Genomic DNA, 72,089 nt, shown 5'->3' on the forward strand with positions numbered 1-72,089 from the left:
CCTTATTTAGTTTTCGTCATTTAGTTCTACTTCTGTCTATAGTAGCTACAGGTTGCTGGTTACCATTTTAAACCTGGGCTTGAAAGAAACTTTCCATATCTGCACTTGTAGCTTTAACCACCTGTCTTGGACTCTCAAACTTTTTTTTTTTCAAAAATAAAATAATTTCTTTTGATCCATATTCTTCTCATGATAAAAACAATAAGCTCCGTCTCTTCAGCTTTTAACCTTGAGTTTAGTTCCAACCATAGATCTTTAAAATCTACCATTGAGTTAGACCATTTTCTTACTGGACTTGTAGGCTTAATCCACACATCACTAACAGTAGGACGACTCCATATAGTATGTACAATAGCTTCAACTTCCCTTTCACAAATTGGACAGAGATCACTTTCAACTAACTTGTTCTTAATAAGATTCTGCAGAGTTGGTAAAAGATCATGTCCTCATTTCCAAATAAAGTGTTTAATCTTCCCCGGTAGTTGGAGCCTCTATTTCTGTTGCCAATTGAGATCACTAAATTATGACCTAGAAGTTTCCCCAAGCTTCTATCTTTTCATTGTGTATTGTAGGTGGTATGCACTTCTAACAAAAAACTTTCCATTTACAGTGTGTCCCCAAATCAATTTATCTTCAGCTCCCATTCGACTCACATGTATACTGCATATGGTTTTAGCTTCTTCTAGCTTAAATATTTGAGAAATCAAGTCTTCCTTCCAGCAAACTTTATTGTCATCTATGATTTCTGACACTATTGCATCATTATTTAGCATATGTATTGGGGACTATACCTTAAAAGAGGTAGGCTTAGGGACCCATTTATCTTGCCAATTCCTGATACTCCTTCCATTTCTCACTCTTCATAGCATTCCTGCTTTGACAAAGTTCAAAGATGACCATATACTTCTCCATATCAGTGATGGTGTAGAGCCCAACATTGCCTCCAACAGATTTCCATTTTAAAAATATTTCTCTCTCATTATTTTTGCCACTAATGAGTCAGGATTGTTCTGCATTCTCCCTATTTGTTTTGCAAGCACGATTTTATTAAAGGATTCAAGGTCGCTAAACCCTTAACCACCTCTCTTATTTGATTCACCCATTTGTGTCCAACTTTTTCACATTTTGTTTTGCAATTCTACTTGTGACTCCACTAAAATTTTGCTATCATTGTAATAATTTTCTTGAGAAGCTTCTTTGGCAACATAAACATACTCATTGCATATGTTGGAATTGCTTGAATAAGTGTCTTTAGCCAAATCTTCTTCTCTACCTAAGAAAGAAAGGTGTTCTTCTTGCTGCTAAGCTTAATCGAGACTCTCTCTTTTAATGATCAAAAAGAGTAATACTTCGATCTATCCACCATTGAAGGTAATCCCAAATATCTTTCATAATTAGTACTAATAGATACCCCAGTAGCTCGCTGCATCAGGTGTTTGTCTGCTTCTCTTGTGTTTGAACTAAATAACACTGAAGTTTTTTGTTTATTTAGACATTGGCTTGATGCCTTCTCATATTTCCCAAGTAGTTCTTACATCTTTTCCCATTCAGTAATCTTTGCTCTACAAATAAGACAATATCATCAGCAAATAAAGGATGATTTATTTTTGTACCCCTCTCTTGTGATAGCGTCCCCTTTCATTTCACCAACTCTCTCTGCATGATTCATGAATGAACTTAAAACTTATGCACATAATATCAAAAGGTAAAGAGATATTGGATCTCAATGCCTTATTCCTCTTTCTGGCTTAAAAGTAATTCCCGGTTGTCCATTTACTATCACAGAATATGTGACAGTATTTACACATTCCATGATCAGTGAGATCCATCTTTCACCAAAGTGAAGCTTCTTCATAATTACTTCCAAATAATTCCACTCATTACGGTTATAAGTCTTGGACATGTCCACTTTAATTCAATGCTACCTATGAGCCCCTTTATTTTGTCTTCATTGAGTGTAAAACTTCATAGGCCACTATTACATTATCTATAATTAACCTCCCAGGTATAGAGCACTTTGGTTGTTGGAAATTATGAGATGTAGTACTTGCTTTAACCTATTATCTAACACTTTGGAGGCCAACTTATACTATAGATTACATAAACTTATTGGTCTGTACTCATTAACAATATAAGGATCTTTTATTTTTGGAATTAAAGCAATATAAATAGAATCGATACTATGTTCCATGCTACCCCCATTTAGGAAATTTAAAGTTGCATTACATACCTCTTCTCCCATAATATTTCAATAAGATTGAAAAACATATGCATTGTACCCACCTGGTCCAGAGGCTTTAATGGTGCCATTTGCTTCAAAGCAACTTCTACTTCTTCTCTTGTAAAAGTCTTTTGTAGATCTTCATTCATCTTAGCTGTAACTCGAGCCTCTACGAATTGCTAACAATCTTCAATTGCATCATTGGAGGGATTTGAGGATCTGCATAGATCTTGGAAATACTGCTTGAAAGACTCTTGTAACTCAACATGATTTTCCCAAAGCCCTCCTTACTGATCTTTTATTTGTCTTCTCCAATTCTTCTTCTTCTTTCGGTAGCACATGCATTAAAATATATTGTGTTTTTATCACTAGCCTGATACCAATTCTTTTTTGCCATTTGTTTCCATTTAAATCCTCTTGTCCCAGCAATAATCCTAATTCTTCCTATAAACTCTTAATTGCTATTGCATTTTGAGTGCCTTTTGCTTTTGCATCTTCTTTAAAATTTATGTTTTCAACTTGATTTCATTTTAACTATCAGTTTGCTTTCTCAAATTCCATATAGTTAGCTTACTTTGTATTCTTTTTTAGGGATTTTGCACCTCATAACATTTTGACCATGCATCCATATTTATATGCTCTCCTCTGCATACCTCACCCACTTTGCTTCAAACTTAAAGATCCTCCTCCTTTTACTATATTCTAGCTTCTTCTTATTCATTCTTAGTAGAATAGGATTGTGATATGATCTTCTTGCAGTCAAAGTTTTCACTAGGTACTCACTGAAAAAATCAGTTCACTGAGCATTGGTCACTGCTCGATCTAACCTCTTTTTGGTAAAGCTGGAGTCTACATGCTTATTACTTCAAGTGAATTTGTTACATTTCCATTCCAAATCATGCAGGATATTACACTCCATCATTCATTTGTTTTTTAGGCATTGGTCTTCCTCCTTGCTTTTCCAATTCCAATAATATTTCATTAAAGTCGCCAATTACACACCATGCCTTAACAAAATTAGGTTTTATCAGAGATAACAACTCCAATATTTCTCGTCTTCTACTTGTTTCAGGATGCTTATAAAAACTAGTGAGAGACCCTTGGACACTAGATCCTACATCAGTAATTTGAGCATGATTATGATCTTGAAAATAATTCACTATCTCCACAGCATATTCATTGTTCCATAGCATGGCCAGACCCCCTCTTCGCCCCATAGGATCAACTACAAAGCAAGAATCAAATCCCAATCTCCTTTTAATAGTCTCAAAACCTATGTTTTTTAGTTTTTTCTCTATGAGAAAAACTAAGTTGGGTTTCTTTTCTCTGACTAAAAGATAGAGATCTTGAACAGTTCAACGGTTTCCAAACTCCCTAGGAGTTCTAACTTAAGTATTTCATAGTAATTGGTGGGGCTAACTAGCAGCCACTGCCACTAACTTGTCCAATTTACTTCCAATGTCTTCTTCATACTTTCTATATGTTTTCAGAGGTCCTTGTTTTTCACCTTCACCATTGTCCTCTTCTAAATGACATTTTTTTTCTAACACTGAAACAGTTTGAATGTGTACCTTGAATCCTTGCTCTCCTTTTTCAACTTTTCTGAATCTTCTTCTCAATGCCACTTTCAGGCTTTTTCTCACTTTCAGTTTGATCGCCAATATTACTTTCTTCTTTGTGTATAGCAGCTATCACAACCCTTTTTGTATTCACTCACTTGGGCTCATTGTTCTCAAGCCCATCATTCTAATCTACTAATTGTGGCAATCTTGGATCACAAGTAATACCATTATTTTCGTATTCCATGCATATTTGATCTCCTATCCCAAATAGCTATCACCTCCTGGATATTCTCATGTAAACCAACAAAACTATCTTCCTCCATATTTGAAACTTCCTTTTTCTAATCCTCCCTTGTTTTTATCTGTAACAAAATTTTTGAGAATTTCTCCACCAATTTACGACTGTTCTGAGCTAGAATTGGGCTTTGCTTCACTGATCAGTTTTCCAATTTCCAAGTTCATACATGCAAGAGGCAAATTGTGGAGTTGGATCCAAAAAACTTCCCTATCGAAATTTAGTTGCTGAGGAGGAGTTAAACTATCAAATGGTTTAAGAATGAATAAATTATTATCAAAGAGCCATGGACTTCCCTCCATAACTCTTTACTTATCCACTTCATTCTCAAATATGATCACATAAAGATTGGGGCTAATATCCTGAAAGTAGAAAGACTTTCTCACCTTCCAGATTTTAGCCATAGTTGACCTGATCACCTCCTTACTTATCAGATGATTAGAGTAGATCTTGCCAACAATATTCCTTTCTCCTTTTGTTGTGACTTTAGTCAAATTCCCAATGTCTAACTCAATTTGCTTGTTTTCTTTCTCCATAAGTGAAAAGTTTTTCCACTTATCTTCTAAACTATCCTTGACTATCACACTAAATCCAAAATACTGGATCAGGGAACACCACCCTTATTGCCGTAAGTTATGACTATGTAAGCTCCACCTCTTCCTCTCTCAGTAAAGATAGACAAGAGAAGACTAGTCTATTAATTCATTCTAAATGCACTTTTGGAATGCTTTTAAAATAATTCTTATAATATATTTTAAAGCACCGTTAAATGATGGATAAATAAGGAGAAAATAACAAATACTTTGTTTAACTAGTTGATATGATATTAAGAAGGAAAAATCTATTTATCACCATTTTTGTCATCATCCTTTCAACATCGATCTCTTGATATAGCATTAAATGATAAGCTTACAAGTGAAATATAATAAGAAAAAAGCTAAAGATAGGTGATTTCGTGCACCCCTCAATGTGGCTGCTAGCAGATTAAGTTAAACGGTGCGCACAGAGTGTGGTAATAAACAATTAAATGACACGCTGCGCACCCATCCGATGAATTAAATAGGGTCCTCAAAGACATGCGAAATGGTAAGTCACAATGCTTTCCTCTTCTCTTTGCTGTACGAAATTGAGTTGAAGCCATCTCTTCACAACTCCTTTCTAGAAGACTTCATTTAAAAAAAGGCCACATCCTCATCTTTCTATATAGAAGAGAAGATGGGTTGGGATATAATTATTTAGAATGGCCAAAGAGAGGGAAAATAGGAAAAGAAAATGATTAGTGGGAGGAAGAAAATCAAACAAATACCATTTCCATTTCACCACTCAAATGTTACTTGAGTTTTTCTTGGGTTAGTTTGTCAAGGATGAAATAAATTGTTTTATTATGAGCAATAACATCAAATCCCCATACAAATATACTTGAGTTCTATCCAAGAAATACAATAGCCAAGAAAGTATGACAAACATTAAGCTACACTGTATAATTTAGCTAAAATCAATCCTAACATAAAGTATTTCATGGGATTTGACACATAAATATCAGTTGATTTTGGCCAATTTTTTTCCAACCAATTCTGAATTTGAAATGGAAAATAGAGAACTGAATTAATAACTAGGACAAAAGAATCTCATGGTGTAGCTAAAGAGGATCCCATGATAGAGGAGGATCCAATCTCAACTATAGTTGGCGATGGGGTTGATATTTCTGGCTTTAGCTAAGATGATGGCCGCTTTTTTCCTCTACTATTGTGTGGAAATAAAAAATCCATTCATTCAACTACGCACATTATATTTTGCATACATATAGATATTTTTGGAAAAATATTTTAGCATCTAAATTAAAGGAATCATAATAGACCAGTGTAATGAGATTTTGTTCGAGGAATAAGCTATATACATAAGTAAAAACAAGGGAAAACCATGAAAAACAGGGAAAAAACCTCATTTGACAATAGACGGCAAAACTTAATGGGGGAAACGTGACTACGAAAACAAGATTTGAGGTTAGTGCTGGTGGCAAGAGAGATGTGTGACAGTGTCATTCTCTTCGTGAGGGGTATGGGAAAGCTTAAGCAACCCTAATGTGTGACCTTGTCTTTCTCTTCATGAGGGGTGCACAACCTAAACATTCTCTTCCTTTTAGGATTTTTTGGTTTTCTCTCTTTTTTTTTTTTTTTCTAATTACCTCGCCATGTCAGCAGGGGTGCACAAGGTATCTGCGAAATCATCTACCTATAGTATAATTGATATAATAAATAGTCTCTAACCATTTAATATTATATCATAGGATGATGGTAAAAAGGATAATGAGTAGCATTACTCTTTTGGGACTAACTATACATTAAAGTGAACAATAATAAATGAGAACAAAAGGTTTTACTAAATTTAGGACATGTTTGAGTAATGAGGTGAGATGAAAATTCTGTCAATAATAATGAAGTTTTTTTTTAATAGTTATGAAAAAGTTTGTGAATAGTAGTAAAACGGTTAGAGTTAACATGTTTTATTGGGTTTTGGAAAGAGAGAAAAAAGGAATAAAAAAATTAAAATATTATTAGAATATTATTTTTGTTTTAAAATTTGAAAAAGTCGTATTGTTTTTTATGTTTTGTTAAAAAATTTAAAAAATTTATAATAATTAGGTAATGATTAGATGCAAAATTTGAAATTAAAAAGTGTTCAGATTTGAGTGATGCTTAGAAAGCAATTTATGAGGAGTTTTGAAATGAGATCATCGCACTTCCCAAACAAATCTTTAGAGGCTTATTTTACCACCATTTGTTTTTTTTTTTTAATATAATCAAACAACCATTTTTTTTTTCTTTTTATTAGGCAAAGGCTAAGCAATACATGTCTTAACATTCCATATATTGTTTTCTTTACATATTGCTATGGTTGTGTTTGATACAAATTTTAATTTTTTCTCTCTCCCTTTAAATTCATTCTTTCGCTAAGGAAGTTTAGAAATTCTCTCACAAGTAAAATATAAGCAGCTTGATAGAGGTTTTTTTTTTTTTTTTTTTTTTTTTTCCTTTTTATCCATCGTATATCTCAAAAAAACTGTTAGGTTCACAAAAGGAATCATAATAAATCACTTCACTTAAATTGATGTTTTGTTATGTGGGTAGGTCATATTTATTTTATAATAAGAAAATTTTACAATCTAATAAATTACACTAAGCTACATCATGACTTTGTAAAAGCGTTCTTTCTGATTTGTTTATCAAGTATTTTCCATATAATAACAATACTTTTATCAACAAAAATGGATTAATACTTATCATACAATTGTTGTCCCTAAAGGCTTGCTCACCCTCCAGATTTTAGCCTCAGTTGACCTGATCACCTCATTACTTATCAGACGGTTAGAACAGATTTTGTCCACAATACTCATTTATACTTTTGTTGTGACTTCAATCAGATTCTGAATAGCTAACTCAATTTGCTTGTTTTCTTCCGCCGTAAATGAAAAATGTTTCCACTTGTATTCTAAACTATCATTGACTATCACCCTAAATCCAAAACATTGGATGAGGGAGCACCACCCTTACTGTCGTAAATTGTGATTATGTAAGCTCCAACTCTTCTTCTCTTAGAATTAACAGATGAGAGAAGACTAATATATTCGTTCATTCTAAATGCATTTTTGGACTACTTTTAAAATAATTCTTATAATATATTTTAATGCACCATTAAATGATGGATAAATAAGGAAAAAATAACAAATAATTTGTTTAATAAATTGATATGATATTAAGAAGGAAAAATCTATTTATTATCATTTTTGTCATCATCCTCTCAACATCGATATCTTGATATGGCATTAAATGATAGACCTACAAATGAAATATAATAAATAGTTATCAATAATTTAATACCACATCATAGGATGATGATAAAATAGATAATGAGCATCATTACTTTTTTGGGCCCACTATACATTAAAGTGACCAATAATAAATTAGAACGAAAGTTTTACTAAATTTGGGACATGTTTGAGTAATGAGGTGAGATGAAAATTCTGCAAATAGTAATGAAATTTTTTTGAGTACTAGTGAAATAGTTTATGAATAATAATAAAATGATTGGAGTTAACATGTTTTATTAGATTTTTGGAAAAGAGAGAAAAAAACTGAATAAAAAATTAAAATATTGTTAGAATATTATTTTTTTTTTAAATTTGAAAAAGTTGATTTATTTTTTATGTTTGTTTAGAAGTGTGGAAAATTTGTAATGATTAAATAAAAAATTTAAAATTAAACGTACGTGCTTATGTTTAAGTAATGTTTGAAAAGAAAGTTGTAGAAGTTTTAAGATGAGATTAGATCATCACACTTCCCAAACAAGTCTGGGCTTGTTTTACCACTATTTATTTTTTGTACTCTAATTATAAGGCAAAGGCTAAGCAATACATGTCTTAACATTACATATATGTTTTCTTTACAACTTGCTATGGCTGTGTTAGACACAAGTTTTAATTTTTTTTCCCTCCCTTTAAATTCAGTCTTTCGTTAAGAAATTTATGAACTTCTCTCACAAGTTAAATATAAGCAGCTCGATAGAGTTATTTATTTATTTATTTTTTTATCCGTCATATATCTTAAAAAACTATTAGGTTCACGAAAGGAATAATAAGAAATTACTTTACGCTTACATTGATGTTGAGTTATGTGGGTAGGTCATATTTATTTTATAATTTTTTTTTTTAAATTACAATCTAAAAGATCACATTAAGCTACAACATGACTTTGCAAAAACGTTCTTTCTGATTTGTTTATCAAGAATTTTCCATAGGATAATAATAATTTTACCAACGAAAATGGATTAATACTGTTTATTAATTTTTTTAGATAACGACGCCGTTTATTAATTGAATTCAACAATAATTGAAGTTTCAATATACTATTATTTTTTTAAAATAGTATTAAAATTATTATATTTATTTTATCATATTCTTCATTAAACTTTGAGTTGGCTATTTGTTTAGAAAGTATGGTCAATTATAGCAATAGCTAAGAATTAAGAGGCTTGAAATCGTCGGGTCAATTTTCAAATATACATATCATCCTTTCAAATGTTCAATCTCTGTCAAATGGTCCTCAAATTCGCAGTCATATTTATTAATTCAGGTATGTTTTAGAATTCAGGTGGAAACGACAAAAGGCTATAGAATAGTTTGGTTTTTCGGACGGACGGCCACCTTTCAGCTCTTCTGTTCAATGCACAAACGTCAAAAGATCTAGGGCGCCACGCAACTCTTTAAAACTATCTTCTTTCCTGTTTTCTTGAGAATGCCAAACACGTCACTAACTTGCTATATATCACTGGTCAGAATTTTATATAAAAACTTATATATTATTAGTGACATTAATAAAAACGTATACGTCATTGATTATTCAGAAGCTACGTACTCTCAGAAATACTACCGTAGACATGCTTAATTTGTCTATAGCCAGAATGCCTAACATATGCTTAGTTTGAGGGATGTGATCAAAGAGATGCCAAACATTTCGAATTGCCCAAGCTGGCTCCATGTGTTGCAAAGCTTTTCAGTTTGTGAAAACTCGCCCCGTACTCTAGCTAGCTAGCTCGCTCTCATTTGTTTCTTCATGACGCACCATCTATGTTAAGTTTCAACTTCTTTAATATTGGAGCTGGAGAAGACCATTTAATCCAGAGAAATGCTACTTATTATCATTCAACACACACCAACATGTGATAAGAAGGATTTCTCCTTTAATCAAATAAGATTTCTTAATATTAACTACAAGAGTAGGGATGATGATGTGGAGTATATTGAGGATTTGGACATTAGAACTTGCTGTGAGACGATAGGTTTTGGATGATAGCTAGCCCTCATCGATATATATAACCCTTCAATCTTTGCATTATTTCTAGGCAATCAATTAGTTTTCCAAAGAATGATGGCCAGACCGGAACCAATTGGACGATCATGTGTATGCAATTAGTCAAATCTTTAAAGAAATACCACAAGGATATGTCTTTTGTCTTGCCATACATGCGCGCGAGACAATGCCAGCTAAAACAGGAAAATAATAATAATAAAGAACTGTCACACTCGCGATGCTAAATTTCAATTCATGAACACATGAGAGATAGATTCTGAGTGATTTTACCACAGCCACATAAGGTAGCCTGATGGATTATGCATTGTTATATTCTATCATGAACTGACAATCCATGCGCCATAGTTTCCATAGAAATACAGCAATCTTGGATGTTAAAGTCAGATTCCATATTAGATGATAAAACGACATAGCTATCCGTGGATAGCTATCTCTTAAATGGCATTTTTTTTTTTTTTTTGTTATTTAGGAACGTTACAAACACAAAACCACCTTGTTTCATCTATAAGGCAAACTTTTTAAAATGTAAAACATGATAACCGCAGTATATAACTGTATCCACATCAAGACAGGAACGGGTACAAAATCAATGGAGATATCGAATCTGATTTTCCATGCTCTGAATTGGACCAAAATAAAAAATAAAAAAACCCGCGGTCTGGATGCATGCACAATCCTCCTTAGGTTCCATCTCATCCCTTTTTTCACTTGTATCACATCCACCCAAAGTCCTTCATAACTTCTTTTCCTCGTGGCCAAAATTTAATTAATTTGATATTTTTATTAAATTAATGTTACTTATCATTTTTTCATTATCTGTAGCATCAAATAATTAGAATTATTTATAGTCAAGCATTTAAACAATAATGAGATCAGAAAGCCCATGTTTAAGTAAATATTCTGATTCTTGAACAATTTTAAATATTCATATTTTATATCTTTATAATATCTCCTATTTTTAAATCCTAAAATGTAAAACCCCAAATAAAAATAAATTGGTAGGTTTTTAATTCAGTCACAAGACTCCAAGGTCAGAATATGACGTGAAAATATCATAACCCCTTTGGTTTGTCTCATAAGGTGGCAGTATCTTCATCTTCCTGTCCTACCTTTGAATTATATCCTTTGTCGTTGTCGAATTAATAATGTTTTATGTGGCTGGCAATTATTTATTTTATCTGTTCATATTTTTTTAAAAATGTTTTTTCTATTGGCCTGTTTTTTATAATTATTTCAGCCTTTTTATTCTTTGGAATATATAATATTATTCGCTCACGGTTAATGGGTCTGCCTTTGATGTAAAAGGAGAATAAAAAAAAGTAATAGAATCTTTTTAGTGACAGTGTTGGATCTTTTCGAGAAGGGTTTTGCTATATACAGTCGGTAAATGCAGTCGGCGTGCAGTCGGCTGTACGAAATGAATAAAAAAAATTATAAAATTTTTTTTTTATATTTAGGGAGACCTACATGAATAAAAAAAAGTTATAAAAATAATTTTTTTTTTCATGTAGGTCCCGTATTAATTCACTTTTTTACAGCTGACTGCACGCCGATTGCATCTGCCGACTGCAAAAAGTATTTCTCTTTCGGGAATTATGGACGGCAGCAAGTCGTGAGCGTACACGGTGCAAACAAAAGTGGGCTATATTTTATTCATAAATAAATTTTATCAATTTACAAATTAAAGACGTAATACGGTTTGATATAATTTATTAGATTATAAATCTATTTTTATTATAAAAAATAGATCTAAAATATCATATAAAATCATATTATTTTGTAAATTTATTTTTGTATAATTTCTTTATAAACGTGTCACTTCTTTGATTGAAATGGATAATATTCCACCACATGTTAGGACAAGAAATGTTATAGACCATTTCAAATTCTCTGTAGCTGTGAACTATACCATATTGGGAGAGGTTGCATTTCTGTGGGGTTGTTTCAAAAGGTTGATTTGAGAAATGTACATTCTTTGCCACAAATAAAAGAGCATGAGGTTTATTTTTAAAAGAAAAACTATCACCGTTCATTTATTAAAAAACTTATATCTATGATTAGATACATTGTGAGATGTTTCCATATCAAACATAATATCATAAACCAAAATAATGTATTTGAAACTCCATCATTACACTATTTCTTTTTGTGACTGGTCTGGTCTTTACTACTTCTGATACTCTCTATAGACAAACATCTAAGAAATAATATTCTCTACCTAAACAGAAACTGAACCTTATCTTTCATAGAAGAAAATGACTCAACCTTTACAGAAAAAAGTCCAAGCGGCAATTTCTTTTTTATTTTAATTAACAATAAGGAAATAAAAAATAAAAGCAGTAAGATATATGCGAAAAATGATGAATTGCAGTTTGGACCAACTCCAGTAGATTTCAAAATCTGTGACGACGAGTGAAGGCAACAAACTTGTCTCTTTTTAGCCATAAAAGTTCAATCTAAAAGATTTGGTGGTGGCAAGTCTATTGATCTGGCGTGTGTGGAGAGAAGAGTTGCCGGAATGGGTGGTGAGTGAGGACCATGAGCAAGTGTGGGCGGAGCGTGGGAACCACACGTGGTGATTTTTGCAAAACCGCTACTTTCCTCTGAACAATTTGCTGCCTAAGAGTCTACTTGCGCGTGCATGTCTCTCAGGAGTTGCCAGAATGTTGTAGATCTGTCTTTTTTTACATTAAAGAAAACAAAATAAAATTAAGCAAAAGTAAACTACTTTGATAGACAAGGTGGGTTGAAGGAAGGAGGGAAAGGAGAGGGAGCGAAAATCAAATTTGGAGCCTTTGGTCTTTTACAAGAGAGAGAGAGTTTATGATATTTAGTTGAGTTTGAGGAATGAATATTGGGGAAAATAAACTTAATCAGTTATTAAATTGCTTACTATTTAATGCATTAGAGCATGCGGTTTTTTAAAACAAAGTAATCTAAACAAATATGGATTGTTAGATGAACATGAATTTTGTTAATATTTAAGAAGCATATAAATATGACTGACACGTTGGGCGCACGTGCCCTAGTAGAGGGGCATGCTAAGTGGTCAGAAGTTGAGATTTGAGGGGATGGAAATTGATGAGGGGATGTGAGTGGCAGTGGAGACTAGAGGCACGTGAAGCCCACACTCTACTTTGGGGAGCATTTGATGCCTACATGAGATGTTTGAAGGCAATTGGTCGATTGTTTTCCATTTTTGAAGAACAAAAATAAAAGAATACCCTAAGACTTAGAGGAGGGAGTGAGGATTTGGTTGTACAAAATATGGGTTGTTTGTATTATTGTGGTTATAGAGAAACATAGAAAGCCAAGAGGGACTAATTTGAATGTAATGACTCACACTCTATTTCATTTACAAAGTAGATATATATACATATTTGGAAGGCTTGAGTTAAGCCAGAAATAAAGCTATTCTATAACTGCCTAATAAGTATACATTTACAACTATAAGTTGTACAATTTACACATTAAGAATTCGATATTGCAGAATCAGATTTTCAAGAATTGGTTGCTTGAGTTGCTGTACTTGATTGCTTAATATTGGGAAGAATTACAGCTTTCCTTATATGCTCCTGCAAGATGGAGGTGCCATCAGTAACTCTGATCTTTGAACGTAAATTCTAAAATCATTGTCGAGGTAGGAGCTTTGTGAGTAGATCTACAAGCTGGTCTAGGGTGTGAACATGATTAACAATTACAAGACCCTTCTTGACAAGATTACAGACAAATAAGAGATCAATTTCAATGTGCTTCATGTGTGTATGTTGAACATGATTTAAGCTAAATTGAGTAGCTCCAATGTTGTCATAGAAGACTTGTGGTGACTGCATGAGTTTTATACCAAGTTCATTGAGTAGGGAATGAAGTCAAACTGTTTCAAATGTTGCTATAGCTAATGCACTAAATTTAGCTTTTGTTGATGATCTTGAGATAGCCTTTTGTTTGTGAGTAGACCATGAAATTGTGTTTGATCCAAGAAAGGTGATGAATGTCGTTGTTGAGACTCTTGTATTAGTGTTTGCAGCCCAGTCTGCATCAACATATGTGACTAGTTTTAAGGGACTATTTTGCTGGGTGAGGATGCCATGGAATAATGTGTTCTTGAGATATCTTTGGAGTCTTTTAGCTGCAATCCAATGAGAAGCTGTCCGTTTGTGCATGAATTGTGATAGCTTGTTGACTGTAAAAGCAATGTCAGGTCTGGTTAGGCATAGATATTGCATTGCTCCAATTATTCTTCAATATTCAATGTTATCTGCAGGTTCGGATCCGTCATTTAGAGCAAGCTGCTTGCTTGTTGACATGGGTGTTTGAATTTCTTTTGCCCCATCCATTGAAGTCTTGTTGAGCAAATCTTGGATGTATTTGTGTTGTGAAATGAAGACACCTTTTGGTGTAGGAACAACTTCAATACCTAGAAAAAAGTGTAGATTTCCCATGTCTTTCACAAAGAATTTGTTGCTGATTTTTTCGATGATGCTTGTAACAAATGTCGATGTATCTCCTGTTATAATTATGTCATCAATGTAGACAAGACAGTAGCATAAGACATTGTTAGATGAAAAAAGGAATAGAGATGTGTCTGTAGCTAAGTGAACAAAGTCGAAACTGAGTAGTGCATCTCGAAGTGCCTTGTGCCATTGCCGTTGGGCTTATTTCAAGCCATAGATACTTTTTTTCAGTTTGCAAACAAAGTGTGGCTTGGATTTGTCTTCAAAGCCTGGAGGTTGATGCATAAACATTGTTTCATTAAGGCTGCCATAAAGAAATGCATTATTGATGTCAAGTTGCCGAAGTGAGTATTCATTCATTACAACAATCTAGATTATCAGCCTAATTGTTGTTGGTTTTACAACTGGACTGAATGTCTGGGAGTAATCTATGTCTAGTCTTTGGTTGAACCCTTTAGCAACTAAGATACTTTGTGCCTACTGATGGTTCCTAGATTCCTTTTGATTTGAAACATAAACTTGCAGGCCACAAGATTTTGTCCAAAAGCAGGTGGAACAAGTTCCCAAGTTCCATGATTAAGCAATGCTGTAATTTCCTCAGACATGGCTCTGTGCCAAAGTGGATTTTTTAGTGCTTGACTAACACATGTGGATTCAGTTGATTCAGGTAATGGGTGTTTGGTGGTGGTATGAAATTGTTTTGGACAAAAAATGTTGTTCATGGACCTAGTAGTCATGCTATGAGTCCTTTGCGAAACAACAGGAGGTGGAGAATTTACTTGAGTTGTTGAGGTGGTTGCTGTATTGTCTGGATTCATAGGATGGAGAGAGCTCTCATCTTGAGGTGGTGTGATGCTTGGCATTGGTGGAGGTTGGGCGTTTGGTAATGCAAGTTGTAGTAATGGTCCAGAAAAGCAGGGAGTTGATTCGGGTACTTTGGACTCTTGAGTTGCCTTTTTTGAGACGCGGGATATATAGTCTCATCAAAAGTTACGTGCCGAGACTATGTAAGCAAAGGTAGGCACTTTGTGTAGTCGAGTAACCCAGGAACACACACGAGACAGACTTGAGTTCAAGCTTATTGTTGTTGCAAGGCTTAAGCCATGGGAAACATAAGCAACTAAAGGGTCTAAGTTTGAGATAATTTGTGCTTCATTGACCAAGCTTTGAAATGGAACTGGAGATGGCAACCTATTTGTTAGGTACGTGGCTATAGCAAAAGCATAGGACCAGAATTTTGAATGAAGACCTGCTTGACTGAGGAGAGTTTTTCCTATTTCAACAAAGTGTCTATGGCATCTCTTTGAGACTCCATTTTGTTGAGGAGTGTGTGGAGTTGTGGTGTAATGGCTGATGCCATGAAGTGTGATATTTGAGAAAAGATTGAAGTGCAATGAATCCTCCTCCATTATCAGAATATAGACTCTTGATTTTAGCATTGAACCGATTTTCAACCATTTTGTGAAATTGAGAAAAAGCGATTCTCATATCAGATTTATTTTGTTGAGGGAAAAACCAAGTATATATGATGAAGTGATCAATGAAGATCACATCAGACTCTTGAATGCTACTTTGTGGGGATGGACCCCAAACATCTGTGTATATTAAATCAAAAGGAGCCAAGCTTGTGAGACCATGTTTATGAAAATGTAATATATGAGATTTATTGATAGAACAGGAATTACAAGCGTGAGAAAGAGAAGAGTTTCTGACAATAGGAAGTGAAAATGACTTTATTAGTCTTGCAACTACTTTGGGGGAGGGATGGCCAAGGTGCTGGTGCCATCCAGTTATTGTCGTGCGTACATGAACCATTGCAATGGATTTAAGTGCATTGATTTCTGGTAGGGGGTAGATGTCATTCTCACACTTGCCTTGAAGAAGAGTCTCCCTCATCCTCTGATCCTTGACAAAAAAAAAAAAAAAAAAACTTTGGGATGAAATTCAAGAAACACATTATTGTGTTTTGTAAAGTGATGGATTGAGATTAAATTTTTGTTAATACTCGAAACATGAAGATGTCTTGAATTTGAAAATTGCGTTTAGGAAAATGCAAAGTAAGAGAAATTGAATGAGTAATTTTCAAACTTGAACCATCCCAGATAAGCACCTCATTTGTTCCATCATATTCTGAGTGCAATTGTAGATTTGACACTTGAAAAGTGATGTTATGAGAGTCTGCAAAGTCTATTAACCACCTCTGGTCTGGACTAGAATTTGTGGTTGTGAAGTTAGCCGAGACTTTCTGAGGTTGTAGCTTTGGACAATATTTGGCAACATGTCCAAGTTGTTCATAGTATTGACACTTTGGCGTGTATTTCTGATGTTTGAAGTTGCAGGGCTTAGACTTGGAGTCATTTTTCTGATTGAGTGAAGATGAAGATGATGATTGTTGTTTTTTGGAAGGCCTAAAGTCCTTGCACTGAGTGTTGTTTGCAGTGATCACCATTGATTGATTGTTGTTGTCTAGCCTCTTGAGGTAAGACTCATGGCCTATGAGAAGATCATGGAGTTCTTCAAGGATAAGGAGGATTCTCGGGCACGTATTGGTGCTACCATTTCTTTGTACTCATGGCCTAAGCCATTGAGAACATATAAGGTAATGTCATCAACAGAGAGAGGGGCATCAATGAGAGCCAATTCATCTGTAATAATTTTGACAGAATGTAAGAATTTTGTGACAGTGTGTGTACCGCGCTGAATGAGAGTAAGATTTTCCTTGAGTTGTATAACTCGTGTTCTGGAACGACGGGCATATAGCTTGTTCAGTTTGCTCCAGGCTTGAGAGGATGTTTTTGAGGCTACTATGAAGGGTATCACAACATTTGACACCAAAGTGAGAATGGCATTCATGATTAATTTATCCTATCGAAACCATTGAGTATAAGCAGCACTGGCTGTTGCATCAGGGTTTTCGGGTGAAGGTCATGGTGGGCATGTGATTGTTCCATGATGTAGCCATATAAATTATAGCCAAGAAGAATGGACTCAAATTGTGCATGCCAAGAGGGATAGTTTGTTGGGGTGAGTCTTTTGATAATCTGTTGGTTGGCATTGATAGCCATAGGGGAAGGTGCAGAGTTTACCATTTGCGGAAGGTGGAAGAAGGATCAAAATTTACTCATTGGAGAGAGGGCAATCTGATACCATATAGAGAAATAGAGAAAGCCGAGAGGGATTAATTTGAATCTAATGACTCACACTCTATTTCATTTACAAAGTTTGTATATATACACGTTTAAAATGCTTGAGTTAAGCTAGAAATAAAGCTATTCTATAACTGCCTAAAAAGTACACAATTACAACTATGAGTTGTACAATTTATACATTAGGAATTTGATATTGCAGAATCAGATTTGCGGGAAGTGGTTGCTTGAGTTGTTGTGCTTGATTGCTTAATTTTGGGAAGAATTACAGCTTTTCTTATAGTGGTTAGAGAGAGTAGAAATGGCAGAGAGAATATTAACGTAAAACACGTTCAACTTACACTCCAAAAATGCATGAGGACATTCATCTGCACGCCAATCGCGTGCAAGCGGGGATCAGATAGAGGTGGCGGGTGGGCTAGAAGTGGAGGCCCACCACCCACTCCTATTGGCTATAGTATTTTAATAAGACGTTTATGGTTTAAGTTGATATGGTATTTTCTTGATCATACACGTAATATTATTAATTTTCAAGTCAAATTTGGTAGGGAGAATCGATTATACAAGAGAGATATGAGCACGCCATATAGAGAGAGAGAGAAAGAGAGAAGAGTCAAGGATTCAAGGTTAATATTGTAGGGTTGGGGATGTGGAAAACGTTTGAATGTTAATATTTTGCAAGATTCATGAAAAGAAACGTGAGCCTATTTTTAAAATCAAGAGTGGCTTTTAATTAAAAAATAATAATAATAATAAGAGTAAGAAGAAGAAGAAGAAGAAGAAGAAACCAAGCTAATTTAATACGTATAGCTAGAGTCGGGATGCGATTTGTAGGCATTTTTCTTGCTCCAAAGTCCATACTCCAACTACAAAAATTCTGATTAAAGCAAAGTTATTAAAAAAAAAAAAACCCTAGAAATTTGAACGTATATTATTTCGTATTTGAAGCACTCTGTACTTATCAATTATCACGCGTCATGATATTTTTATAATTATTTATCCAACTAAATTATTTAATAATAAAAAATTATATGAGAAGATGAATATCGTGTGTTTATATTTTACAATTATTTAATAATTAATTTCCTAAGTTTTACCTCTAGGTCTATTTTAGAGAGAGTCTAGTTGACGGTTTGAATAATGAGAAGAGATTAAATGATTTTAAATAAAACTTAAAAAGAAATATAAAATATTATACAAATATTATTTTTTAAAACCCTTATAAAAATCGAAGAAATTAAAAAAAAAATTAAATATTGAATATTGAGCGTCATGACAAATGTGATATTATAATATGAAAAGCCTACGAGGAGACAACGACGTGATTGAAATCCACGTCACCGTATACGTCGCCCAGAGCCCAATACCTACCATTCATACATGCATAAAGGAATCCCGAGTCGTCCAAGAATCCAATCCCCCCAGCTCACAGTCTGTCGCCCACACCCCACAATCTTCGGAGAGAGATAGAGAGAATGGCCTGCGTGAGCTTGGTCTCGTCGATCCTCCTACTGCTCTTCTGCGCCGCTGCAGGCTCAACCTTCGACGACTCCAATCCCATCCGATTGGCATCCGATGGCCTTCGCGACTTAGAGGCTCAGGTCATCCAAGTCGTCGGCCACACCAAACACGCCCTCTCCTTTGCCCGCTTCGCTCACCGGTGTGATCCCGGCCCTATACTGTCATCCGATTATCAGTGATCGGAAAATATAAATTTGTTTTCCATTTGATATAACTGTACTGTGTTTGCAGGTATGGGAAGAGGTACGAGACTGGGGAGGAGATGAAGCTCCGCTTCGAGATTTTCTCTGAAAATCGGAAACTCATTAGATCCACCAACCGGAAGGGCTTATCTTACAAACTTGCCGTTAATCGTGAGTGTTGAATTATTATTTTTTATTTTTTGTCAAGTATTATTTCTTATTTAAGGAGATAAAACATCTGGTGAAATCGATTGCTATAACTCAAAATTTTTAAGCTTTCAATTGGAAACCAGTTATATGTATGAACCCTAGCACCTAACTTCTTCTTCCCTTTCTTTTATGGAAAATTAATTTTTAGGCCTTCGTTAGCCGTTGGATTCATTGAACTCAGGTGTGTGATTGGGAACCCCTAAAGACAAAGTCAGAGGCTGCTAGATAGCTGCCCATGCTAATATAGGCTCATTTCCCAAGCTGTCTGTCTATGAGAAAATTATCCTGAACCAATTGGAGCTTGAGATATTGGCATACTACAATAGAATGTCATTCAGTGACTGGTTTCATCTGCTCACCCATTTGTGCTATATATTTTTTTCTCTCTATTTGCACAGCCATGGTAAAGTGTAGCGAGTTGTAATGATTTGATTTTCTGGTTGGTGAGTAGCCAAAACTAAATTGTGAATAGTAAATAAAATCTTACAGGTCAAATAAATACTCCTAACATCCTAGTGAGAATTATGATTGACAATTCATGTCCATGGATCAAGTTATTCCAAGTCATAAATATATTATTCTGAATCAACTTGAATAGGACTTATCTAATTGAATGGATCGAAACCTTCAATCTTGACATGGCCCGTTTAAATACGATTGGCATGAAATAACCCACATAACCCATTTAATATACAAATCGTATTTAGTTGACCCAAAGACAAGCTGTTTCAACCCATTTAATATAAATTTAACCCAAATATTTGATCTGACTTGATTAACAAAATCTCTTATCTTATAGGTACAAATTATACTTATTATGCATATTCACAGCTACGTTCAGGAAAAAATTAATATCCATAACTATAATTAATAAGCATAACTTCTCAATGCATTTCTAATTAAAATATGTTATACTCCAATAAAAATGTCTAAAGAGACAAACACAGGGTACATACGTTTATTTTATCATGTTGAACTGAGTCAATTTGTGTTGGCTCATATCCAATAACCCTCAACCCTAACCTTTTATTTTTGTACTTAGTTCGTATTTGAGTCATGGATCATGTAAAATGTTGTAAGCATTAAGTGAGATGAGGTTTACATTAACCAGCCACTGAATTTTGTTATTGACAACCAGCTTATTGTGTTAATTTATCGAACAGACTTTGCTGATTGGACTTGGGAAGAGTTCCAAAGGCACAGGTTGGGAGCTGCTCAAAACTGTTCTGCCACTTTGAAGGGCAACCACAAGCTTACTGATGTTGTTCTTCCTGAAACGGTATGTATTTGAAATTTTTATAACAAATCATAAAATGGTATGAAATTGATGCAAATGATAACACATCATTTGGTATTATTGTCATCATCATGATGTGTATTTGTATTCAGAAAGACTGGAGGGAAGAAGGCATAGTCAGCCCAGTTAAAGACCAAGGCCACTGCGGATCTTGCTGGACTTTCAGGTCTGGCTTGAGTTTAGAACAGAAAAATGATAGGGAGATAAGTAGTGAGGAAAGTAATAACATTTCAGTCAAAAGTTTAACTTGCCTTGTTGCATCCACCACTCATGAAAACACCTTATATCCAAAATAAGGCACATATAATGTACCAATCTATGCCTTCCTAACCATCAAGATTTGTCTGTTGCAGCACCACCGGGGCTCTTGAGGCAGCATATGCCCAGGCATTTGGAAAGGGAGTCTCTCTCTCTGAGCAGCAGCTTGTGGACTGTGCCGGAGCTTTCAATAACTTTGGCTGCAGCGGTGGGTTGCCATCCCAAGCCTTTGAGTACATCAAATACAATGGCGGCCTAGACACCGAGGAGGCATATCCTTACACAGGAAAAGATGGTGCATGCAAATTTTCATCGGAAAATGTTGGCGTTCAAGTTCTCGACTCTGTTAACATCACCCTGGTAAGCATCCTGGGCAAATTTCCTTACTTTTTTTTTTAATATAATCTTTAGGTTTTCTTTCTGTTTCTATTTGTCTTGTCACTTGATATTTAAATAGATGAAACGTTTGTGTTAACCAAATATCACTTATAGATGGTTTTGACTTTTAAGAAACTTCTAACATCTGGTGAATGTTTACAGGGTGCTGAAGATGAGCTAAAGCATGCAGTTGCAATTGTTAGGCCAGTGAGTGTGGCATTTCAGGTGGTAAATAGCTTCCGATTCTACAAGGAAGGAGTTTACACAAGTGATACGTGTGGCACCACTCCAATGGTGAGTTTTTCTCATTAGGATACTGAATATTTTGATGGAATTTGGGCCATGAAACCATGTTTAGTTGATGGATTATGTTGTTAAATTTCAAGGCTTTAATTGGTTTTCACGTTTTCAAGGCTGTAGAGCATCATCATAAGTTCTTTGGATGTTAGTCTAGAATTATTTGTAATATGCTTTATAAAGATTTTGGAAATTTTAAGTCATGCTTTTGTTGTTTTATTGGCTTAGGAGCATCTGTATGCATCAATTCACTCATCCAATCTATGAATTTCGAATTTGTATTTTTTTTTTTTATAAACTCTCACACATATCTCCTGGTATATTATCATTCCTTGAGGAAAATCCACGAATCATATCATTCTTTTTAACAAATTGTAAATCTATCTGCCAGGATGTGAACCATGCTGTTCTAGCGGTGGGATATGGAGTTGAAGATGGCGTCTCTTACTGGCTCGTCAAGAACTCATGGGGAGAAAAATGGGGTGACAGTGGCTACTTTAAGATGGAGTTGGGGAAGAACATGTGCGGTAAGCTTTCCAACTGACCCCGGTCATAAATTCAGTACATTGCCAAAGTTCAGAACCACATAGGTTATGAAATTTGATCAGATTATTAGAGGTCATTATTGGTCTTTAGGCTGCGAGTTATAGTAAAGGTTAAGTTCACATGGCTTTCCTGTGTTTTAAGAGTCGATAGGCTGGTGCTTTGTTGCTCAGAGGACAGGGTTATTTTGAAATTGGCCTATGCTTGATTGAAATTCTAGATTCACCATTGAATACTGCAATGAAACTTGGTTATGTTTATATTGCAGCTTTAATTATGCTAATAATGATCATAAAAATTGCAGGTATTTCAACATGTGCATCATACCCTGTTGTCGCATAATCTGTTTCGGGAGATACGGCAGTAGGCTCTTTGGATGGATTATGCAGTCTATCCTGTTTTAATCTACCATATTTAAAAAAGCTCTGCATTTAAGGTGAAGGGTCATTGTGTGATTCAATCGTAGTGTAAGGTGGTTGTACAAAATAAGATCCAAGATCATCAGTGCTGGCGACTGTAACATACAAACATATTCACTCTGTATATTTTTTATTTTTATGAATGGTGACATAGACTCTATTTTGAGATTTTCATTGCATAAAACTGTATAAATCTTTACAAATTGAAGAGCAATCTATCATCGTTGGGGTCCTGTGGATACACACAAAGTTCTCTTTGCTTTGTGTTCAAATAGTTCGGGGCTGTGCCAACACCAGGGAAAATGATTTGTGTTGGCAGATACATGAATTTATTTTTTGGGGGCAAATTTATAATATAATATTTTTTTGTAAATAATGTATATAATTTATCTACAATAATACCAATAAAAACGCAAAAACCATAATTGAAGATGTTAAAAGAGAAAAAAAATGATATTGTGTTCATCAAACCAAACCAAAAGATGCTTAAGGAAATAAGAGATGGAGAAAAATCATATGTTGGTCAACGGTTTTAAAAAAAGAGACATTTTTTCACTTTTAGAAACCTTTTAGAAGTCATGTCCCAAATTTTCATCTTTCTTTTGAATTGAACGAGGGTATAAATTATAAGTTTTTTTGTTTTTTTTTTTTTTGAAAAGGCACTCTAGATTCCAAATAAAAAAGAAGGAAAGAAGTATTAGGTGAAACTATTTTGCTTCAAATTTCGATAAGCATTGCATGCCAAATGCCACATAATCATAATCAAAATAAATTGGTGGCATCCATGTATCAATGATTCGTTATTGTAATGGATAGCAGCAACCATTTCATCAGACATGAAAAAGCCAGAATATGCCCCCCTGTACATCTTTTCTCATCCTATTGGGAGCTTCAGATGAATGGCACCACCTAGACAAGAAGGCAAAAGGGGGAAACTTGTTGAGATCTGTATTTTCAAATATGGAGGTTGCTAGTCACTTCTAACTTGTTTTACTCCACATAAGAACCTAAAACAACTGCAGAATAACAAGCCTGATGCAATGAGAAACACAACATTGTCAACAGCATTTTACTCCAGTATATCCATTTTTTGACAAAACAGATTAGTAATGGATTTCAAGGTTTAAACTTTAAATCCATCGTTACTGATCTCAGCTGCTGTGATGCAGTCAGCTACATCATCAAGAAGATCTAAATTAACAGCTCCAGCAAAAATTTTCCCACTTCAACAGTGCAATTTGTGCTTCTTTTACACTGCACTACATATCTGTATTGTTCTCAACCTATTCGATTGTAGCAAGTCATCCTGAATGATTACTACAAAAACCCTACCAGCCAAAACTATGTGCTATATAAATCCCTACCGAACAAAATTGAACCGCTTAATTGTTTGGTGAATCTAGCTCCATGCATGTGGGAATCTCGTTTAACATGAAACACCCAGAGATCTTAGCCACTTCTGACATCCAGCAAACACCCTGTTGAGCTCGGCGGGACTGCTGGCAGATATTTTTTCTACAATAAAAGCTCAAATTCAACCTCTGCTCTAGATATATAAAATGCTGGGAATTGTGAGTGAGATGAGACGTTAAGCATTCAATGTCATTCAGAATTCCATACATCTGGTAAGCATCCAATATATCCCCGGCCTGCAAGTCAAGATAATCAAGATGGGCATTAAAATTAAGAAAATTAAAAGAAAGAAGGCAATTTAACATCAATACTTTGGATAAGATTTTAACCGACTATCTACAAATTTCATAACCTCGTCTGATGCCTTGGGGACAACCGGCATCCCATTTTGGTCCTGACCATAATATAATCTTCCAGGTCCTGACTTTAATATAATCTTCCATAATGCAGTTCAACGCATGAGCGGCAATGGGATACAGGATGCCCAATGTAATGTATGCAACTGACAACATAATTTGAGGTATACATATATTGTCACTCAACTCTTCGCCTTTGATTACCTAAACCCAAGTTAACCAACAAAATTATGTTTCTTTAAACTAGTGCTGTTCTCTGTACTACAGATGACCAAACATGATCCTTTGGGATCACAACAAGAAAGTATCATTGCAATTCCCTGACATATTTTATCCCCAGAAAGTTTCAGGCATCCACAAAGGAGGGGGTTGAGGGAAGATCGAGGGAAACATCCCCAAAAAGTTTGTCGTTCTTTCCTCTACCAATCTGTAGAAGATTCAAACCCAACAAAATCAACCTTCCACCCCTTTTTAACCAGGGCCACAGACTAACTAATTTCAAATTCAGAGAGAGAGAGAGAGAGAGAGAGAGAGAGCAGATTGCAAAAGGAACATAAAAACATACAAGTTCAGGACAATCACTGCCAATCTTGAGCCAACTCCTTTTAAAACCACCGAGGGGATAGACATGAACGAAGAACTTACAACTTGTCAAACTTTTGAGCCACAGGCTGGGTGAATTCCTGATTTGTACTAAATGAAAAAAAAGTGGCTGAATGGCATTGTCCAGCAGTTAGGCCTACAAAACCAAGTCCACTTCTATAGTAGCCCTTCAACTAAACAGCCATTGGAATATCCATATTTGTTCCTACAGGAATAGTTCTTTTCAAAGATGGCACAAACAAGTCCAGGTCCTGGGATACAGTTTGCTTAATGTGAAAAGCTTCATTAGGCATCCCGGCCTTCAAAAGGCAAGATATTAGAGAGTTCACAGTAATTGTATCCGGGGCACAACCAATCGATAACATCTTGTTAAAAATGCTGATGGCTTCAAACATTCTTCCTTTCATACAATGCCCAATGATGAGAATCGTAAATGTCACTTTATCTAGCTTGCATTTCTTCTCCTCCATCTCTGCCACAATCTCATTTGCCTCATCAACATTGCCAGCCTTGCAAAATAGATCAATTACAGGGTTGTACATAAAGGGTTTTGGTACAATATCACTGCACTTCAATTGCCTCAAAAGATCGCGAGCCTCATGCATTCTATTCTCCTTGCTCAAACCATTTATAAGAACAGAATAAGTATAGACATTTGGACCCACGTTTCTTGCACTCATTTCATGCCAAAGCTTCAAACCCCGATTAACCTGTCCGGTTCGACAATATCCATCAATTAGGGAAGTGAAGGTAACAACATCTGGAAAATAACCAAGAAAGAGCATCTTCTCATACATGGACAGTGCGGAAAGCATGTCGCCAGCCTTACCAAAACCATCAATGAGAACATTAAAAGTGATGGCATTTGGTTTAATTCCAGAATTAATCATCTCATCAAAAAGAACAGAGGCATCATCCATCTTACCCAACTTGCAATAACCCGATATCAATGATGTATAAGTTACAACATCTGGTTTAGGCTCACCTCTTGTCCGTACCTCCTTCAACAATTCATGCCCTCTATTTACCTCATTCACTCGACATAACCCATTTATAAGAGTATTATAAGTAACAGCATCAGGAGAACAACCAAAACTCCCCATATCGTTGAAAAACACAAACGCCTGATCAACTTCTCCCATTCTGCACAAACCTCGAATAAGAATATTGAAAGTGAAAGTATCAGGATGAGAATGTAATTCCATATGCTCTCTAAATAAGCAAACGGCCTCATCTACCATATTCCACCTAACCAACTCATCCAACAACTTATTATATACGAAAATACTCAATCCAACCTTATCACGCTGAGCTTCAGCGAGCAATTTCTTAGCAAGATCAAACTTGCCCACTTGTGTATACGACGATACCAAAAATGCCACAATTGAACTATCAGGCAAATGCCCATCACTCCTCATGCAATCAAATACTACTTTTGCCGAATCGTAAGCACCCATTTGACAGAGAGACCTCATAAGCAAATTGTAAGTCCTGAGCGTATGACTGACACTCAAACTCTCCCTACTGAACTCGAAGAACTTCAAGCCCAACTTCGGATTATTTAACCTTCTAACAACCTCAAACGCAATCAGTGGGGTCAAGTTCTTACTCAAATAACCCAAACAAGTATCTGACAGATGCGAACGAATAAATAGCGTACACACAACCTTAACCAACCAAGCGTCGGAACTTCGGTTTGAGATTACCTCTTTATCACTAAATGGCCTGGACCAAGATACTCCTTGGGCGAGACTGTGGAAATGGGCAATGGCAACCTTGGAGGCTCGAACCCAAGGGGTACGGGTTGTGAAGAATAAGAGGGTCATCTGCAACGCCACGCCATCGCTAGGCTCAGCTCTAGGTTCACAGATATTTTCGATCACGATTCTTTCGTGGTTATGGCCAGAATTCAAACTGGGTCGCCCAGACTTTGTATTGGGTTTTTGCTTTGATTCCGTACTCTTCATGGAGATGGTGAATATGCCAGTAAAGATAGCATAGCAACCAAAGCCTGAAGACACCTTTTATAGCATCCAATACAAAAATATTATCACTTTCCAATACAGAAAGTGAGTTAGATCAGAACGACGCATAAAACTAAGCAGCCCTTTACGCAGAAATGGAGGATTATGGAACTGAAACTCAATGGTTTCGGATTAAGGGAGTGAGACAAATTTTGACCCATTGTCGCAAAAGATTAACAATATTTGCCAGAACGAAATTGTATGAGAGGAGAGAGGGAATGGCTGTGATAATGGTCAAGACGCTAGGGTTTTCAGCGGCTTTCAATTTCGTCACCGCTCTCCCCAGGGAGCTTGCGACCAATAAGGCAGATAGCATCGGGGGTGGATCTTGGTCTTGGGCTATGAAAACGAGTTTCAAGTTTCAACCCGTACAGAATAAGCCCATTTTCACTACAGTGTAGGCCTATAGGGTCTCTTGTAGACGTCCTTGACTCTCAGGCCCAGGGCCGTGGGGTACATATGGTGTTAAGAAATTCGAAAATGATAATCTAGCATCATATTAAAAACAAAAAATATGTGGTTATACAAAAATATATGTAGTGTATGATGTGTGATGTGTGTAAGGATGATGAGTAGCAAAACTCTATTTGGTAACTCAATTTGATCGAATTTTCTTCTTTTAATATTTTGAAATTTCTTGAAAAAAATGACTTCTATATATTCCAAAAAAATTATAATAATTTGTATTGATTCATTCGAGTTGGATTGTCAAATGATATGCCCACTAGAATGATCCAAGAAATTTAAGCAAACAAAAACCAGTCGATCTGATTCGTTCCAATCTATAGATAACGCAAGAGAGAACCTATGACTTTGCGAATGGAGAGGGGTTCGAACCCCTAGTATTCCTATCAATATTTCAGTTTTCAAGACCAACTCTTTCAACCGCTTAGACATCCATCCCCTTCACGCTTTGCCAACCCTATCTATCCGTGTGCTGGCAAGTTGGGGCAACAAAGGTTCCATTTCAAGAAATAATTCTCCACCTCAAGGCATTCTTTTTTCTTTTTTAAGGAATCTCTCAATCAGAGGAGCGCAACCAAGCTAGGTATACATAGCTACATTGAAGAACCAAGTCATAGCCAAATTATACACCCATAGCCACCCATGGCTTATGTTCCCTCTTGATCTCTTCTTTGGATCTCACTGTCGAGTTATTGTCCGAGCTCATTTATTGAATTTGTTTGATGTCGGATTAGGTCGGAAAATCTTCATATTGCAATCTCTGCCAAGAGGCCGACGACCTTTGTTTCCAAGGCTTTACGAGTTAGTAGTGTATCGAGGAAAGAAACAGGTGTTCCATCTAAGAGATTCATATACTCTACTCCCTAGTAGTCTGGCTATATTGGCTAAGAACTTATGTCAGCAATTAGGTTGTAAAGGCTTTTTATTTGTTTGATTTTTTACTTGCGTTTTTAATAAACAGTCGCTACCCCTTGGTATGTGCCGCTTTCCTAATCAAAAGATAGTAGAGTACCCCTTCTCCCGAAGTTACAGGGTCATTTTGTCGAGTTCCTTTAACATGGTTCTCTTAAACACACTAGTATACCCTACTTGTTCACTGGATTGGTAGCTTAAAGTGAGGAGAACATACAGGAACTACAAACAGACTGGCTCAATTCTACCCATGGACTAGGCCATATAGAATGGATTTAGTGGCTGAACCGCATTACTCGTGATGGAATAGAGGTAATTCGCGAGGTCTGTCTTTTGCCCGAAGTTGTAGTTTTGAGTCCCGCTCGCTACCGTTCTTAAGAGTTTGTGCTCAACTAGGCACTTTAGTGCAAACTAGAAAAATTGAAGCTGTTGGATGTTGTTTAGTGCTTATATAACTTAACAACCAAAAGGCTCTGCATCAAACTTCAACCCCTTTGTAGTAGGTGGAACCCTTCTGTAAATGTAAAAAAAATTCCTTTCATTTATTTCTAGTTTCCTTTCTCCCTATTTTTGTGCCCTATTCACTTTTTGAATATAAAGTATGTAAAATAAAAAAGAAAAAGAATTAGATTTAATTTCCACTGCTTAATTTCATAGTCATTCAATTTGAATGCTACATGAAGGACATAAGCCAAATGAAGGAACGAGAGGACCTAGGATGTAAAAGATCATAACATTACTGATTCAACATATTTGGATTCCTATATATCACACATGTGGTACTTCATTATATGATGTATATATAAATTATATGATATATATATATATATATATATTTATATACGATCCATCTGTATAGATATCATAATCTACATCTAGAAAGCCGGATGCTTTGGAAAAAGCTTATACAGTTTGGGAAGAGGTTTTGATTGATCGAAAAGAAGAATCTACTTCAACCAACATGCCCTTGGGCACGCCCATACATAACATAGAAATGATACTTAGAAAGGGTGGACAATTAGCTAACCCAGCAGGTGCTGTAGTGAAAGTGATTGCAAAAGAGGGGAAATCAGCCACATTAAAATTATGTTCTAGGGAGGTCTATTTGCTATCGAAAAACTGTTTAGCAACAATCAAACAAGTGGGAAATGTTGGGGTGAACCAAAATAGTTTGGGTAGAGCTAAATCTAAATATTGGCTAGATAAGCGTCCCGTAGTAAGAGGAGTAGTTATGAACATTGTAGACCATCCTTATGGGGGTGGTGAAAAGAGGGCCCCAATTGGTAGGAAAAAACCCGCAATCCCTTGGGGTTATCCTGCACTTGGAAGAAGAAGTAGAAAAAGGAATAAATATAGTGATGATTTGATTCTTCGTCGCCGTAGTAAATAGGATAGGAGAGAAAATAAAATTTGTTTATTCGTCTTTACAAAAAATGAAAATAGGAGTAATTAATTGTGACACGCTGACTAAAAAAGAAATCCTTTTGTGGCGAATCATATTTTAAGAAAAATAAGTAAACTTAAGACAAAAGCAGACAAAGAAATAATAATAACTTGGTCCCGAGCATCTACCATTATACCCGTAATGATTGGCCATAATATTGCTATACATAATGGTATGAGTGTAAAAAAACAGGTGAACCGGACTGGACCAAACCGATATCGAGTTTGGTTCGATCCGCTACCTGTTTTATTTTTCTTAAAACCGATCAAAATCACTCTAGTTCCCTTTTTTCTTTTTCTAAAACCAGATTGGATAAGTTCATACATATATATTTTTAATTTTTATATTATATATAATTTATATATATATATAATAGTTTTGTATTATATGATAAATTACTAATTAATATAATATTAAATTTTAAAATCTTATATCACTATAGTATATTATATTAATAGTTATACTAATATTATATAGTGCATACTAATAGTTTTATTAATACTATATTACTATATATTATAACATACTATAATATATAACTATATTATATATAATATATTACTATAGTCTATATTATATATATTATATAATATATAATATAGTATATTAAAACCAGAAAACTGGATTGAATCGGACTGGAAATCGATAAAATCGAAGTACCAGTTTAGGAAGGTAACCAGTGTGTAATCGGTTTTGAAAAATGTAAAACTTGTACAGATCGGTTTGGTCCTATATTTTGTCCAAAATCAGACCGGATCATACCAAACTAATTACACCCCTACATAATGGAAATGAGCATTTGTCTTTTTATATAACAAATCGTATGGTGGGCCATAATTAGGAGAATTAGTACCTACTCTAAATTTTTGAGGATGCGAAAGATGATAATAGATCTCATCATTAATAGTCGTTAATAATTAATAACATAAGGTGAATATAGATTCTTATCGTTCTTTAGTATGAGGTGAATTTTATGATAAAGTAGAGAATGAGCAATCCATATACAAAAATATGTGATTTAAGTAAACATATATGTATGTCTACTAACAAAGCACTAAGAGTAATTGAAAAATTCGTGGACGTTCCTATAAAGATACATTTATGGTACTAGAACTCATGCCTTATTGAGTATGTTATCCACTTTTCAAATTGGTTTATTCCGTAGCAACAAATGCTATTCACAATATGAGTTTAAACTAATCAAGTTTAATCATTAGTAACGTGGAAGTCAATGAGGATACTGCTGTGAAAAAATTAAAGCTTAGAGCTCAAGGGCCTAGTTATCAGATAAAAAGACCCATGTGTCATATAACGATTGTATTACAATATATATTTGTAAATGAAGAATATGATAAAAGATCCAAATAGGCCATATTATGCTTAAAAAACCCTGGATGGCTAAAAAAACTAGTACACATATATGACGCGTTATAGTATATATGGTATCAGGGGATTATGGGGCAAAAAATATATCCACTTGGTGCAACCCAAGGTCATCATTCTCATCGCTTTGCACAACTACAAAATATTCCTAGAGTTTACAAGAAGACAAAAAAATACGAGATTTTATTAGGAATTATATATATATATATATATTAGAATATCCTCTGGTGTTGAGGGAATTTCATGTGTAGAGATTCAAAAAAGAATCGATCTGATTCAAGTCATAATCTATATGGGATTTTCAAAATTACTAATAGAAGATTGGCCTTGAAGAATCGAAGAATTACAAATAAATGTACAAAAAGAACTTAATTGTGTAAACAAAATACTCAACATTGATGTTACAAGAATTACAAACCCTTATGTACACCCTAATGTTCTCATAGACTTTATAGCCGGACAATTAAAGAATAAAGTTTCATTTTGAAGAGTAATGAAAAAGGCTATTGAATTAACTAAACAGGAAGGTACAAAGGAATTCAAGTACAAATTGTAGAACGTATCGACGGAAAAGAAATTTCGCGTGTCGAATGGATCAGAGAAGGTAGGGTTCCTCTACAAACTATTCAAGCTAAAATTAATTATTGTTCCTATACAGTTGGGAAATATTTATAGGGTATTAGGCATCAAAATCAAGGTCTAAGTCTGCTATTTTTGATCAAGGAATAGAGTAAAGACTTAACTACTCCTCTCCTCCTACCCTCTCATCTCCTTATCCTATCTACTATGAGGTCATTCAATCCTATACCCATTTGCTTTAGCCTGAAGGCCCTTCAAAAGCTTAGTAATAGGCGGATGTAACTATATACCCTCATTAAGATTCAACAACTTAGTAATAGGAGAATGTAACGACTATTGCTTCTCCAAAAACTGCATCTGCTTTTGCTGGTGCTTCTCCAAAAAGTTACATCCTTCCTCTACTTAATATATAAATATATATATATATATATATATATTTCTTTAAAAGGCTATAAATAATGGCTTTTAATGCATCTAAAAGCAGCACTCGTACTACCGACTTACCCATCATCTTATATTCATATTCTTCGGCTCTAGCTTAAGGTCATCATAAGGTGCATCATGAAAAAGTGCATGACGAGATTGGAAGCACTGAGGTTAATTCGCAATGGGCTAACTCACCTAGCCATAATGCAGGACAAAAGAGAGCGAGCACAAGATCGGGCACTAGATCAAAAAGGGAAAATGACGGAGGCCTATGAGTAGGGGAATCTTTCTATCATTGTTGTCTAGTCCTACCGTCATTGAGATTGAAGGAGGGACCTCCACTGGTACTACCAATAGAGATATGGGTCACTCAAGGGTGAATGTATCTGTTCTTGGGAGAATCAGCTCTTGATGGAGGGTAGGGTCCCCTAGGGACAAAATCACTAGACTGATAAAGTTATCACATATCCTATTGGGGTAGGGAGAGAGCAAGACCTTTATGGTGTTAATCCTTGGACAAGGTGGAGAATTTCATTCATATGGAACTCGGGCTCAGAGGTGCTGGTGTACGCAAGACCTCTATAGTCCTGGCTACCCCTTTTGGGAAAGCTCTACCTCTATTAGTATTAGTTAGTTTCTTGCCCATTCTACGACTGACAACTACTTCCATAGCCCAGCTTCAAACTAGCTACTTGAATAGTGCAAAAAAGTTACGACTGTTAAGGATATCAAGGATATTCATCCTGTGCTTCCTACAAACTAGGCTATTTGATTTTCAAACTTGTATTTGTGTATATCCCGAATGATATGCTTGCTATTATTGTAATCTGATCTCAACTTTAAAGTCTATATAATCTTAATGAACACACACGATTTTGGAATCTTGCCAAAATCATCTTTCCTATTTAATATTTCACATGGTATTGTGAGCCAATCTAGCTTACGCTTTAAGATCCTACTTCCACTTTTCTAAACATGGCTGAATCTAGTTCCTACTCCTCATCCAATTTTGTTCTTCCCAATCCAACACAACTTGTCTCTATCAAACATGATGAGACAAACTATCTGACTGCTCAATTTAAACCTATCCTCAATAGTCACAATCTGTTTGGTTTGATTGATGGCTCTAACCCGTGCCCTCCTATGTTTGTTGATGATGCTGCCAAAAGTGAGTCCGTGAATTCGGCGTACACTAGTTAGCAAAGTCGTGACCAACTTTCGCTAAGTTGGATCATCTCATCTATTCTCCTTTGCTGGTGGCTTCTCTCTATGATTTGGATTCATCGTTTTTGGCGTGGCAATCACTTGCTGCTCACTTTGCTTCTCAGTCGTAGTCCCAGATTTCCCATTTGAAATGTCAACTATAGAACCTCCAACAAGGTTCTATGACTTGTGCTTCCTATCTGTCCGAAGCCAAGTTCTTTGCTTATCAATTATTTGCTGTTGGAAAGCCGGTTGAGGATGATGATCTCATCTCTTTTATTATTGGGGGTCTTAATCCTACTTTTACACAATTCATCACCTCTTACTCCTTCCATACTTGGGAGGCTTCTATGTCTTTTTTATTTTATTTCAAGTCTAAACTACTAAATCATGAAATAATTCTCAATCGTGATGCTCCACTCAATCCTACGCTAGAGACGTCCTCTTTTGCTCTATTTACCACTCATCCGAAGTTTCAACTTGTGAAGAGTAAACTACAGTTTTCTGGTTCCTCCAGCTTCAACGCTACCAAGCCAAATTTGTTCATTAAACCTTCACCCTCCATATCTACCAAGGACATTCACCATGTTTCCTCTTCCAATTCTGGTGGCCGGTCGCCTTGCCAGATTTGCAAGGGCACTAAACATCAGGTGTTGGACTGTTTTTGGTGGATAGATTTTTCATTTCAAGGATGTCATCCTCCTACAGAGCAGGCAGCCATGGGTTGCTGATATTAATGCTGATATTCTGAATAGTCAATAGCTTGCGGATAGTGGTGCTAATGCACACGTAATCAATAATGTTGAGAATCTTGATTCCAAACGCCCGTTTGATAGTAATGAGACTGTTGGTGTAGGTAATGGTGCAGGTTTCTCTATTAAGCATACTGGTTCATCCATTGTCCATTCTAATAATAATCAATTTCTTCTTGACAACATTATTTACTGTCCTCAAGCTGCTACCAATCTTCTTTCTATCAACAAATTTTGTACCAATAATGATGTTACTTTTCATCTCACACATAATGCTTATTCAGTTTAGAAAAATCAAACGAGAATCACACTCCTTCAGAGTCTGAGTGAAAATGGGCTCTATCTTATCAATCTCGCCAACTTGTCACACAATAAGCACATAGGGTTAACTGCTTTTATGGGAATAAAGGCACCTAGTTCCCTTTGGCATCAACATTTAGGTCATCCGTTTGAGTCTGTCTTGCATCATGTCTTATGTAGTTCTAATTTTCCTATTGTTGGTTATGTGCAAAAGGATGTAGTTTGTGAATCTTTCCAACTTGGCAAATCCATCCAACAACCTTTTCCCTCCTCTCATCGTGAAACTCTAGGTCCTTTAGATTTGGTACAGTCATATGTCTGGGTTGCACCTCTTGCTTCGTGATTGAGCTAAAATATTGTAGATTTCATACATTTAAAATCAATACATTTTAATTATCTCATGACATTATTGTTGGTTTTAGATAGAAAAATGGTTAATAAGCATAAATACAAGTTGTGATTTTTAATTGATTAATATCATGTTTATGCTTAATTTTCTAACCTATGATCTGATTAGATGTTTAGATAGCATGGATTAATATCATGTTTATGCTTAATTTTCTAACCTGTGATCTGATTAGATGTTTAGATAGCATGGGCACCGGAGCACCTGGTTACTCATGCATGCGCTAGCTAGCAAGCTAGTTTTGTGATCAATCACATACTCTCTCTCAGATAAAGAAGACAAAGTATTGTGATTTGGCCTTGACTTTTCAATTGGACACGTGGACAAGAAGAAAAGCGCATGGGACAAAATAAAATGAGACCACCTTTTTGGACGCATGCAAGACACACATGAAAAGTAAAGCAAAGTAGTTTGACTCTTCAAAACAAAATATGCATGACATTTTCTTTTTTTACTCTTCAACCGGACCACAAGAAAAGCAGCAATCTTTTGGGAGTCAGACGGTTGAAAGGGGAGAGTTATGAAGGGGCTTTCCACATGCAGAAATGTTGGGAAGTGCACACACACACGACAACTGCATTTCAATCATCAAGCATGTGAAAAACGCACCTGCAGCACACGTTTTGACCATCATGCAGCATGAAAATCAAAAATATTTTTTGAGGGAAATCAGCTTTGGACGGACATGAGATGCAGTGGGCTTGGAAGTGATAAAGACAAAATCTTTTTAGAGAAAATTTGAAAAATAGGAGAGCTAGTTGTTTTTGGGGAAAGCAGACTGGGGACTCATACATGAGAACGAGAAAAATGAAAGGGGGCTTTTAGGCAGAGCAGAAATGGTGGGACTTCTTTTGATTTTTCAGCAGAGCAGAAATGGACGTAAAGTGAAAAAGGTGGATGCTATTTTTACTTTTTTGTGTGGGGGGATGGAAACAGAGGGAGGAGACTTACGAGCTGCTAGAGAGTGCATGGGGTTCTCATGGGGTAGAGGAAATAAAAAAAAAAAAAAAGGAGAGAGAGAAGTCTGGTTTTTTTTTCGTCTGTCTGGGGGAGAGCAAAAACGAGGAACTTACTGAAGGAGAGGAGCTAGACTTCAACAGGGGGTTGGACTGGTTTTTACGGAAGCTGGGAAGGCACAGACCAGGGGTCTCTTTTTGCTGGTGGGTAGACGGAACGAATGGAGAGGAGCTACTGGGCAGTTCGAGGTGGGCTTTTCTTTCATTTGACCTGGGGGATTGCGGATTGGGATTTTTTCTGAGTGAGAGAAGTGAGAGAAAGGGAGTTTTTTTGGGTTGAGAGGTTTGGTTTTTGTGAAATGGAAAGGTGGAGTAGCTTTGAACGTGGGACTAAACGAAAAGGGAGTTTTTACTTTTTTCTTCCGTAGACTTCAACTTTTTAGAAAGCGAGCTTTTAGCTCTATCTTCTCTTCACTTTTACTTTCTTGTGCATGTTTTCTTGTATTTTATTTTAGTTATATCATGAAGAATATTTATTTGATTTTCATAGCTCTTGTGTTGAACATGGTTGGCTAAATTCTCATACTAAGGTTAGAGGTGAAGTTTAATAACTTAGACATTGTTTTCGAATCAACATTGAAATTTATATTGTGAGTTTGATCGATTGAATGGTTTTATTATTGGATATTTTGATTATCTATATATTTATCTTGATTCATTGTGATTTTTGAATACAATGAATGCTTGAAAAAATCTCTTTGATATTTAAATGAGTTTGTGAATGTTTTAACTATCAATCATTCATGCTTAATTATTAGTGACTATTTTTCTTGACCTTAAATGTTAAATCCTCCAATTAAACAGAATCATTATTCTAATTTAACTGAAGTAAATCAATCGGAAACAACATTCTAAATTATTAGATGGATCCTCGAAACTTTAGTCTTTCTCCATATAAATTTATTTTATCATTTTAGTTTTATTCTGTAAATTTAAAAATTTTCATCTTAGTAATTTTCTCTTCTATTCGATTGCACGTTCCTTTTAGTAATTTTTTTCAGTGTTTGAATTTATTTTCCTTATCATATAAGTCAATCCCTGTGGATTTGACCCTGTTAGGTACTACAACACCTGTATACTTGTAGGTAAAACTGCATTAAATGTTTGGTTCACTAGTTCGAGTCAAAGTTTAGACTGTATTGATGATTTTAAATTTACATGGCTGTATCCGATTGCAAATAAATATGATATTTTCAATTACTTTATTCAGTTTCGGCTGCTTGTGGAAAACCAATTTTCATCTCATATTAAACTTTTAGAAACCGATAATGGTGGAGAATACATCTCCTCCCTTTTTACTCGATATCTCATGAAAAATGGTATTTTACATAGGCGAACATGTCCGCATACTTCTCAGCAAAATAGTACTGCAGAACGTAAACATCACCATATTGTTTGAAAAAGCAGTGGTTCTACACAACACTACACCTAGAGGGGGGTGAATAGGTGTAATCTAATTTTTATGGTCTTTTGAAAATAAATCAAACAAGCAGTTAATAAATGAATCAAATAACACAAATAATCAACACATGATTTTGTTCACGGAGTGGAAACTCATTTGAAGAACGTCTTCAAAATCTAAAACCACTCCGGGTGTAAGACACCACCTCAAATCCACTATAGAAATTTTAGTTTGTTACAACCAATTTAGATACACTCACAAAACCTTTGTAGTAGCTAAACTCGGCTTGCAACACCACGAGTGACCCACTCGATCTTTACACGCATGTAGTGTCGAAACTCCGACCTTCCTAAGCTCACGAGAACCTCTCGATCTCTGCATCAACGGCAGCTCCGGACTCTTCCGGCCAACAAAAATGTCCACTTCAATGGACTCAAGTAAGAGTTGATTTTGTGTATGTTGTGGTGGAGACGTGTTTATCCAAGAGAGAATCAACCAAATGGGGGAGAGGTTGCTCTAAGAAGTTCTTGGAGGCCCTTAGGGTTTTTGCTCTGATTCTCCACACTAGAACAGAAGCTAAGCTGTTCTATTTATAGTTCCCATCAAAATGAGGCGTTCAAAACCCTACATTGTAAGTGATCTGGAACATTGGCTCGAGCGAAGGTCGAGCGCCAAAATCTGCCTAAGTTCGCTCGAGCTAAGTGTCGAGCGAGGGTCGAGTGACACACTCTGCCTGGGTTCGCTCGAGCTCAGTGTCGAGCGAGGGTCGAGCGGTTGAATCTGCCTGAGTTCGCTCGAGCTGTATGTCGAGCGAGGGTCGAGCGGTTGAATCTGCCTGAGTTCGCTCGAGCGCTCTGTCGAGCGAGGGTCGAGTGAAGTTGCTTCTTTTGACCAATAATGAGCACACTTCAAACCTTCCGCAACAACACTTGTTACAACACTATTTTACACAGGTTTTCACAAGAATATACCAATACGCTCATTTTTCCCTCAACAATCTCCCCCTTTGGCATTTCTGTGACAAAACCTCTAACCTATACATATGACCTAATCCTAGCACACCCAACTAGATCCATATTCTTGAACATGTTGAAATATTTCTGCACACGCTTAGCAAACGGTTAAACATACCCATTCACATATGCACAAAAACGTATTTGCAATTCTCAAATCATAATTCTCAAATCAAATCATAATTAGAAAAGAAATACTTTATTAAGCAACAAATCAGGAGTTCAAGAAACATTAGTCAAACAACCAGCAGCTAACTAGAAATATAAATCAACAGAAATAACCAAAAGCTGCTGTTCCCCCAAAAAAAATGTGTTAGTACAAGTAACACTCCCCCTGAGTTAATACTGTACTGTACTACTCCTCCTCAACAATATCTCCCTCCCCCTCAACAATATCTCCCCCTTTTTGTCACAAGAGGCCAAGGGTCTCAATCATCACCATCGGCATACTCATCATTTTCATTGAGCTGCCTCTCGATGCCGTTGAAGCGTTGAGTCACAAGTTGTTGCAGGTTATCAACTTTCACCTCTAGGCTGTCGAACCGGGCGTCAGGGCGAGCTAGATACTCAAGTACCTGCTGAAGACTAGGCTCTGACAAACCGGGGGCTGAGGAAGATGGCTGAGAGCTGGATGGGGCTGAGGTAGACGGCTGAGAACTGGACGGTCGGGAGCTCGAAGGCTGAGATGAGGGAGCGGGAGGGTGCTCAACACGGAGAGGGTGTGGAGTTGTGTGAGCACGACTCAGCTGGACCGTCCTACGACCAATAGGGGCCTTAAGTGCAATTCTAGGCTCCTGAGGATGGAACGCAACAGATTGGGAGAGAGCTAGTCAGGTGACTAGACACGGTAAAGGCAAATCAGTCCGTGTTTTGGAGGACCGATACTCCTCAATGATAACCCAACACAAAAGTCTTCCTAGATCAATGGAGACACCATTGATCAAGGCATATAGCAGAAGGGCACGGTCAAGACCCACATCACTATTATGGCCTGTAGGATCTAAGTTCGTAAGAACAATCCTACTGAGAATGAGATGATCAGGGGTAAAACGAGCAGTTGAAATAGGGGTTGTCCCTTCCCAACTACTAGGCCAACCACAAAGACAACTAGCAATGACTTGTGGACTGGGAGGTGATGTCCGCGAGTAAGGAAACTCGGGATAGTGCTCACGAGGGGCATTTAGCAGAGTCGCTATCATGCCCGGAGTGACTCTGAAAACAACATTCCTGAGACTGATTTCAAACGAGTTATCAACAGATATGTCATGAATATTGGAGTAAAACTCCCTAACCATCTCCACAGAAGGAGTGGGATGACCAGTGGTCAATGCCTGCCACTGACGAGACTCAAAGATGCGGGGAATGATAGTCTCGGTAAGCTCACCTAAGGTCACTTCACGCTCGACTATGAGAGCATGATGCGAGAAGTTCTGAGAATATAGCTCCTGAGCTCAGGCACTATGGAAGTGAGCTTGAACGGGTGCAGGGGGGTTTTGACGACGACGAACACGTCGAGACATAGTTTCAGCTGTAGACAGAGTCAATGACGTTAGACAAGGCTAAGGCAATGCAAAGACGTGATGAATGCATGCATGCTGACACAACAATGCCAACCAACAATGTAGGACTTGGTTCATTTTTCAAAACAATGCCACCCATTTGCAAGCCAATTCATGTGCATGACACATATGCAATGACAACCCACATGTAAGCCAATGCCAACCCATGTGCATGACTCTTATGCAAAGACAATGCCCAGCCATTTACAAGCCAATGCCAACCTATTGGCACGCGAAAGCCAACACTCATGCATGACTCATGTGCATGCCAATCCTAAACCAAAATGCCTTCAAAACATAATGCAATTCTAGTTAAATGATGTCCCAAACCTAGAATAGACATGAAATAGATATGGGAACAATGCTATGCCAATGCATGATGAAAAACCAAAAACACACTTCATTGAGGCATTTTATCGAACACTTGGAGTGCATCCAAGTGAGAAACTCGGGTATAGACCCATGGGAGTTTCAAAAACCTCCTAAATACAATCAATCCCAACAATGGCTACACAATAGCCTCAATAAACCAAGATAAATGAAGAACAATCGAAGAAACAATCTCAAACCCCCAATCTGAAACCTATATGCATACCATTCAGAAAACACCTAAAATAAATACACCAAATCATGAAAATACTAAAGAGAAAGGTATTTACCTTGGTTTGGAGATGATTTCGGAAGGAAAACACTTGATTAAACGAAGAAATTTGAGAAAAGTGGAAGAAAATCGCACGGGAGGGAAAAACTGGAAGAGAAAGCACTGTGCTCGAGCGGCGCTGGTTTTTATAACAGACGTTCGCTCGAGCGAACTTAAAACCCTCGAGCGGCTGTCGAGCGGTTTTCGCTCGAGCGGGGTCGAGCGAGGGTCGAGCGAGACCTCCAGAAAAACACATTTTGCCCAGTTTTGAAGCACACAACACTCATATGACTTGGACAAATACTGGGAATGTCAATTTTCACACCAAGAGTACATATCAAATGTAGAGAAGCATCATATTCCCATACAACACTCAGTTTAAAACAAAGTATCACAAGTAATATAGACGTGCGTGTTTAAAGCGGTCCTTGCTCAATCAAGAAATTTCAACCGTAAGGCGTGAGCGGGGCTGGGCTGAACATGAAACCATAAGTGCTTGGGAAGCTCATTCAAGACACAGAAAGTTAAACCTAATGCTGCTAGGACCTAAATCTTTCTGTTTAAATACTTGTCTCAGTATGTTCAAGAAAACAGAAAACTTATTCTGTTTTTCACCCCCCTCTTTTTTTTTTCTTTTTTTTTTATTTTATTTCAACTTCACTTTTTCTTTTCCTTTTGAGATATATATTTTTGCACAAACGAACCATGATGAGGTCATCTAGCCCGTGGTCAATTCTGTATGAAGATAGAGCTTCCTACCACTTTTGATTGCCTCCCCAATAAACTCACAAGTGGTGAAATGTCAATTGACCGAGTTTGGAGTGAAGTGTGTGATGCCAGTCACAGATTACACGAGATACTCATGTTCCAAACCTTTGTAAAATATAGGTATATGATACAAATCTCAAAAGATACATGCACTTAGATTTTAGAATTAACAACCCCACTATTATATAGCGCAATCATGGAGTGCATGTAGGGGCAGCAAACAATGACAGTGAAACTAAACAGCTAACAAATGCAACCCAAACATCAACAAAAAAAAAAAAAAAATTGAAAGTGCATGAAAAACATGTAATGCATGTTATGCATGTTTCAGGCTTATGTCAAAGCACAAACCCCAATAGCCTTTCTAAGAAGTTCAAACCGAAGCTTATCCAAGGGTTTTGTAAAAAGGTCGGCTAGTTGGTGTTCGGTGGGAACATACTCAAGAGTCACAACCTTCGTTTCCACAAGCTCCCGAATGAGATGGTGCCTAATGTCAATGTGCTTGGTCCTAGAGTGTTGGACAGGATTTTTTGAAATGTTAATAGCACTGGTATTGTCACAATAGACGCTCATCACACCTTGGGCAATGCCATAGTCACATAGCATTTGCTTCATCCACAACAATTGCGTGCAACAACTCCCTGCAGCAATGTATTCAGCTTCAGTCGTAGACATGGAAATTGAGTTTTGTTTCTTACTCATCCAGGCTACCAAATTCGTCCCAACATAGAAACACCCACCAGAGGTGCTTTTCCTATCATCTGCATTACCTGCCCAATCAGCATCCGAATAGCCTGCAAGTTCAATGTTAGAGTCTCTAGAATACCAAATCCCATAGTTAATCATCTCATTCACATAATGAAGTATGCGTTTGACAGCTATCAAGTGTGATTCTTTTGGATTGGCTTGAAATCTAGCACACACCCCAACACTAAAGGCAATGTCGGGTCTACTTGCAGTGAGATACAGCAAACTCCCAATCATGCTCCTATACAAGGATTGCTCAACATCCTTGCCTGACAGATCAGCGCTTAGCTTAGCACTAGTGCTCATGGGAGTTCTAGCATGACTCTTGCCATCTAATCCAAATTTTGTGATAAGATCTTTTGCATATTTGGATTGAGATATGAATAACCCATCATTCAACTGTTTTACTTGGAGTCCCAAGAAAAAGGTTAATTCACCTACCATGCTCATCTCAAATTCATTCTTCATTTCATCAGCAAAATCAAGAGCCAGAGTGTCAATAGAAGATCCAAAAACAATGTCATCCACATAGATTTAAGCAATTGTTATGTCTTCTCCAGCTTTTCTGATGAATAATGTCCTATCAACACTTCCTCTCAAAAACTTGTGGTTCTCCAAATAGGAAGTTAGTCTTTCATACCAAGCTCTGGGAGCCTGTTTTAGGCCATAAAGAGCTTTCTTCAGCCTGTAGACATGACTAGGATATTTTGGATCCTTGAAACCCTTTGGTTGTTCAACATATACTTCTTCTTGGAGAACTCCATTCAGAAAAGCACTCTTGACGTCCATTTGATAGAGCTTGAAGCACATATGACAAGCGATGCTCAACAAAATTCGAATTGACTCAAGTCTGGCAACCGGAGCGAAAGTCTCATCGAAGTCTATACCCTCCATCTAGGCATACCCTTGAGCTACCAGTCTTGCTTTATTTCGCACAATGATTCCATTCTCATCAGACTTGTTCTTGAAAATCCATTTTGTGCCTACCACATTGTGACTTTCTGGTCTTGGCACCAAATACCACACATCGTTCCTCACAAATTGATTTATTTTATCATGCATAGCATTTAACCAATTCTCGTCACTCAAAGCTTCTTCGACCCTTTTTGGCTCAATTTGTGAGATGTAGCTTGAGTGAGCCAATTGATTTATCACCTTCCTTCTTAGTCTCATCCCTTCATCTATGTTTCCTATAATATTTTCTTGGGGATGATTCAACTTTACTCTTGAAGAAGGTTCCTTTTGGCTTCTTATCTTTTCATTTGATGCGAACTCCAAGTTTTCCCTTACTGCATCACTATCTTCTCTTTCAGTTCCACTTGGTAAGTGAGATGGCTCATCTTTATTCAATTTCTCTTCAGGAGCATCATTCACTACCACATTTATGGATTCTATTACAGTTCTGGTGTGCAGATTGTAGCATCTATACGCACGACTGTTTCTAGAGTATCCAAGAAAAATCCCTTCATCACTTTTGGGGTCAAACTTAGCTAAGTTTTCCTTATCTCTCAAAATGTAGCATTGACTTCCAAACACCTTGAAGTACTTCACATTTGGTTTCTTTCCTTTCCACAGTTCATATGGTGTTTTGGAAGTGTTTGGTCTCGGATAGACTCTATTCACAATATGACATGCCGTGTTCACAGCTTCTCCCCAGAAATGGGTAGGAACATTCTTGCTGTGTATCATGGCTCGAGCCATTTCTTGAATCACCCGGTTCTTTCTTTCAACCACTCCATTTTGCTGTGGAGTGATAGGGGCAGAAAATTCTTGACTGATGCCCTCTTCATCACAGAAACTCTCAAGATTTGAATTGTCAAATTCTCTTCCATGATCGCTCCTGATTCTGACTATTACCTTTCCTTGCTCATTTTGAAGCTTCTTGCACAATATTTTAATCACATTAGGAGCTTCAGCTTTCTCTCTCAGAAATTCCACCCATGAATATCTGGTGAAGTCATCCACCATTACCAGTATGTATCTCTTTCCCCCCAGGCTTTCAGTTCTAGAGGGTCCCATAAGATCTATGTGCAATAACTCCAAAGGTTGTTCAGTTAGGATAGCCGTAGTTTTCTTGTGAGCTGTTCTGACTTGTTTTCCCAATTAACATGACCCACACACAGGAGTCTCCACTTTACCCAGCTCAGGCAATCCTATCACCATATCTTTCTTGGCAATCTTGGACAGATTTTTATGATTCACGTGTCCAAGTCTTTGGTGCCACAGGTCTGTTGCCTCACTCTTAGCACTGTTGCAACTATGTTGAAAATTAGGAGTGATGCTATAACAATTGTCAGATGTCCTCGTTCCCTGCATCATGCAGTTTCCATCATTATCTAAAACAATGCATTTTTCTTTTGAAAAGCGAACCTCAGCACCATTGTCACACATTTGACTTATGCTGAGAAGATTTGCTTTTAATCCATCAACAAACAGTACTTCCCTCAAGACGGGTAGTCCAGGTATATCAATTTCACCTTTTCCAACTATATCAGCTTTTCCACCATCTCCAAAAGTTACTGTTCCACACTTGTATTCCTCAACAGTTTTAAACAAACTCCTATCACTTGACATGTGACGTGAGCATCCACTATCAAGGTACCACACATATGTGTCTCTAGTCTTTAGAGCAATGTGTGCCACATGACATGTGTTTCTTTCTCCAGTTCTGACCCACATCTTTCTAACTTTTGGAGAGCCACCCTTTTTGGTAGTTGACAGTTGGTTTAACTTGACATTCAGCATCTCATTTTGCCTAGTTAAGGCCATCACTTGACTCCAAAGATTCAGATGCCCTTTTCTTGGTTGTCTATCTCCATTTTTCATGTGATTCTTCCTAAGCTCATAGCAATTTGGTCGGATGTGGCCAGCCCTACCACAATTATGACACACATAGTTTTCTTTGCTATCTCTTTGTTTCCTGAATGAAGAAGTATACTTAGGAGCAGTTATGAGACGTTTACCCATGTTTGGAGGGTGCACACTTTTGCTTTGAAAAGGTGTATGTTCATACGTGATGTATCTTTTCAGCTTAAAACACTCCGTTACAACATGACCTGTTTTACCACAGTGGTGACAAATAGGTCTTGCATTTCTAGTTCTTGGTTTCACATGAGACAGAACACCCATTTGGACATGAGATTTGCCCTTGTCAGATGGGTTAGTCTTTCCATTGACAGCTGATTCACGAACAAACACAGTCTTCTTCTCATTTTTGTGGGAGACCTTTGAGGTGGTTTCAGTCTCAGATTTTACTGCACCATATCCCAGACCACTCTTGTCACTATGGGGCTTTCCAAAGCTTAGAATTTCATCCAACTTTTGTTTCCCGCTGGAGAAGGATTTCAGCTTTTCCTTCAGCAAGCTTATTTCACTTTCCTGAGCTTTTAACTCATCTTCCAAACAAACCTTCTTCATTTTAAAGTGATCAGGTAGAACAATGGCATCAGTTAATTTGCCTTGAAGCTCTTCATTTTCTCTTTTAATGAAGTCTATCTCTTCAATGTGCACTTTGTTGAGTTTCCTCAATTTAACACATTCCTTGTATAACTTCTCATAAACTTCTTGCAGCACATCTTCATATTCAGATTCATTTCCAGACTTGCTCTCATCATCCGACACATTTTCACTGTGTTGACTTTTGCTATCTACCGAGACAGTGAATGCCATGTAATTCAGATTTCTTTTTGGGGAAGAGTTCCCTGATGAATCACTTGACTCAGATTCACTCTCACTTAGGGATGCAATTTTTGCTCTTTCTTTTGCCTTTTTGTAGTTTGGACATTCCAGGCGAATGTGTCCAAAACCATGGCATTCATGACACTGCACACTTGACTGACCCTTGTCTCTATTTGTTCTAGTGTGCTTCTCAAAGCTTCTATCCTTGTTTCCTGAACTCGAGCCTCTGTTGTATTTTTCAAACTTTTTCTTCTCTAGGCTCTGATTCTTTTTATTTCTAGCGACAAACATTTTCCTGAATTTCTTAGCATAGAATGCTATTTCTTTGTCACTCATAGCCAAATCATCGGATGACTCATCTGACTCCTCTCTAACAGTATTGAGGGCTATGGACTTGTGCTTCTTGTCCATTGGAAGAGTATGTTCATATGTTTGGAGGGAGCCCACCAATTATTCAATTCTCATAGTATCCACATCTTTGCTTTCCTCAATAGCCGTAACCTTAGGATGAAATCTCTCAGGAAGAGATCTGAGAACTTTTCTTACAACTCTATTCTCAGGAATTCTGTCTCCTAGATTGAAGCGAGAGTTGACGATGTCATTTAGTTTGGCATAGAAAGCATCAAATGTTTCATCATCCTTCATTCTCAACTCTTCAAAACTAGTAGTCAACATTTGAAGCTTTGAATTCTTTACAGCCTTGGTACCTTCATGGGTAATCTCAAGAATATCCCAAGCTTCCTTGCAATTTTGACACATTGATATTCTTTTGAATTCTTCCTGGGATACAGCCATAAAGATCGCATTAAGCCCTTTGCTATTTCAACCGCACTCATTTATTTCATCCCTAGAATAATTCTCCACACCTTTGGGCGTTCGAACTCCGTCAACAAGAACTTCTGGTTCTGTCCAACCATTTGTTATGGAAACCCATACTCGTTCATCCACAGATTTTAAGAATGCTCTCATTCTCACTTTCCAATAGGCATAGTTGTTTCCATCAAAATATGGTGGAGATGTGAGTGATTGAGACCTATCCATTTAAACCACTACAGCAGGATCACACTCAGGAACTAAATCCTAGCGGAGTGAACCCGCTCTGATACCAATTGAAAAAGCAGTGGTTCTACACAACACTACACCTAGAGGGGGGGTGAATAGGTGTAATCTAATTTTTATGGTCTTTTGAAAATAAATCAAACAAGCAGTTAATAAATGAGTCAAATAACACAAATAATCAACACATGATTTTGTTCACGGAGTGGAAACTCATTTGAAGAACATCTTCAAAATCTAAAACCACTCCGGGTGTAAGACACCACCTCAAATCCACTATAGAAATTTTAGTTTGTTACAACCAATTTAGAGACACTCACAAAACCTTTGTAGTAGCTAAACTCGGCTTGCAACACCACGAGTGACCCACTTGATCTCTACACGCATGTAGTGTCGAAACTCCGACCTTCCTATAGCTTCCCACGAGAACCTCTCGATCTCTGCATCAACGGCAGCTCCAGACTCTTCCGGCCAACAAAAATGTCCACTTCAATGGACTCAAGTAAGAGTTGATTTTGTGTATGTTGTGGTGGAGACGTGTTTATCCAAGAGAGAATCAACCAAATGGGGGAGAGGTTGCTCTAAGAAGTTCTTGGAGGCCCTTAGGGTTTTTGCTCTGATTCTCCACACTAGAACAGAAGCTAAGCTGTTCTATTTATAGTTCCCATCAAAATGAGGCGTTCAAAACCCTACATTGTAAGTGATCTGAAACATTGGCTCGAGCGAAGGTCGAGCGCCGAAATCTGCCTAAGTTCGCTCGAGCTAGGTGTCGAGCGAGGGTCGAGCGACACACTCTGCCTGGGTTCGCTCAAGCTCAGTGTCAAGCAAGGGTCGAGCGGTTGAATCTGCCTGAGTTCGCTCGAGCTGTATGTCGAGCGAGGGTCGAGTGGTTGAATCTGCCTGAGTTCGCTCGAGCGCTCTGTCGAGCGAGGGTCGAGCGAAGTTGTTTCTTTTGACCAATAATGAGCACACTTCAAGCCTTCCGCAACAACACTTGTTACAACACTATTTTACACAGGTTTTCACAAGAATATGCCAATACGCTCATTTTTCCCTCAACATTGTTGATACATGACTCACTTTACTTGCGCAATCTGGACTCGCTAAGAAATTTTGGGTTGAATCATTTTTAACTATCATATATTTAATCAACAGGTTACCTACGCCAGTTTTAAATAATGATACTCCTTTTTTCTAAACTTTACAAAGTTGCACCTGATTACTCCCTTTCTATGTAACTTTGGATGTCGATGCTATCCTTTGTTACGTCCTTATGCTGAAAACAAATTATCGTATCGTAGTATCCCATACATTTTTACATTAAATGTTTATATGGAGCAACCGAAGGGGTTTATCAGTGCTGAGCATCTTGACTTTGTCTATCAATTACAACGCTCTCTTTATGGCCTTAAGCAGGCACTAGGAGCTTGGTTCACTCATCTCTCACAAACATTTTTTGATCTTGGTTTTTCTAGTTCACATGTTGACTACTCCCTCTTAACTCTTCACAAAGACAAATTGCATATTTTTTTACTAGTTTATGCTGATGAAATCATTGTTACTGGCAATGATGATTCCGCAATTTTTTCTGTTATTGCACAATTGAAGTCTGAGTTTGTGATGAAGGATTTGGTTGACTTGAGCTATTTTTTGGGAATAGAGGCTGCACGTGATGATACTGGTTTGCATTTACGTCAATCTAAGTATATTGCCGATTTACTTGATCGTGCAAATATGGTTGGTGCTCGGCCTTACAAGGCTCCCTGCATTTCTGGTTCGAAGATGCCTAAATTTAATGATGATTTATTGGTCAATCCCTTTGAATACCGCCAAATTATCGGGGCCCTACAATACTTTACCATTACACGTCCTGATATTGCATATTTCGTTAATTAGTTATGTCAACATATGCAAGCTCCCACTAGCACCCATTGGACTTTGGCCAAGAGAGTCCTTCGTTACAACATACTGCCAATTTTGGTCTTCACTATAAACCAAGCACTATTGTCTTACATGCCTTCTGTGATGCAGACTAAGTAGATAAGCCAAATGATAGGTGTTCTTCCAGTGGCTATGGCATTTATCTTGGGCAGTGTTTGATTTTTTGGTCTTCTAAGAAACAACTAGTTGTTTCTCGATCCAGTACTGAAGCAGAGTATCAGAGCTTGGCTTTAACGACAGCTAAAGTATGTTGGATCTATATGCTTTTGCAAGAATTGCGCATTTATTTATCTTCCCTCCCTACGCTTTGGTGTGATAATCTCAGTGCTATGTCTTTGGCCTCTAATCCTATTTTCCATGTTCAAACCAAGCATATCGAACTTGATTATCATTTTATTAGAGAGAAGGTGGTTAACAAAGATGTGGTTGTTCGTTATGTTAATACCTGCAATCAAGTTGCAGATATCTTCACCAAAGGCCACACTGCTGATCGGTTTTGTATTTTGCGTGATAAACTGTTGGTCTATTTCATACCTTCCAACTTGAGGGAGGGTGTTAAGGATATCAAGGATATCCTTCTTGTGCTTCCTACAAACTAGGCTATTTGATTTTCAAACTTGTATTTGCGTATATCCCAAATGATATGCTTGCTATTATTGTAATCAGATCTCAACTATAAATTCTGTATAATCTTAATGATATACACGGTTTTGGTATCTTGCCAAAACCATCTTTCCTATTTAATATTTTACAACGTCAAGCCTTTGGAAAGGGAAACCTTGGACGTGGGGACTCTCTTGGGGCTAAGTACTGCCTTCTTGCATGGGTTAGTTCCTGCTGCTAAGGTTATCTAAGTTAGGTAGTTACTGGAACATCTCACTTATAATACTCTATCTCCTTTAATCAAACTGGTTAGACTCAATAGGCTAATTAGCTACCTTTTACTCTAATTATGTGTTCTTTCTTTCTTGTCTTTTCCAGGTCTTATCCAAGATCAAATCTTAACAATGACATCAAATGAGAAACTACATTAAAGGAACCCTTGATCAATTTTGTACAGCTTCGATGAGATTTCAAAAGAAAAGAATTAACTCGTTTCAGGGAGATCCTCCACCCGAATCCCCTGTTTCATGGGGCACATCCCCCCGAACCCCCTATAAGAAGACCTATTTGGCATGGAAAGCAGCAAGCAGGGATGAAAGTGCCAACCATTGTAAGAGTGTTCGTACCCCATACAATGGCCCCATACAATGGGTTACTTCACTTCCTTATTGTTGATTCACATATTTACGTATGTAACCATTGAACCTCTATCTCCATAAGTTTTTGCCGAGGACTTGTCAAGACAGCCCTTCCCTTCCTTCCTGTACTGGTAGTTCTCAACGAAATTAAGAGTCTTGTGTATGTCAAATTTGAATGAGTTGCATTATTATAACTAATCAAGAAATATGTCGATACAAATATCTTTTTTTTTTAAAAAAGAAAAGAAAGGGACGATTCATTTTAAGATAAAAAATGCATTCATTTCAATTTTTTTACAAAGAAGAAAAAGAAAGAAATTAGGGGATTCGTTGAATTCCAAGTATTGAGTTTCATAAACAAAATAAAAAGACTTACTTCACATTTAGAATTGTACAAAAACGACTATTTATCTCAAAGGGGTCTACGCTAAATTCTGAAAAAATGTCAACGATTATTGTCTTATTTGCCAAATAAAAGAGTATGTTATAAATATTTAATTAATCAATTGGGTATTCGGGAATAAAATATTCATTAATTTGAAAATTTCGTTAATTTGAAAAATTCGTTAGTTATATAGAAATTCATTAATTTCTATATAATTCTTCAATAATACTTTATTGAAAAGTTGGTCAAAGTTGCAATAAAATTGTGCGCGTATCATTTTTCTTAAGTAAACTTTGATTCAGCGAGTTACGATCGCAAGTGATAGTTAGCTTTGAAGTATGAGTATGTGATATTTGTCTATAATTAGGACTTGAATAAATTAGGTTCTTTATACTCTTCAATAAAAAAAGACACATCAATTTTCTATTGAAGAATAGAAATATGTACCTAAATTAGATTGCATCCACTGAAGCTAGACAAACAAAAATTAAAATTAAAAAGAACAAGAATATGGTGGTGCTCTACCCATAGGGGGTGCTCCAAGCATCTCATTTTGAGGGTGAGATCCATCCCTGCAAGGTGGTTTGTAGGGCTGTATAAACAATCGGGAAACCGGTAAACCAAATTAAATCAGTACCGGATCAAACTTAGCAAAATAGGTTGAAAATTGGTCTAGTTTCGGTTTTAGATTTTAGAAAACCGATTCAAACTAAACTAGACTGATACATATGATTTTTAATTTTTTATATTATATATAAAAATAATTTTTATAATATATTATATGCTAAATTGCTAATTAATATAAAATAAAATTTTCAAATCTTATTATTCATCTCTATTAATCTTATAATATAAAATTGATATAACATTTGATTATGATATAACATAAATTAATTTTATAATTTTTAATATAATATTTGAATTTTGATATAACATATTTGAATTTTATAACATAAAATTAATATAACAAAATGAGGGATATGGGTTAATCACTTACTAAAATTTTATTAGAGTAAGATTTATTTATCCGTAAAACTGGAAAAATCGGACCGGATCAGACCGAAACTGAAAAAATCGAAAGTTCCATGAGTTTCGGTGTTGAATCGGTCAAGTATTGCTTTTTAAATTTTTAAAACTAATGTATACCAATTTAGTTATAAAAAATTTCTAAAACTGGACCAATTACATCTCAAAAGGTTTGTTGCCACCCAATGCGTGGGTGGCTAGATGCACCTTGACTGGGGGTGATCCGTTGCCACCATGGGTGGCCTTTTTGGTGGTTCTAGTTTTATTTTTTAATTTTATATTATAAAATAAGAAAAACACATAGGTACTTGTGAGTGTATTTTTAAATCAAATAATTCTGGGTGGTAAGCTATTAAAAATGGATATTACGTAACTAATTTTAATAACATGACATTTTGTAATAAGGTGCATCCATATAGACTATCTGATAATTTTCTTATAACCAAATTAGCATTCGTTCCTGTTTTGTGAAGGAAAATCTGAAGCATGTAAGATCGGTTCTAATACCAACACCACTTAGCCCTAATACCAGTTGAGGTAGAAAAGAGGATTTATTTTGCTTGATTGAAACTTTTTAAAGGATATTTAAAAAAAAAAAAAAAAAAAAAATCCAAATATGGTTGTCTGATTTCTACAATAGAGTCAAAAAAACATATATAAGTCTATGGTAATAAAATATGGTGAATTTGGATTTTTTTTAAATTAATATTTTATTATTGAGTTGTAAAATGTTTATGTTCGATTCTCTATATTTTTATGGTAATGGTTTATATGGAGATATAATTAAGCCGAATTTGAGCGAGTAGTGCCCGGTCCAATTTGACTCAATTATTAAAAAAAAAAATTAAGTTCAAGTTTGGTCCAAACTTAAATCGAGCTTTTTTTGAATGTTTGGACGGACTCGAATAAGATATTCTTGTGTTCAAACTAAACTCAAAAATCAACTAAAAATTAAATTAAGCGCTTAATTGAGCACTCAGCTCGACTTGACTCGTTTATGAACATTCTAAAAAGATCTTGAATATAGAAATAAAGAAATAATAATAATAATAATAATAATCAAAGTATTCTTACTTACAATATATAATTGGATACAAGCTTAGATTACTAGCATTAGTTTCTCTATATGCATCTTTAAAATTATATCTTTTGAAGCTTGATTTTACATATAAAGAAAAATCCCCACATTGGATTATGCATCTTTGAATCAAATAATAATAAAATATTATTATTTTTTATTTTTTTCTTAAAATTATTATTTTTATATATTTTATATATCAAAATGACCACTCATCAATAAATATTAATATATACTAAAAAACCACTTTATATCATCAACTTAATATAAATTTAATATATCAAAATCATCTTAATACAAATTTCACAAAATTGATTTTAATGCGTAAAAGAGAGAAAAAATAGTAAAATAATGTTTGAAGAGTGAATTGTGCTTCTTCAAACTTGAAGAAATACTATTCATAGCTATGCAAAATTTTGAAGATGCATAATCCAATGTAGACCAATTTAAAGAGATATTATGTAAATATGAAGATGCAATAAATGCAATTGTTCATAATTATTTATAAATACGCTCTTATTATACTCAACTCTAGTCAATCATACTTGTTACCTACTCTATATAATAGATATAGTTAACTATATACATATATAGTATGATGCATCTTTAGGTAAACACAATCTTGATGCATCTTCATAAATTAATATATATGTTTATGAATATGCGAGCGAACTAACAAGTCAAACGAGATTTATACTAGTTTGTTTCATTTAGTAATTGAGACTAAATGATTTTGATTAAAATTTAAGAAGGCAAACGACAAAATGTAGTAATTGATGAGATCACTTGTCAACTTTCTAATCCAAGATATCACTCAACTCAAGATTATAAACTCCACAATTCGTGTCCGAGTTTGGAGTCTTGACTCTTGAGTGGAATAGGAAATTATACAGAACATGAATATTACAATATTTATATGTTACATAAGTATTGCATGACATATTTTATGTCTACCTATTCAAAATTCAAATAAAAGTTTTGGGAATAATCTGATCAAAATGGCCATCCAATACATGATCAGGTAGGGGTGTAATCTGAACATGCTACTCCACTGCTCAGTAACAACTATAGTTTCGAATCGGGCTGAATTTCTAAACATCGAGTCGAGCCGAGCTAAATTCTTTAGCCTGACTGAATTCGGGTGGGTTGGATTGTCGAGCCGAACTGGAGCCCAAACTCGGACAGCCTCAAGTCGCGCTATCTGCTCAAATTCAACCCAACGTGACCTTGAGTCAAACAAAGAATGGTTGAGCGGCCTCACCCCCAATTTACACAACAAAATGTGACGTCCCTCCCACGATTGAAAACTTTTGGCTTTGCCTGGCTCGATTCACAAGCCATAACACTCAATTATAGGGAAAATGTCAGGTTAACGTTACTAGACCTTTTCTGCAAAACACTATGGTTGATGATATTTTAAGTGACAAAATTATGTATCGAATACACAGCGAAAGAAACTAATTCCAAAACCTCGAATTACAATGGGTTGACATGGGTAGTTTCATTCAGAAAGAGACAACCAAACACATCATTGAAGAAATCTTGACCTTTAATGACTCCCCCTCCAACCATAGATTCGGTATCATACTTGCACGCTCTTGTACAGTCGGGACAGTAAGTCACCTACATAACAAACAACATATCATTTTTTTGGATCCAAACAAATTAAAAATAAATAAATAAATAACTGGAAGCTGGCATTCAGAATTTCAACTACAAACCTCCAGTAACTTGGGCTGGAAAGAGCTATCAAGCATTACATCCACACCATAGATAGCCCTCGATCTAGGACTATGCATCTCTGGATGTACTGCAGCAGCTGCCTCGAAGACTGACCGTATCATCTTTCTTATTCTTAGGTGGATCTCCAACCATTTAACTACAACAAATATAGGAATTACATTAGGAGTTGTAATGAAAAAGTGTGGGCTCCTTGGAAGACGAGCAATAATTATAGATGAGTAAGCCCCCATACCTTTATGTTCCTGTTCAAATTCTGTCACAAACTCTCGCGTGTTTTTATGACTGAATCTCCCACGATAGTTCTGGAAGCCATAAAAGTGATCATTGAATAAAGTAGAGCTTTCATTGTAATCGCAGAAACTTGTTTCTAAATAAAATGGATAAATTTCATTAGATTCCCTTCCACTCGGTCTTCAGGCTATATTCCATGGGAGGTGTCCATAACCACATGTAACAGACATTTAATAGAGAGTATGGTTAAAACATGGTGCATAGAAACATACCATGACAGTGAAGTGAGTCTCATATTCGAAAAAACTGTGCTTGTCCAAGGAATATGGGTTGTTTGCCAATCTAACCTGAAAATGAAAGTGAAAGAACCACCTTAAAAACATGGGTTGTTGTCCTAAAGCAGATACCATCTGAAATAGGCCACAAACAGTGTTCTTCATTCATCTTTAGATAGCAATGCAACGGATCCATATCACATAGGCATCTTTTTTATATGCATATCATATAGGCAGCTAGCCAACTATTAGACCAAAGAAATAATGTGCATACCCAGAAAACGTCGGAAAGGAATAGTTCTAAAGGATTCATACTCCGAACCAGAACTATGTAACGGATATCAAACTTCTTCCCATTGAACAAAGCAGGGTGCTCAATATACTTTTGGCAAATTTTAGGCCCAGTCTCCATCAGACGGATGATAGCAGATAAATTATCAGTGACAGTTGTATCAATAGTTCGTGCCATGTTCCAAGGTTTTAAGATCCATAGATTGTTAAGCCCATCTCTACTGCGTACATAATAATCACCAATAAGTTGAGCAAGATGGGTTTCGAGATTATAAGTGGGCTGCAACCATTCAGGAGATCCATGTGCCTGTTGGAAAGAAAATTACTCAATTTTAATGACAGACAAAGGTCAGTTCTTTTTTTTTTTGATAAGTAAACTATAGTATTAATAAGAATAGGCAGAGTCCAAGAAAAGGTCAGTTCATTCAAGAGTGCTGATATTAGCATGTAGATGAAAGCGAGATTGCTTTCCTAACCTTCTGAATAGTCTCTGCCAAATGATGTTTCATGACGAGACAAGCCTCAAAAGGAAATTGGTTTATGAATTGCTGATCCGTTATTCCAGCAGCCTTCTTCACATCCTCATCTACCTGCATACTAGTCCATATAATATCGGCATCCTTTGGTTCAGATGCTGTAAGCAAAACAAATCATAGAAGAGAACTTACAAGAGAGAAGAAAGCATAGTCAAAAAAGACAACCTAAACGACAAATATGAAATAATTATAGTCAAACAAAACCACCACCACTAAAAAAATCTAAATTTTGCAGCTTTGCTTAGAGACCGCGATACAGAGAACTATTATGGAGCCTGTAATATCACATATCCTTAATGATATCTTGCAGATGCATAAACATCCAACTAATTTATAGAAAAATGCTACATATTAAGACACAACCACAAAAGAAAATAAATATATTAAATAAAAGTCCATCATAAAGGAGTTTGAAAGCAGTGAAACGCAGCACATACTGATAACAAATTCCGGACGTGTTAATAACTCTTCCACTTGAGGAATATCAGTGTAAACACATAAAGCAGATTCATCAATACGATGTATACTACTAGTTGAAGAAGACTGAATGGATGGAGAGATCAAGCTTCTCAATCGCAATTTCTGACAGTGTTTCTCGTACTCCTGAAGGAATTAATTTATCTTTAATTGATGAAAAAGTCAAAAGTTTAAATAGTTAATAACAGTGAGAGTCACCATCTAATATAGAAATAGAAGACAATACATGGATAAAGTAATTCTGCGGAGTATGGAACCAAGCAGAGAGTCTAGCAGATCGTTGTTTGTCTTCCCCAATACCGAAAAGGAAATCACGGGTACACTCATCTCCTTTTTGAACATTCTGGGTTGGCCACAAAATAGAAAAGCTGAAAAAAAGGAAAATGGGAATTTTTTATGTCAACAATTTTGCTAATGCCATTTGCTTTACAACAAAGGCAAACTAGCATAAAAACCAAATGCATATCAAGTCCCAGTCCCACATGCATTTTTACAAACCAAAAGCACAAGGTTCATATGGGTGTTGAAATTAACAGTTCGGACGAATTGAGATGTAGAACATGCACCAAGTAATTTTACGTACTTCAGTAATTAATAAAGAACGAAAATCCATCAAATGCCAAAGTAAGTCAACATACTAAATGAAAAAAATGGTATCTGCATCAAAGCAGCAAAGTAAACTCAAGAAAGATAAAAGGAAAACCTCACAGCTGATGCCAGATTCCCCTCTGGCATGAAGAGAAAGGGAGCCACCATGAAATTTGGCTCATCACTATGCCTCAATGCCGAGCCCAGTTCATCCATCACATACCTACAAAGAATTCCAAACAACCATCATGGCTTCAAAGTATCACTGAATACAGAAGATTTTTTTTATCAATTTTTTAATGCATAACATTTGGGTTCTTAAATAAATGCATACCATACAGAGGTTTCATCAATCTTTTCCTCATCTGCAAGTCTATATGTCATCAAATATAGCCACATCGCATTTATAATACGATCAGCAAGAGTCTCCTCAGCAGTCCATTCAGGAAGACGTGGCCGAAGCATAGAGTCAATCACATGCTTTCCAGTTTCTAATATCTTTGAGGCATTGACACCATTCAGTTCAGAAAGTTCAGGAAGGGATTCAAGAATTTGGATGGCAGTTTCTCCAAGGGGCCCAGGAATATCAACCTGTACAATGATTTAACATCTAGAAAGACTCATGAACCCTCCAAAGTCTTCAACAATAGTGTCTCTGTGGAGCATTGTAGCTATATCAAACAAAAATACCTCCAGAGACTGTAAGGAGGGAAATCCCTTCAGGACTTCCAATAAGTCACCACCTGAATTTAGTTCCAATGGATTCCCCCGCAGATTCAAGTATGATAGAGATGGCAACTCAACAGCGGAAAAAGCCTGAAAAAAAGAGGAATTAGAGAAGTATCGGCAATGAGTACACTATTTGGACTAACTTAGGGGAAAAAGCCTGAACAAAAGAGGAATTAGAGAAGTATCGGCAATGAGTACACTATTTGGACTAACTTATTACTGCAAACTGCACATACAAAATCCAAAAAGCAATCAAACTTTGTCCTTTTTTCTTTGCATATCTGAACTGCAAATGGATAATGCTCGAACCTTATTGATCAAACTGTGGATACACCTATTCGAGAGGTCGAGAGAGGCTACACTCTCCAATGGACGGTCAACCTGGTGGACTCTGCCTGGATTATCCTTTACATACACTCCTCCACAGAAGCCCAACGCCCACTCCCCGAAGTTGGCAGTGAATCGTGAGTTGTAGATTTCTAAATTCGGCAACCTTTGGAGAACCATATCAGCTAATTGCTCCTCGCTGGATTTTTTTTTTTTTTTTGGAAAAAAATGTTCAGTCTTACCTCTTAATAAACAACCTACTTTTAAACCAACAATTTCCAATGTATCAACCAACATTACCAATTGTCGACAACAGGATTATTGTTAAGCCACAGCGCTCGTAAGTTTCCAAATTTAGTAACTTCCTGGGAAACTATTTCCATATTCTCAAGTTTGTTTCCGCACAGACTCAGCGCAAGTAAACCCTAATTAGCATATCCAAATGAGAAAAACATGTAGAGACGCCGAAAACATCCACAAAATATTCTAAATGCAAAAAACTCAAGAAAGCATATCTTTCACACCGGGAATCGACTAGATAGGTCGAGGGACAATAGCGTGTCATCGTCAATGTCAAGCTCCTCAAGCTCCAACCACAAAACGGCGCCGTCTTTTCCGTTCTCTTTGGCAGTATTGATTTCATTTTCAACCAGTTCTGCAACTCTCAGTTCGGTACCGGTGCGATGCGAAACTCCGTCTACAGATTCATTAGTCTCTTCGGGATCGGAATTCGAATCGATATCGTCCAAGCACATCAAAGCGGCCATCCTCTCTGCCAATCCCTGAACTTCCCGCAACTGAAAAAGAAAAAGACGCAAAAAATAAAATAGAAGAAGATGATATCTAAGCGAATGGAGACTAGGAGGTTATGCTGAAACCCAGGACCTGTTGGTAGGCGTCGGAGAGGCGGAAAGTCCAGGCGTGGTCGACGAGGAAGACGTGGGAGTCCTTGGGCATGAAGTCGGAGGTAAGGACGAGACGCCTCTGACGACCGTCGCAGGTTTCGATTCTGAAATGGGCACCGCCGTCGAAGGTATCCGACGAGAGTTTCCGGAAAAGCTGGTAGTGCAGCGATTGAGGAAGTCCAGACGCCGTGAGTAGCAGGCCGTGGACTTTCACGAAGTCCTCGTAAGTTTCGACTCTCTTGGCGACGGCCATTGCTCGGCGACTAAAGCAGAGTGGCTGCGAAGTCAGTGAATGCTTTCCGCACTGCGAGGTCACTCAAAGGGTTTAGGCGGTGGCGGGTTTTTAGTTTAGGTAAACTCGTTTCATTGAAAAAAGTTCTATTATCTAGCGGTGCAGACGGAACTTGATAAAATATTTATACATAATTTAATTTATAAGAAAAGACTTAAAATTTAAATATTAGGAATTTAATTTAAGAAGTGGATGATGTGTTTTACATATTTTTGGAGTGAGAATAAAATATCCAATTGATTAAAGAGTGATCCTATATACAATTTTTGGATAGACAAGCTATGCATACTTATTTAAAAAAAAAAAAATTGAATTTATTATTAAAAAAATAATTTTTTATGTAAATCATGTATTTATTCATTTTTCTTTTAAAAAAATACATAAAATTTACGTAACTTCAAAACTAAATATATTTTCTCTTCTTAAAAGTTGAAGCATTAGTGTTTTGTGGTATCTTGGATTATCCTGACAACAAATTAAAAGAAAATAATACACACGACTCTTTTTACTCGGGATTGTTTGGATTGAAAAATTATCTAATTTTATTTCATCATTATAATTTTTTTAAATTCTTATATAAAATATTATAAATAATTCAACTTTTTCAAATCTTAAAACAATAGTAATATTAGAAAATAATATTTTAACAATATTTTATTCAATTTTCATTTAAAACTATCTCATCTTATCTCATTATCCAAATAATCGCTCAATTTTATTTTATTTTTTGAATCTCGATATAATTTTATTCATCATATGCAAAGCAACTCTATCATTACAGATTTTCTCACTCAGTACTGAATATAAAACCCATACAGTATACAAGACCTTCCTCTATTCATACTTTCTCTTCAAAACATAAAAGAGCTAACTTTACCAATTTATGTGAACAGTATTGGCCCCCCCGATATGTAAAGCAAACACTCTAGCTTGGTCTTTCAATAAGCATGCTTTGAATATCAACAATCACATTTCTATAATCTATAGAAAAATATCTCCCCTGTTGTTTGTATCCTTCACAATTGTCTAAAAATCTCCTTCCAATATCACCCTTGATAGTCCCAGCTCAATACAGAAATCCATAGCTCTTCTCAAGGCCAATGCCTCTTATATAATAGGCTTCATTTTATGCTTTATGTTTGGACATAGAGCAGCCAAAATCTCTCCTGTAGTGTCTTTGAGTATCACTCCAAGCCCCACAATCTTTGATTGATTACCCACGCAACATCCCAGTTGGCCTTATAATATAAACCTATCGTTTTCCAGTTGCTTAAGGTTGTCTGTACTCTTCTTGATAGCAAACTCTCCTGTTGATAACTATATGCTAGATTAAAAAGTCCACCAGACACTGCTTCGCATTCATAATCACAATTCTCAGATACTCAAATCTGTTTTAAAAAATTAGGGAGTTTCTTTTTAACCATATTCTTCTTATTGTATAAGCCACTGGCACTAACTCAACATCTTTAGCATTTAGTTTCTCATTTAGTTTCATCCATATCTCCATGAAAACAGTTTCATTACTGGACCACTTCTCCATTGGGCTCCCAGTTTCTCCCTAAACATCTGAGGCTGCAGGATAGCTCTACAAAGCATGCACAAATGACTCAAATTTTATTTCACAAATTGGGCATAAGCTATTATCAATGGTATTCTTTTAACTCAATATTGAATCTTATTTTAAAATAGGGATATTTTTATAAATGCATTACTTAAGTACCTTGGATTTAAATTTCTTTGCATATACTTTTCTATCTTTTCCATCTTCAATTGATAGGCATAGCAGAGGTCAGCCAAGACCCAAGGCCCAAGGCTCACAGCAATTGCACCAACAAAAGCCACTCCAACTAATGCCACTATGTGGCCGTGATGACCAACAAAATTAGGAGTGGACACTGGCTTAGTCAGAGTCAGATTCTCCTAAATTAGACTCTAACTTGTCGGGGTAGAATCAAATTTGGACTTTCAACTTTGGACTTTTTTTTAACTTCATATTTAGCCCAACTTAAAAAAAAAAAAAAATTGTGGGCTTTTAAATTTCAATTTTTTCAAAAAATTAGAAACTAAAACTAAATCATTCACTACTAATTTACTTATATATTAATATTTAACTTATTTTTATGCTAAACTTATACTATAATGTCTAATCATATGTTATCATACTATAGTATTATATATTATTTCTAGTGTCTAATTACACGTTATTATATTATATTGGTGTCTAACTTATTTATAACTTATTTCTACACTAGACTTATTTCTATTATCTAATTACTTGTTATTATATTTTAATAAATTAATATATATGTTATTAAATTATTATACTAGACTTATTTAAATACTAATGTCTAATTTATTTTTATCCTTAATTATGTATGCTAGTATTACTATAATGTTTACATACACTAGAAACTAGAATATCATTAATCTATTTATATTATAGTTTAAGTATATTATTTTATAATAATTAGCTCATACTAATAAATTATTGAATTTAACTATATAAGTTTTAGTTATATAACTATATAACATATGTACAATATGAATAGAAGTCAAAGTCGGAGGGCAAAATTAAAGTCGAAGCATAAAGTCAAAGTTGGATCGGATTGGAGTTGGAGGTGTCCAATTGAAAATTTAAAAAAAAAAAACTGATTCCAACTCTGTTTTGTCCAAGCCGAAATAGAGTTAGATTCTGAGTCGGATTTTTGAATTTTTGCTTAGCTCTAAGCAAAACCGCAAAAAATGTTTTAGTTCTTTTCTCTTCCTCTCTCACCACGGAGTAACTCAAGAAAACTAGATCAGATTGTTGAAACTCAGCCCATGTAAACTGCTAGAAACCCCAACTCAGCCACTAAGACACCATGCACTCCAAACCACGATCAACACCTTGTTGCACTACCAAAACACCATCCCTGCAAGGCCCACCTTGAAGAGCAGTTCAACTCACCAACTTCCACATCGTGGAGGACTAGAATTAACAAAACCAAGCCAATGTGTTCTCCTTTACCGCACTGTTGACATGGCCTTTCCCTCCACAATACGTCACTACACCTTCAACCATCCTCTTTTCTCTTGGTATCATATGTTTTTTTAACGAAGCACCATGTAACTGCACATAAACACACCACCAACTGCCTTTACCTCAAGTCTTTCTCCACTCATAGCTAGCTCAATGTTTCCTTCCTCTGATTTTGTTACCCTGTAAAATGGTATTATTTTATTGATACTTGCCTGAAAAGTACATGTCTATGGAGTATAGAAATATATGCACAATAATGGCTAAATTTATGGATTTGTACCAAGAAAGAGGAAATAAAATTATGGACGATGTAATGGCAATCATAAGGACTTGATCTTGAATGCTTGATCTCCAGGAGTGTCAATCTTAGCATGATTTTTGGGACTGGCTGAATCTATTATTATGGAAACTCTATCACGCACCCTCAAGCTTATTGAGATGGGAAAGACAATGAGCTTGTTTTGAAGAAGAGAGAATTGAGGAACAACTAGCCGTTTAGTGAGAACGTTTGCAAGTTGATTTGTCCCAGAGATGAACTGAACTTTTTAAGTGCCCAAGAGCTATGACTCTTCCCACAAAAAATGGAAATCAATGGCTACATGTTTTGTACGGGCTTGAAAAAACAAATGGACTAAAAGATAAGTGGCCCCAATAGTGTCACATCCCAAACTAGGAGGTTGATGGAGAAGAATACCAAATTCTTTGAGAAGACCCTGGATTTAAATGAGTTTAGCTGTAGAATTGACTAAGGCTCTATATTCAACTAGTGTCATAGAATATTAAATAGCCACTAGTTGATCGACGATCATCTGGACACCTAGCCTAATATCAGAAAAGGCCTGCAAGGAAGGGCCTCCATTGGGACAAATAAGCAAGCCAAAAGCAGATATAGCCTTGAGATAGTGAAGAATTCACTTGACAGTAGTCTAATGATTAATAGTGGATGATGTATATATTTATAGACTTTATTAAATGCAAAGAATAAATCAAGTTGGGTCAAAAAGACGTATTAGAGGGCCCCAACAGTGCTACAATATAGGGTAGGATCATGGAAAAGGTCATTGTCAAACAATTTTAAGGAATAGGTCAAAGATGTGTTGGAGACTGTTTTGACATTGGACATATTTGTTTCCTGAAACAGATCTAAAGTATACTTTTGTTGGGGAAAAAACAACCCACCATTGTGAGAGTGGGCCTTAGTGCCCAAAAAGTAATGAAGCTGACCCAAGTCCTTCATGGGAGGCCTTGTTGAAAATGATGCATTAGAGAAGAGATGGCAACCATAAAGGAATTGGTAACCAAAATATCATTAACGTCGATGAGAAAAAAAACTCCAGAGAGGATTGTTGATAAATGAACAAGGAGTTTTTGGCTTTAGATGCAGAGAAATTGAGTTTAGAGAGTCAGGCATTGAGTATGGAAAACCATGACCGGTGCTTACTTGACGCCATAAATGGCCTTGTGAAATCGGCACACATGGTGAGGATATTGAGGATGTAAAAAGCCTGGCAGTTAAGCCATGAAGATAGACTCATTGAGTTCACCGTACAAGAAAGCATTTTGAACATCAAGTTGTCGAATAGGCCACAAGCAGTTTACAACAATAGAGAGGATGAGTCTGATTGTCTGGAGCTTGATCACTGGGTTGTTGGTCTCTTTGTAATCAAGATTAGGCTGCTATTGAAAGCCCTTGGACACAAGTTGGCCTTATGGCATTGGATAGTGCTCTCAGCATTGTACTTGAGGTGATACACCCACTTACTGCCAACAATGTTCATATGGGAGTAGTTGGAACTAGGGACCATGTCGTGTTGTACAAAAGAGCATCACATTCTTGGTTCATGGCATGCTGCTAGTCAAGATCTTTGTTGGTAGCAGTTAAGCAAGTGGGTTCAAGAGGTGGTGAGGTGGAAGTGGCAACCAACGCACGGGCAAGATATGGTACTATCCCTTTGGTATGTTGCTTGGGTAGCAAATTTTGTTTTTTAATTGGGTCCTCATCAGATGAGCAGGTGGGATAGTGATGGAGGTAGGAGGAGTAGATTTTCGGTACTGGTGAGGCAGATGGTGTTTTGCTGTTGAAGTTGGTGTAGTGGGCAATGTGGAAGAAGATGAGGACACAATGAGATCATGTGAGGTGCTAGGCATGGCAATAAGGTCCACAGCTGGTACCTGCAAAGGAAAAGGAAAGCCAGATAATTGTTTGAGCTATTAGTGGGCTTGGGCTGTGACTCATGAAATGGAAATAAAGTCTCATCAAAGATGACATTTCGAGATACATAGATATTGCCCAAGAGCCGGTGAAGGCATGTGTAACCTTTGTGTGATAGACTATAGCTCAGAATAATGCACAATTTGGTTTTGCAATCCACAATCCATTTTGTGAGAGTTATAAGGCCTTAGGTTCAGCCAACAGGTAGAACTAAAAGGTTTAAGGAAGGTATAATTAGGGTTCACATGAAATAAACACTTAATAGGTGTTTTATTTTGAATGACTAGTAAAGGAAGCTAATTGATGAGAAAACATGCAGTTTGAAAAGTATGAGACTAATATTACTTAGGAATTGAAGCATGGGTCATAAGTGAAAGGCTAGCCTTAACTATGTGATGATGCTTGCGTACCTATTCTGTTGATAACTGTGGGGACAGGTTAGGAGATGCAATATACCATGAGTTTCGAGAAAATGATTAAGATGCCAAAACTTCCCTCCCTAATTAGTTTGCACTACCTTGATTTTCTTGTTGGTTTAACGTTCAACAAAAGGTTCGAAACTAATAGAAAATGGGTTCAATATCAGACTTGTGAGTCAAAGGGTGACACCAAATAAATTTACTATAATCATCGAGAAAAATTGCATAATAACAATGGCCCCCAACAAAAGGCACTAGAGAGGGTCCCACATATAGGATAAAATAAGATCTAAAGGAGATTAGAGCAAGATGGAGATAAATAAAAATGGAGATTATGTTATAAATATATGTATTTAGTAGATGACCATGTAGACTACACTTTATTGTGTTTGTTGTATATATGATAGTTTGTTGTGCATGTGAATTGGTTGTTGTGCATGTGATTTGGTTGACTTAAAAAACCATATGAAGTTACCTATAAAATGATATCTTGAAAATAATTTGTAATACACAAGAAAAGAAAGAGAAGTGAATGATATTGAGCTCTTGAAGAGCTAAGTATATTGCAATCTCTCAAACTTCCTACTTCTCTTTTGCAATATTTAAATCATTTGTTATTCCTCTTTAGTTTTATAACACGTTATTAGCACGAGACTCTAGCCAGCTGTAGTATTATTCAAATCTCTGATCTCTAGTAAGATACAATTAGACAAATATTTTCAATTACAACTTTTTACTTTTATGCTTAATTTTTGTTATATTATACATATGGTTAGCTATATCACCTGATTATTATTATCTATGGTGAATTATTATTCTCAGTGGTGAATTTTTATTCCCATATTTTACATACCAATTATATCTGTGATGAACACCTCTGTCTCTCTATAAACCCTTTCCTTTCTCTCTAATCATCCCCAACCTAGAGCGGCGCGACCGCCCGCGGGGGGGGGGGGGGTTGGGTGGGAGCTTCGGCTCCCGCTCCCCTCCCTTTCTATGTTAGTAGTTTTTTTTTTTTCTAGGCCAATAAGGGGGGAATGCCGCTCCAGAATGTCCAACTGCCAACCGTCAACACGCGCCCCTCCAGGATGTTGGTCAACTACCGATTTACAAGCCCACCGAACCTGGTTCCAAACGGAGTGGGGCGTTGCCTGCACACGCGGGATGAAGTCTCGGCTTTCTGAGGCGTGTGGCTATCACGCGCCACCAAGGGGCCACCTGCAGACGATGTTCACAGTTTTTTTGGATCCTCAAACTTCAGTACTTCAGTTTCTGAGCAGTGGTTTTCCTCCCAGAGTAGTTTGCGTCTAGCACGACCTCTATTTGCCAATTGTTTTTGTGTTCTATCTTTCTATTTTTTCGTTGTCCAACTTTTGTGTTCTTACATGGCTTTTGCTGTTGTTGGTTGGTGTCGTTGGTGGGTGTGTCCTGTACCTCCATTTTTCGGAGTTTGTTATTTTTTTGTGTCTTGCACAACTACACGCTGTCGCAGGTATCTGTGCTATGCACAGCCTCTGCCGGCGTGGCTTTGTTTGTTTTGTTGTTCTGTTCATTTTCTGTGATGTCCAGGGTAAGGTGATGAGCTGTTGATCGGCCTCAATTTGAGGCAAAGAGCTGTGAGCGGTGGGCGATGTTATGGTCAGTGGTCTTACAGCTTGCCTTCGCTGTGGAGGTTGTTGTGGTCAGTACGCAAGCTGGATGCTCATGCCGTTGGGCTCGTGATGCCGATTGCCTGCGGAGGGTATGCCATCAGAGCTCTTGCCGTGCTAGTGGTTGGGTTGTTTTGTTGGTGTTTTGTTTTGTTTTGTGGGTTTGTCTGTTTATTTAGTTTTAGTGTAGGTATATGTTATTGGACTATTTGTTCATAGTAGTTGTCTCCCGTATTCCGCATTCCTGGAGGTTGAAGGGGCCATCTTGTCTCTAATCATACAGAGCGTTTATTCTCTCTTTTGAGAGATTTAGAAGTTAAGACAATGTCCATTACTTTGTGTGCGGGGAAGCTCTTGAGCAGTTGTGTTAGTTGACTTATAGTCTGGTGTTTCTATATTGATACGTCACAGTTGTAATTTCGTTTACTGAATGAATGCAATGAAACATATTTCTATAAATATATATATATATATATCTGTTGTGATGACCCGCTTTTACGTGTATTTTCACTGAATTGTTGTTTTTATTTTAATTAATATATTGGTTTATTTATTTTAAATTAATGTATTTTAAATTGGTTTTAATTTATTTGATGTTGTGTTTAATTTATTTTAGTCCTTTTACGGTTTTAAATATCGTTTTCGGCGGATCGGTTTTTGGTCTCCGGAGTGAGGATTGGACCTCATTTCTTTTCTTTCCTCTTTTTCTTTTTCCCTTTTTCCTTTTCTTTTTCTTCTTTTCTTTCTTTTCTTTCTTTTCTTTCTTTTTCTTCTTCTTTTTCTTCCCGTTTTCTCTCTCCCCGCGCAGCCCCCTTCTCCTACCCCTTCCCGTCACCGCCGCTTTGACCGCCTAGTTCTCCGACGTCCGGCCACCGTTTAGTGCACCGCCACCACCATTCTCTTCCCCTTCCACCAGAAATCATCTCCACCAATTTTCAGAGCCATCGGACCAGCCGTTAGCCTTCGAGAGCTGCCGGAAGTCACTGTACCTGCTCTATTTTTGCTCCTGTCGCTGGTTGCTTTCGCAGCCCAGAACCGCCGCTCGCCGGCGGCGTGGCCTACACCACCCACCCAGTTTTCTTCCCCTCTCACCGGTGAACATCCCCACCAAGTTTCACCTCCATCCGAGCCACCGTTAGCCACCACGAGCTCCTCCAAGCCATACGGTTTTTCACCGTTTCCGGCGCCATCGCACCACCTCCGGCCACCATCTTTTCACAGCTTCTTCCCCTACCTCTTGCCGACCTAAACCACCCATTTCCAGCCTCAATCCGTTGCCGGAGCAGCTCCCACGAGCTCAACTCCGTTCAGCCCCTTTTTGGCCTTCGACCGCCATTTCCACCACCACCCATGGCCAAAACTCGTTTCCTTTAACTTCATAAATATCTCAAGACCATTCCCTATCAATTTCGTGCCTTGGTTTGTCCCCGTTCGAAAATGGGTAATTTATTACCCACGGCAACAGTGTAAATTACACTGTTACGTTGCTCTTCCTCCGCCGTTTGCAATGCCGCGAGCTTTCTAAAAATACCATATAGCGCTGTAAGTATTTTCCAAAATCTACTTTTAGATTTAAATATATTTTGCTCATTCAATAAATATTTATCTGTTGGTTAGCTGATTCCGGACTGAGTCCGAGGAGTTCGGGGGTCGGATGGGTTGTGGACGGAGTGCTTGGTTTTGTTGATTTATGTTGGTTGATTATTTTTATGCATTGATATAGCATTTACATGGTGCATGCACGTGTGTTTTTGTTTAATTGTGAAAAGCCTGTTTATTGGCGTAAGTAGACTTACAGGTGCGTGTGTATCATGACCCCAAGTCGAGATGGGGTATTATCTCGGTGAAGCTCCTCTATTCACTCAGGAGCAGAATAAACTGAGTGATGTCCCCTGGGTTGTCGCTGGGCGACGACGGGAGCGGGGGCTAAGGGTTGCTTGGCTACGAACGCGCCGGGCGCGGAACCGGGCATTGCTCTACGCACCGACTCCGTGGCCCTTCGCTGGCGAGGGTTAGAGGATGCTTGGCTACGAACACGCGGGGCGTGGAACTGGGCATCGCTCGTTAGGTGTCACATGCGTGGTGGTACTCTGCGGTGTGGCACTGGAGCCAGGGTGTGCGGATGACCCATAGGGGAGGTCATGGTGCATACGGGTTCAAATGGATTATGGTTTGAGATGAATAGAGACCAAATGTGACTTTTGGCATGATATTTGGAAAGGTTTGTTTTTGGGCCAAATGAGTTTTTTGGCATGTGTGGAAAATTATGTTTTATGGGTTTTGCGCATTGGCATCACTTCATGCATATTGTTTGAGTTCTATATGTTTTTATCTGGCAGTGTTTGGATTTTACTTACCTGCGGTACAATTTTTGGTTCCGTAGATTTTGGTGCAGGATTCGAGGAGGAGGAGGAGGCTGAGCCCGAGGATGCGGCTCCGCCGGAGTTTTGAGTTGAAGTAATATTTTGTAGCTGTTTTTAAAACTATATTTGTGTTATGTAATATTTTATTTATGTATGTTTTGAACAGCTTGTATTATATTAAGAAAAATTCTGGTACTTAGTTATATGACTTTCGTTATCCGCTGTGTTTCCTTTGCACATTTGTTGCTTTTACACACACTTGGCACTCGTCGTTAGGGTGGTGACCCGGGTTGTCATCATCCGGACATCTCGATTTCCCCGTGTCCGGGTGTGGGGATTTGGGGGCGTCACATCTGTGATGAATTAATATTCTCATATTTTACATACCAGTTATATCTGTAGTGAATTAATATTCTCATAATTTATATACCAGTTATATTGTGATGAGTTTTTATTACCATAGTTTAAATACCAGTTATATCTGTGATGAATTTTTATTCCCATAGTTTACATACCAGTTAGATACTTAATATATTTATATAGATCATGTCAAGTTTACAAAAGTCAAGTTTGTTGCTCTTGATATTTATAGCCATAATTATCCGCCATGGATCATTAATGCTAAGATTCATCTTATTGAATGAATCTTCAAAAAGAAATGGAGCATCCCTGAAGGATCACCCTAAAGTAATAATTTTATTTAGTACCTCACAATAAAAGATTTATTGATTCTGTGAGATAGTTCAAATGAGTGATACGTGTACCAAAAGACCGTGAACCTCCGAAAAGCTTTTTATGATTGATGTACCTGAAGTTGCACAATTGAAATTATGTAGAAAAAAAAACCACTAAAGAAGTTATGTTTGAAATGATATATATAATGTGCTCATGCAATAGCGAGAACGAAAATTCACAAGATATTCTGATCTAATATCTTGTATGTATTGGCTGAACAAACTAGTGAGCTTTTAATAAAAAATCAACAATCTCGTTAATTGATTCTACCTTATTACCTGAAGCGAATAGAACTATATTTTATAATAAAGGAAGCAATGGTTATGGATGTGGAAGTGCTAAAAAAAAAACACTATTTATGTGACGCCCCCAAATCCCCACGCACGGACACGGGGAAATAGAGACATCCGAATGATGACAACCTGGGTCACCACCCTATCGACGAGTGCCAAGTGTGTGCAAAAGCAACATATGTGCACGAAGAAACACGTAGCGGGTAACGAAAGTCATATAACTAAGTACCAGAATTTTTCTTAACGTAATACAAGCTGTTTAAAACATACATAAATAAAATATTACAAAACACGTATATAGTTTTAAACCAAACTATAAAGCATAACTTCGACTCAAAACTCCAGCGGAGCCGCATCCTTGGGCTCAGCCTCCTCCTCCTCCTCGAATCCTGCACCAAAATCTACGGAACTAAAAATGGTACCGCAGGTAAGTAAAATCCAAACACCACCAGATAAAAGCACATAGAACTCAAACAACATGCATGAAGTGATGCCAATGCGCAAAACCCATAAAACATAATTTTCCACACACGCCAAAAAAACTTATTTGGCCCAAAAACAAACATTTCCAAATATCACGCCAAAAGTCACATTTGGCCTTTATTCATCTCAAACCATTATCCATTTTAACCCGTATGCACCATGACCTCCCCTAGGGGTCATCCGCACAGCCTGGCTCTAGTGCCACACCGCAGAGTACCACCACGCATGTGACACCTAACGAGCGATGCCTAGTTCCACGCCCCGCGTGTTCGTAGCCAAGCATCCTCTAGCCCTCGCCAGCGAAGGGCCACGGAGTCGGTGCGTAGAGCGATACCCGGTTCCGCGCCCGGCGCGTTCGTAGCCAAACATCCCCTAGCCCCCGCTTCCGTTGTCGCCCAACGACAACCCAGGGGACATCACTCAGTTTATTCTGCTCCCGAGTGACCAGAGGAGCTCCACCGAGATAATACCACATCCCGGCTTGGGGTCGTGATACACACGCACCCGTAAGTCCACTTACGCCAATAAACAGGCTTTTCACAAATAAACAAAAATACACGTGCATGCACCATGTAAATGTCATATCAATGCACAAAAATAATCAACCAACATATAGCAATAAAACAAGCAACTCCGTCCTCCATCCATCCGACCCCCGAACTCCTCGGACTCAGTCCGGAATCAACCAACTAGCAGATAAAATTATTGAATGAGCAATATATTTTTAAATCTGAAAATAGGATTTGGAAAATACTTACAGCGCTATATGGTATTTTTAGAAACCTTACGGCGTTGCAAACGGCGGAGAAAAAGCAATGTAACAGTGAAAATTCACTGTGGCCGTGGGTTGTAAAATACCCACTTTTGAACGGGGACAAACCAGAGCTTGGGATTGATAGGGAATGGTCTAAGGATGATTATGAAGCTATTGGAAGTGGTGGTTGGCCGTGGGTGGCGGCGGAAATGGAGGTTGATGGCCGGATTTTCTAAAATGGAAAGCTAGCTCGTGGGAGCTGTTCCGGTGACTATTGGAGGCCGAAAATGGGTGGGTTAGGACGGCAAGGGACCGGTGATGAAGTGGTGAAGAAATGGTGGCCGGAGTTGGAGCGACGGCGGCGGATCGGAGCAAAAACCGTGGGGGTTTTGATGGCGTTTTTCGGCCAAACGGCTGGCCGGATGGGGCTGAGGTTTGGTGGGGAGGTGCGCCGGAGGGAGGGGGTTCGACCGGTGGGGGCGGTGTGCCGCACGGCGGCCGGATGGTGGTGGGTCGAGGGGTTGGGCTGCAATGGCGTGGGAGAGGAGAGAGAGAGAGAGACGGGGTCGACGCGGGAGGAAGGAAGAAGAAGGAAAAGAAAAGAAAGAAAAAAAGAAAAAGAAAAAGAAAAAGAAAGAAGAAAAAGAAAAGAGAAAAAGGAAAAAGGAAAAACGGGAAAAAAAGAGATGTAGGAAAGAGATGAGGTCCAATCCTCACTCCGGGAAAACAAAACAAATCTGCCGAAACGAGATTAAAAACCGTAAAACGACTAAAATAAATAAAACACAACATCAAATAAAATAAAAACCAATTTTAAAACGCAATAAATTAAAATAATTAAACTAATATATTAATTAAAATAAAAACAACCCTTCAGTGAAAATACACGCAAAAGCGGGTCATCACAATTGATATCAAGGAGAGCATACTCAAAACTTCTCAAAGAAAAATGCTCTATACCACTAGAAATGGAACCACACTATGATAAAGTGAGATGAAAACAAGAGATGAAAACAAAGGCTTGCATAGTAAGGCTATAAAGAAATAGGTTTGGTATAAATGTGCATTGGTCACGTACCTGTTGTACGCCAAAACATTTGGTGGATCTATATCAAGCATCCATGAAGGAAAAATGAAAAGGCAAAATGAATTTTGCCAACCACAATAATTTAGAAGATCATCTAAATTGTAATCACATTATGTTTAAGTTGTTACCTTTTAATTCCTCTTTTTAAACTTTCTTTGGCATTAATAATATTTTATTCATACTTTTGTTTATAATCATATCTATTGGTGCATTGA

General features: G+C 36.9%; 3 protein-coding genes across 7 annotated transcripts; 1 reads left to right on the plus strand and 2 right to left on the minus strand.

Annotated features, from left to right (window-relative positions):
- Positions 1-18,936: 18,936 nt before the first annotated feature.
- LOC122304279 (thiol protease aleurain-like) lies at positions 18,937-22,818 on the plus strand. Its single transcript, XM_043116450.1, has 8 exons — positions 18,937-19,205; positions 19,298-19,419; positions 20,622-20,737; positions 20,848-20,921; positions 21,109-21,373; positions 21,554-21,685; positions 22,080-22,215; positions 22,536-22,818. The coding sequence occupies exons 1-8, from the start codon at positions 19,021-19,023 to the stop codon at positions 22,571-22,573; spliced, it is 1,068 nt and encodes a 355-aa protein (XP_042972384.1). The 5' UTR covers positions 18,937-19,020; the 3' UTR covers positions 22,574-22,818.
- An 887-nt stretch (positions 22,819-23,705) lies between these two features.
- On the minus strand, positions 23,706-27,362 carry LOC122304277 (pentatricopeptide repeat-containing protein At2g06000). Of its 4 annotated transcripts, none has more exons than XM_043116448.1 (3): positions 24,985-27,362; positions 24,416-24,623; positions 23,706-24,299 (listed from the first exon to the last, which is right to left on the minus strand). In XM_043116448.1, the coding sequence occupies exon 1, from the start codon at positions 26,987-26,989 to the stop codon at positions 25,196-25,198; it is 1,794 nt and encodes a 597-aa protein (XP_042972382.1). In that variant the 5' UTR covers positions 26,990-27,362; the 3' UTR covers positions 23,706-24,299; positions 24,416-24,623; positions 24,985-25,195. The 4 variants fall into 4 exon arrangements, with proteins under 4 accessions (XP_042972382.1, XP_042972381.1, XP_042972383.1 ...); XM_043116447.1 differs by having other exon boundaries at positions 24,416-24,846; XM_043116449.1 differs by lacking the exon at positions 24,416-24,623 and having other exon boundaries at positions 25,065-27,362.
- Positions 27,363-53,851: 26,489 nt separating this feature from the next.
- On the minus strand, positions 53,852-58,952 carry LOC122304280 (tubulin--tyrosine ligase-like protein 12). Of its 2 annotated transcripts, XM_043116452.1 has the most exons (15): positions 58,549-58,951; positions 58,188-58,460; positions 57,964-58,088; positions 57,646-57,862; positions 57,298-57,423; positions 56,942-57,198; positions 56,723-56,830; positions 56,246-56,387; positions 55,980-56,145; positions 55,483-55,640; positions 54,990-55,313; positions 54,713-54,787; positions 54,442-54,511; positions 54,188-54,345; positions 53,852-54,089 (listed from the first exon to the last, which is right to left on the minus strand). In XM_043116452.1, exons 1-15 carry the CDS (start codon positions 58,819-58,821, stop codon positions 53,943-53,945), a joined length of 2,619 nt encoding a protein of 872 aa, XP_042972386.1. In that variant the 5' UTR covers positions 58,822-58,951; the 3' UTR covers positions 53,852-53,942. The 2 variants fall into 2 exon arrangements, with proteins under 2 accessions (XP_042972386.1, XP_042972387.1); XM_043116453.1 differs by lacking the exon at positions 53,852-54,089 and having other exon boundaries at positions 54,202-54,345; positions 54,442-54,576; positions 58,549-58,952.
- Between the last annotated feature and the right edge of the window lie 13,137 nt (positions 58,953-72,089).

Source organism: Carya illinoinensis, chromosome 3 (assembly GCF_018687715.1).
Source record: "Carya illinoinensis cultivar Pawnee chromosome 3, C.illinoinensisPawnee_v1, whole genome shotgun sequence".
NCBI classification, from domain to species: domain Eukaryota; kingdom Viridiplantae; phylum Streptophyta; class Magnoliopsida; order Fagales; family Juglandaceae; genus Carya; species Carya illinoinensis.

Bases quoted from the DNA above. Each gene is read 5' to 3' on its own strand.
- LOC122304279 (XM_043116450.1), top strand. From the start codon at position 19,021: ATGGCCTGCGTGAGCTTGGTCTCGTCGATCCTCCTACTGCTCTTCTGC. The intron at 19,206-19,297 runs GTGTGATCCCGG...CTGTGTTTGCAG, and splicing joins TTTGCCCGCTTCGCTCACCG to GTATGGGAAGAGGTACGAGA. The intron at 20,738-20,847 runs GTATGTATTTGA...ATTTGTATTCAG, and splicing joins ATGTTGTTCTTCCTGAAACG to AAAGACTGGAGGGAAGAAGG.
- LOC122304277 (XM_043116449.1), bottom strand. From the start codon at position 26,989: ATGAAGAGTACGGAATCAAAGCAAAAACCCAATACAAAGTCTGGGCGA.
- LOC122304280 (XM_043116452.1), bottom strand. From the start codon at position 58,821: ATGGCCGTCGCCAAGAGAGTCGAAACTTACGAGGACTTCGTGAAAGTC. The intron at 55,641-55,979 runs GTATGTGCTGCG...TTTTGCTTACAG, and splicing joins ACGTCCGGAATTTGTTATCA to CATCTGAACCAAAGGATGCC. The intron at 54,788-54,989 runs GTATGCACATTA...TTTCATTTTCAG, and splicing joins TCCTTTCCGACGTTTTCTGG to GTTAGATTGGCAAACAACCC.